The sequence below is a fragment of the Lolium perenne genome, chromosome 3 (assembly GCF_019359855.2).
Source record: "Lolium perenne isolate Kyuss_39 chromosome 3, Kyuss_2.0, whole genome shotgun sequence".
Taxonomy (NCBI): domain Eukaryota; kingdom Viridiplantae; phylum Streptophyta; class Magnoliopsida; order Poales; family Poaceae; genus Lolium; species Lolium perenne.
Window position 1 is genome coordinate 30,895,132 of NC_067246.2, and position 72,089 is coordinate 30,967,220.

Genomic DNA, 72,089 nt, shown 5'->3' on the forward strand with positions numbered 1-72,089 from the left:
CTACGATCGCTGCGCCTCGGCTCCTGCAATCTCTCCCCACCGGCCGTCATCAGCCTACCGTCGCTCGAGGCGCTCCACCTCACCCACGTCCCCGACGAGGAGGAGCATGTCCAGAGGCTCATCTCCGCATCCCCGCACCTCGCCGACCTAACCCTCGAGGCCTGCGCCACGGTGAAAGTGCTGTCGCTCCTCGACAACAGCTGCCTCCGCCGACTTATCATCCTGTGCTGCCACAACCTTGCCACCGTCACCGTTGACGCGCAGGAGCTGCACGCCTTCGAGTACCGTGGTGCCGTCCGAGGCAGCTCGTTCCTCTCGATTCGCGGCAACGGCGGCGGACTACCATCCATCAAGTCGTGCAAGATCGACGTATGCGCGGTCTGCGTCGAGAAGGAGGCCACGTCCGAAGAGGAGCTCGCCGCGCTCGGTTCGTTCCTGCTGCCGTTCGCGTCCACCACGAAACGCCTGCAACTCCGCGCCGCTCGCATGGGCTCCTGCTTCGTGGCCCTGCCGGCGTTCCCGGCCGTCCGGCACCTCCAGTTGAACGGGCGTGTGCTGCGCGACGACGACCCTGCCGCTGCCATCGCCACGACGTGCACAATTCTCCGGCGAGCCCCTGACCTTGAGCTCCTGACCCTATTCTTTGAACCAGCACCTCTTAAGTCCGGCTATAACAAATACCTTCACCGAAAACGTAAGGTGTCGAAGTTCGTCGATGCGCACCATCTGCACTACAACAAGTATGACACTGTCGATTACGAGACGGCGGCGATCCCGTCGTGCCTGGGGACCCGGGTGAGGCATATCCGCCTGTGGCACTACCAAGGCGGTAGAGCGCAGAGGACGCTGGCCAGGTTCTTGCTCTGCAACGCTCGGGTTCTTGAGGAGCTGTACTGCGAATTTGCAGAGGGACCGCTGTCGATCCAGACGAAATTGATGCGCGAGATGGAAGGATGGGTGTTGAACGAGGGGGCCAGCAAGGAGTTCCTTTGATGCGTGCTGCTGCTTGTGAATTGCAATCTAGCTTTTGGAATCGTGGTGATTTAATGAGTGATTTTCTTCTGACTCTTTTGGAAACGTGGTGAGTACGAGAGTTATTTTCTTGGGGGGGGGGGGGGGGGGGGGGTCGTTGGGCTTCTTTTTATCTTTATATATATATATATATATATATGAACCCAAATTCTTGGCAAGCTTGAGCATCTCTAACAGGAGCGATATTGCGACATTACGCACGACATATTTAGCGCGTTCGTTCCAGGACGCGGCAAAACGCAGCGACGCGTGAAACATAACTGATTTGTCCGCCCCTCCCCTCCAGCGACCCTGCCGTGCGGAATCCCGAGGTGTTGGACTGGATCCGATGAGTGTCAAGAACACTCAAGTTGCTACAATACCCTTTCTGTGACCTCCCGGGTCGCTCCAGTGAGCGGCCAGAGGAAACCCTAGCCGCCGCATCGCGCCCTCACCCCTCCCTCCCCTCTCGTCGGTGTCGCTGGGGCACGCTGGCGGTGGCGACGACGCGAGATGTCGGTGTCAAGCGGCGGCGCCATGCTAGCATGGGGGCGTGGCAGCGTACACTGGTGGCAGAGCTGCGGGTGATGGGCGGCGGCATGGTGGGCCTCGAGGTGCTGCTGCTGGCGCTCGGGTCGGCGGCGACCGTGGCTCCCAGATCTGGTTTGTCCCAGATCTTTGGGTGGATTCCGGCGACTCCTACCTCGATGGCAGGGCGCCCAACTCCAAGCCTCGGTGTACTGTCGTCTCGGCGACAGTGGATGTGGGCTAGTCCTCTAGTTGCTCGGTGTGGTGCGGACGATGGTGTGCCTGCTTGCGGCATGTCGGCCTCTAGTGGCCAGTGGCGTGGTTGCGAGGGAAGTCACCTCTTTCTCAGACATCAACATGCAGCGGGGTGCCGCTGGGGCTGGCGAGCGCCATGGTTTCACAGCGGTGGCCATGGTAGCGACGCGCTTCCCACCTGGGCGGGCGTCTAGGCTAGGTAATGAGCCCCTCTGTCGTGCCTGGGTATTGAGCCCCTCTGTCCTGCCATCGGTGGCGGAGCACATTGCTTCCTTCTGTACCAGTGTGCCCTATGGTTCTGCAAATGGATGCCATGGGTGCGGTCTCCCCTACGATGCGAGGTGAGCCATGGTAGTTGTTGTGGTGGTTTTCTCTTGCCGGTTGCTGGACTCCAATGTCAGGTCCTTGTCGGAGCTCTTTGGCGCGTTGAGGGTGCTCCATGCCCAAGTTCTCAATGAGTGCATCTCTACTTTGTGATGCCCTTCGAGTCCAGCTGGTGACACACATGCGTCATGGCGTCGTCTCGGCCGCATGCGACCTTTCGGCCACACCCTCGGTGCAGGTGGTGTCGGTGCATAATGTGGCCTCGTATGCGCGTTGCCCTTAGATTACGTCGATGGTGCAGTGTCGTTGATGGATCTCGGTGGATCAAAGTCGTTCGATTGCTCTAGCGAGGCCTCGAGCTGGGATGTCCCTCCTGTGTGTCCTCGGGGCTCTTCTCGCTGTGCCTGGGTCGCCATGAGTTCTTCTCATTGGCTAACCGCCCCTCGGGTTTGGGGGTGGCCACTTTTTCTTCTTGATTGTTGTGTTGGGTTTTTTTCTTTTTTTTTTCTTCTCCGTGTATTCTGGTTCATTTCAAACCATCTTGTAGAGGCTAAAAACCTTAATAGGAAACTTAGGTACATGGTCAGGTTGGCTTATGCCAGCCGTAGTCATAGTAAAAAGAAAAAGCTGCCCAGCACTATGAGAAAATCAGCGTTTGACCTTTACACTCGGTACTCAAGGTGGAGGTGCTGAAATTCAGTGCAGTGAGCCTGTTGCTATTTATTATATTACTCTCTCAAGAAAGGATATTCGGACAATTACCTAAATACACATCTATCTAGATAATTTTTAATGTATCTCAAGAAAGGATATTCAGACATTTATCATGCACATTTATCTTCATAAATATGTGACAACCAATTTGGAACCGAATGAGTAGATTATATGGTCAGTGGACTTAGAATTAGAACTACTATGAAGCCAAGATGGACCAACACACCATTTTTTACCGCAAATTTATATGGAAAACTCTAATTGCCTTTTGAACTTTTTCGCCACCTTTTCTTTCCATCTGATGTGTAGCCGCATGCCACCGTTTAGAGCAAGTATAATAAGTCCTAATCAGCTGGCTATAAGGATTAAAATAATATATTATTGCCTAGTTAGAGGAGAGAGAGGAGGAGAGAGAAGAGGAGTGAGCTCTTATGCAAGAGCCACCTCTAGCACGTGCTTCTAGATACTATGTGAGAGTAAATGATGGACAATGCACTAAGAGCAAGAACAATAGTGTAGCTAGCAGCTAGCTATAGTAATTTGTCATGTCATCTATAGCTAACTTATAACCACAATATACAATAGTTGAAAAATGTACTACTTTATGAAAATATGGCCCACTTTTTTCAATCTCACAAAGTTCCTAGTAGCACGTGTTAGAGCTGGCTCTTGCATTAGAGCCCACTCTTTTCTCTCTCCCATTCTCTCTCCTCCAGCTGAGTATATCTTATTGCACTTGCTTTAATAAATTAGTATAATTTTATAACTCACTATTGTACATATTGACTCTAGGATGACTATACATGACATGACACTTGGCTTATAGCCAACAGTTAGCTAAGAGTGGCTTTTTAGAACTCGGCGGCATGTGATCCGTGGTGAAGTCGGCAATTCATTGGTCCAGCACATGTTGCAGGGACCACTGCTAAAAGGTGGGCTAGCCTATTTACTGTGGTAAAACTTAGATCATACGGAGCAATACAAAGATGCGGGACCTGCTTTGTGGATTAGATAATATATTTTCTGATGCTTCTTCTACCTCCACGGACCATATGGCTCTAGGCTGCACCGGCGCAGCGCGCACGCCGCATGGCGCCTCCACGTCGCCCGGCCTCGCCAGCTCCCGGGCCCGCCCCCGCCGAATAAGCCCAGGCCATCGCCAGGCTGTTCCCCGACGACGCCGCTGGCGCTAGGGGTTGCAACGGCGCCCCGACGTCGCCCTCGTGCTCGCAAACGGCGCGGGCGTTGTCCTTCGCGTGTCGTCACGTGTACGCCATGGCAGGCTAGCAGCGCCTCGCGCGGGCGGCAGCGGCGAGAGGGTTGCCGGCAGCTCGTCGGCTGGGCGACGACGACGCGGTGGCCCTGGCGTGCACGCGGGCGAGGTCGGGGACGGCGCGACGATGGCGTCCGCCATGCCGCCACGTCCGCGCGCTTCCGACGCGTTCCCCACTTCCACGTGCTTCGCCGCATCCGCCACGTCCGGGTCCGCCACGCCGCTCCGCGCACGCGCTTCGCCATGCCGCCACGTCCTCCACGCCGCCACGCCCGCCACGGTCGTGGGAGGAACCGAAGTTTTTGGAGCAGGTCGAAGCACTCGAGGAGCAGCATGGTCGTGCCGCAAGGCGCCGCCGCGTGCGCGCGTGCGCGCGTGCGCCGCTCAGCTGCCCCGAGCCTTGCCCCGAGGTCGCCCCAACGCCCGCCCCGCCCCGAGCCCGCACCGACGCCGCCCCGTCCCGAGCTCGCTGCACGGGCTCATGATCTGCATGGACATGTCGGCGGCGGACAAATGCGGCAGCGTCACGGACACGGACGCCCTCAAGAAACAGTGCGCCGTCTCGAGACCATCGTCGGGCTGCTGCCGGCGCAGTCCAATAAGATCGTCTCTGGTTGTGAGCTGTCAGTTGCTGTTGTGAAGATAAGCGGAAGGAGAGAGAGATGCATTTAAGTGCTAGGCCCCAGGAGTGTATTCCGGTTTCGTAGCCTCCTCCTTTTTACCATAAAATGACTGCTGCAGTTGTATGGCCCACGTGAGAGCTAGACCAATGAAAACTAGACTTCTGCCCGCAGCATATACCGCCAGTGTTCAACCATGCGTTTCCCACAGTTAGCTCTACTACTGAACTTGCTCTTACACATTGTGCAGCAGATCCTGGCATCACCGGGTTGTCGCGGTGTCGTCTCCCTAGCCACTGAATATTGTGGCCCGGCCCGCTCCTCCAAGCGTGCTGGCCGCCACCGTAATTCCTTCACGCGGGTTGTCCGTTGCCGCCGTAATTCCTCTAGACACTCTGGCCGCCGCTCCACCGTGCTCGCGTCCATACCGGGTAGATTGGTTTCCATGGCCACAACTGGTGACAACCAAGAAGACTATGTCCCATGACTAGAATTGGTAGGGGTCCACTCAATTTTGTTCTGACAGATCTTTGGCGTCGTAGATTGGTGGCCAGCAAGCTCGAGTCCACCAACCATGGTGGTGGCTCCATTATCGCCAGAGAAACCAATTTATTGGGGTTCTTTTTTATGTTACATACGGCGTCACGACCTGTTGTGTGTTGCATGTTTTCTGTTTGTAAAGTGATACCTTGATTTTTATGTATATGATACACTGAGATGGCACCAATATTACATACTTGTTTCTTTATTGTTAGATAAGTTAGGAAATAGTGTTGGATATATCGCAGAGAAATGTTTCATAACGATGTAACATATAGAAAAATATTACAATTTTGTACCATTGGCGGACTTTTTTGCATCAAAATTTTGTGATTGCACAATCTATAGGAAAAAATATTGCGGACAAATGTTACATGCTCTTAAAAAAATTAATACACACGAACAATTTTTATACCATAACTGGACGTGTTGGAATCACTCACTTAATTGGATCGGGCTGGCGAGAAAGTTATAGCCGGATGATGTCTAGCGTTGGGCAATTTATATCATAGAAATAGAAAATAGTAATCTCGTTTTCCATAAAGAAATAGTAATGTCTGAAGGAGTACACGGGCTAACATCAAGTATTCATACATAAAAAGTACATTCACCTCTCAAGAGGCAAGACCACAAAACTTGTCGCTCCTGAATTTCTCCTTTCTGCTGAATTAGTGACCCATTTTTCGATCTTAGGATTCATGTGCTCGTGCAACTTTCTGTTTCCTCCATCGATATGCATTTCTTCAAGAACCCTGGCATTTTTGGCAAAGAACTTTATCAGCCTGAGACCAAGACAGTTTGATTGTTCTAGCCGGAATTGCAAGCTCACTCTCTTGAGGGAGTTCCGCAAGCATTGGAACTGGCCCGGGCTCAAGGTAGTGATCTCACAAACCTCGTCATCATAGTCTCCTTCCTGTGAAATCGTGTTGGGCTGGAAGCCACACCGGTCGAGGCGATCGACGGACTTGCTGCAATCAGATCTGAATTTCCTTTCGAGGAATTCGTCTGTCCACCGGTGGTCTTTGGAGACGTCATGGTGCTCTGTGGTGAGGTTGATCCGGAGGGCAGAGAGCACGGGGCAACACCGAAGCAGGTTCCCGATGGCCACTGCCGCAGTCTTCCCTTTGGGCCTGTGCACTCCTTGAAACTCGACGCGCTCCAGGCGGCGAAATGTCGGCAGGAGCTCGACCTGTGTTTCCTCTCTGAGGACAGCGATATCCTCGAGGTGATCCACACTTAGGCGCATCTCCTTGGTGCTGGTGAAGCTCTGGGAAAATTGCCAGAAGGTTGCTAAGTCACGGTTTTGAGCCCTGTTCCTATGCCTGTAGTTGTGGTCGTCCATGAAAAAATGGAGATCCACGTGTTCCAACTCCGGCGGCGGCCGACTGAAGGTAAACGGCCGTAGTAGCCCCTTGTACGTGAAGCGGCGCAGCCTCGGCGCATGAATCACCATGTCAATGACGGTATCACGCTTTGTACTGTGGTAGCCATACTTATTTTTGTCATGGTCTTTCTCCTCCCACTTACACCTGTCCAGCACGAGCACGGTGGCCGTCGGGCATCTGAGGCCACGGGGTGCGGCTTCTTTGGGATGTGGAGGGGTAAAACCTTCGTCATTGTCGTCGTCAGTTTCATAGTCATCATCGTACTCGTCGCCAGTTTCATAGTCATTATTGTAGTCGTTGTCGTCGTCCTTCTCCTCCTTGTAAGGAGACAGAGACACCCAGTTGCCCTGTCTGTCCATGTACGCCTGCCTGTCGCCATTGTTGTATTCATATTGCCTGAACCAGTCCTCCCTTCCGTGTTTGCTTCGTGAGGGTGCGTCTTTGGTTGCGTCGATGACCACAGACTCGAGGCGGATGTCGGCGAGCGCCGGGGCAGCGTCGATGACGCGTTGGAGAGAGTTTAGGTCCTGGGCGCAGTGTCGTAGCCGTAGAGACGACAGCCGCGGGAGCACGACCGCAGTGCCCTCCGGTTGGCTGAGGCGTGTGCAATTCGTTTTTTTTTTGCGCATAAAGGAAGATGATATTAGATCAGCAAGTTACAGAAAGGTCCACGAAGAAAAACAAAAATACAGCCCAGTCCTTCTGCAACACGAACACGCCGGCGTCCAGGAGCTGTCGGTGGCGCGCCGTCGCTGCTTCTCCCCTTCTTGCCTTGGATCGAGAGAAGTCCCCTCGCGAGCGGGAAGTCACCAATCACCGGAACCCATGGCCCTACCCCGAAGGCCGCCGTCGTCGTCGCGCCAATCTTCAACATCCTCCTCCGCAGGAACTTTATACGCCGGATCCGCCGTCCCACGGACGCCGGCACGGGGAAGAGAAGACGTGCCCCTCCGCTCCGAAGAGCACCGAGCACGGAGATGACGGCAGCTCCGCGGCCAAGCTCCACCGGGGCCCCGCCATCGGAGGAGAGAACCGCCGCCCTCAAAAGCCCATCCAGCACCGCCGCCCTCTCCACAGCGCCGCCGGCGGGATCCCTACTCAAACCTACGCTATATACACGCCGGATCCGGGGATCCCCCGTCCTCCCGCCGCCGGAGCGGCCGCCGGAGGGCGAAGAATCCACCGAATCGGCGGCGGTGAGGTGGCTCGACCGGGAAGGTTGCACAAATCGCCTCTCAGCACTGTAGACGGGGAGAGGAAAGGCCAAGGTCCTTCTTGTTCTGAGGTGTGCAATTCGTTAGCTCCAACACGCGGAGGGTCTCGAACCGCAGGGCATCGATGGTAACCGTGTAGATTGTTTCCGGACGCCGGTAGGTCTCGTTGTCGTAGTCCGCGTCGCTGCTCCACTCGTTGGGTTCCAGCAGGAGCCGGAGCTCCTCCGCACGGCGTGCTGCCGGGTGGGAGAGCATGAGGTCGACCAGGTTTCTGTCCTCGTTGCCGTGGCGGTTCAAGAAAGGGCCGATCCATGCCTCGCGGTCAGACTCGAGGCGCAAGGTGAGTCTCTTGACGTGTTCGTCGCCAGCAGTGAAAGAGAAGTTTTGCAGTGTATTTGGAAGAGGGAACATTCTACCTTGCAAGGAACGAAGTTTGGTGGCAGCGATCTATTGAGAATGTTTCTGATGTTCCGGTTGTTGCTGCTTCTTTCGTACTCGGTATATGACTTGTGAAGTGCGGGAATTGGTGATCACCAAACTGTTTGTTAGACTTGAGGAGTAGCTAGGTTTTGGGAACATGACGATGCGGGCAGCCACGAGGTGCTCGGCATCGCTTGGTTCAGTGGTGCCTTGTCGCAGGCTCTGGAGATTCTTCACCATTACTGGACTCTCGGCAGGCCACATACTGTTTTTGTTGTGGGGTGTTTTACTGCAATAAAACAAAGGGCCTGGCTAGGCGTGTCTTTTACTGCTCTGTTTTTTTTGTGCGTGTGAATCATTCTCTGTATTCTGCGGCATTTGAAGCTGTTATGAGCTGAGAAAAAAGCTTTGTAAACCATAATTAGATTTGGAAGATTTCTCTGATACTAGTCTCAGGGTACACTTCAAATATGTAACCAAGCTGGTTTTAAACCGTAAATAACGGATCAGCTTCCTCTTGAGGATGATTTCTGCTACTCCAGTTTATGGAGACATTCAACATTCAACTGCAAGGCACATTAGTGCTATTCATGGTTCCTACCAATCCCAAAGGCGAGTGCGAGTAAGTATGGCACATAATTTACTTCGTTTGCTACTTTCCCTGGCGGTGTTTGCTACTTTACCCATCCGACTTTACACTTCATATATGCATAATCCAGTCTAGGCCCCAGCTGCTTCTCTGTTGTTCCCCAACCTAGTTCAAGTCAATTGTTCCCCAACCTAGTTCAAGTCAATGAGATGTTTGAACTGACAGAGAAGGAGGATAATATATGGTTAGTGAGAAGAAAATGTCCGCAATTCACTGTTGCATTGTTTCGTTTGTGACGATGTTCAGGCACAGTGCATGTCCTATGCAAACATGTAAAGCTATTGTTGAGAACAAATTTGTGACGTTGCTTTACTTGCTTGATTTGCGCTTGCAGCACTATCATTTTGCATGTCTGGTTCGAACGGGGGAAAGGGAGCGCATCCGGTGGAAGAGAGAGGTGAGGGAGAGAGGGCGGCGCACGAGGAAGGTTGAGGCGGGTGAGCGCTCACGTATGGGGATGGGATGGATGATGTGCGGGTTTTTCGGTAAGGTGTCAAGCTGGGATCCCACCTGGATTTCACTTGTAGTGTGGTTTGAATTTTCTAGTTTAAATTTTAGTGTCAAAATTTATAGTAGGAAAAGCAAAATACACTACAAGTGAAACATAGATGGGATCCCACTACGAGCTCACTTTCCCCCTTCCTCTCTCTCTCCTCCCCCTTTCCTTGAGAGGCTCTCAAGAGAGGCCGGGCCGCTCCCGAGCCTTCTCCGGCGGCTCTGCCGGCCGGAGATGGCGAAGGAGGGGTGCCGGAGTAGATGATAGGGTTAGTTTTCTAGGTTTTGGCTATATGCCAGTAGTTTGGAGTAGGGCTCAAGATCGTCTGGATCAGATCTTGAGCATCATGTGCTCGTGGCGGCGTCTTCTTGAGCTTCGGCGGTCGGAGAAGGTCAGATCCGTCACCCCAGGGATCTCCGTGTATAAGATCCGGATCTGCTATCCCTGGATCTTGGATGCTGCGCTGCTATCTCTTCCTCCTCTGGCCGGCCATGGAGGCGAGGAGAAGAGGAAGAATGGAGCCAGCATCTGTGATCCTTGTGGTAGGCGGGGTCTTCTTATAGCCTGGCGTGTCGACGCCTCGTCAGGCTTTCGCCGCTAAGCGACTTCACCGTGCTTCCGAGGTGGGAGATGGTGCGGCATGCTTCTGCGGCGAGCTCCTGCAGCAATAAGCGTTCTACCTGCCTCCTCTTCTCTGGAGGTCAACCAACTCCGATGCTTCTCTTGGCCGGCCCCGTGGCGAGGGAGAAGATCAGGTGGTGGTTGGTCTGGCCCCTGCTGCAGGAGGTGCTTCCACTCGAGAGCTGTGGATGCTTCAGAAACTCCGTCGTTGAGGCGGGGTTCATCCTAGGAAGCTTTTCAGCGGGGGACCTATGCCGACGTCACTGCCTCGCCCCTGCATCTACTGGCCAAATGGCGGCCCTTCTCCAGGAGTTCTTACTTCCCAGAGACCCCGACGCCGGTGTCAGCTCGGTGGCGGAGCAACTCGACGGCGTGCTCCAGATGCGGTGCAGAGCTTCGAGGGCCTGATTGCTTTTTCCAATTTTCTTTTAGGGTCTTCTCCGTAAAAGCTCGGGCCTTATCCAGAATTCCCCGATCTGTTGGGGCTTTTCTGCAATTTGTAACCACCATTCAATGCAGCTTCTAGGGTCGTCGGACCCTACCCCTGTTCAAAAAAAAAGATGGGATCCCACTTGACACGCTATCTTTGGGATGCTGCGATGTGGTAGAACTAGGGTTCCTAGCTGGTCCGACATAGGTTGGTCTTTAAGATTTCAGGAAAAATGTTTTTGCTAGAAAGAAAAGGACAACCATTTTTTAAAACGTCCATTGTTTACATACATAAAATTATACATGCATTCATATTTTACACGTGTAATTAATTACGCGCACTTATTGTGCTAGTTATGTATTAATACAGAGTATATACTTATTGTGCTAGTTGTGTATGGTATCCTAATCCAAAGGCAACGTGGGTTCTCATCCACTATGTGCACATTGTTCCTCACTTATATAATATCATCTAGGCAGCCCCTTGAACGATTTATAAAGGACATGACGCAAAGAGATACGAAGTCCCAAGTACTGTAGTACTTATTGCTTAACTAGATACAGTACCGATTCGTTCTCCTACCGTACACGTATCCTATCCTGATTCAAAGGCAACGTCAGTACCGATTCTTTCTCCTATTTCCCTACACACATGCATAAACCTTGCGACACCAGATCCGGCCGGAGATCGCACATCATATCGCGCGATGGATCACACGTTGATCGCCGGACAAGGGCGCGAGGATCGCCTGAGCCGGCTCGGGGACGGCGTGCTCGGCCACATCCTCTCCTTCCTCGACGCCAAGGAGGCCGCGCGCGCCACCACGCTCTCGTCGCGGTGGCGGGACATCCTCGCCAGCGTCCACACCGTCTCCATGGAAGAGCCGGAAGGTCCCATCCCCGAGTACGACCACGGCTCACGCGGTTACGAACTCCGGGAGCCCGACCCGACGCTGCCCTTTACCGTCGTCGTCACCGCGGCCCTCTTCGCCCGCAGCCGCCGCCCGGCCCCCGGCGCCGCATCCCCGCCGCTGCGCGCCCTCCGCGTCTCCATGGAGAGCTACGGCGGCCTCGACGCCTTTCCTGTGGACCAGTGGGTCACCTACGCCGTGAAGCACTCCGCCCCCGAGCTCGAGGTCGATCTGCGCGTCCGCCGCGTTCCCATCTGCCACCGCCCCTACGCCTACCACCCCGCGGCTCCGGCTGCAGGCTCGGACGGGGACACTGCCGTTTACGGCGGGAAGGCTGACGTTACCCCCGAGGAGGTCGACTACAGCGACGACGAACTCGACGACACCGCCGACGCCGCCTCGACCGACGACAGCAGCGACGAGACGGATTCGTATTGGCGTCGGCCGCCTGCAGTGTACACCGTCCACAGCCGGCTCTTCTCATGCGCGACGCTACGATCGCTGCGCCTCGGCTCCTGCAATCTCTCCCCACCGGCCGTCATCAGCCTACCGTCGCTGGAGGCGCTCCACCTCACCCACGTCCCCGACGAGGAGGAGCATGTCCAGAGGCTCATCTCCGCATCCCCGCACCTCGCCGACCTAACCCTCGAGGCCTGCGCCACGGTGAAAGTGCTGTCGCTCCTCGACAACAGCTGCCTCCGCCGACTTATCATCCTGTGCTGCCACAACCTTGCCACCGTCACCGTTGACGCGCAGGAGCTGCACGCCTTCGAGTACCGTGGTGCCGTCCGAGGCAGCTCGTTCCTCTCGATTCGCGGCAACGGCGGCGGACTACCATCCATCAAGTCGTGCAAGATCGACGTATGCGCGGTCTGCGTCGAGAAGGAGGCCACGTCCGAAGAGGAGCTCGCCGCGCTCGGTTCGTTCCTGCTGCCGTTCGCGTCCACCACGAAACGCCTGCAACTCCGCGCCGCTCGCATGGGCTCCTGCTTCGTGGCCCTGCCGGCGTTCCCGGCCGTCCGGCACCTCCAGTTGAACGGGCGTGTGCTGCGCGACGACGACCCTGCCGCTGCCATCGCCACGACGTGCACAATTCTCCGGCGAGCCCCTGACCTTGAGCTCCTGACCCTATTCTTTGAACCAGCACCTCTTAAGTCCGGCTATAACAAATACCTTCACCGAAAACGTAAGGTGTCGAAGTTCGTCGATGCGCACCATCTGCACTACAACAAGTATGACACTGTCGATTACGAGACGGCGGCGATCCCGTCGTGCCTGGGGACCCGGGTGAGGCATATCCGCCTGTGGCACTACCAAGGCGGTAGAGCGCAGAGGACGCTGGCCAGGTTCTTGCTCTGCAACGCTCGGGTTCTTGAGGAGCTGTACTGCGAATTTGCAGAGGGACCGCTGTCGATCCAGACGAAATTGATGCGCGAGATGGAAGGATGGGTGGTGAACGTGGGGGCCAGCAAGGAGTTCCTTTGATGCGTGGTGCTGCTTGTGAATTGCAATCTAGCTTTTGGAATCGTGGTGATGTAATGAGTGGTTTTCTTCTGCCTCTTTTGGAAACGTGGTGAGTACGAGAGTTATTTTCGCATGGCGCCGTTTTGTTCTGCGCGTAAACGCACCCACCTGAAAGCCAGGCTGGCTCCAGCTAGCGAAACGAGCGCATGGATGATGGGTCTTGGCTCGCCTTGATGGCTTTCCTTCCTTCCCAACGCCTGCGCGTCGCGTTGGTGGATAGTAGTATACTATCTTTGACCCGCATGGATGGTTCCGTTGTTCGGTTTCACGGCCTTTTCTCGCACACACAAGCAGGGGGTCCGTCGCCTGGCGCCAGGCTGTACCTTCTGCGGCACGTTACGGATCATCCCCGCTTCTTCTTTCTTTTTGCCCTCGCCAAATCCAAGGACTAGTACCTCAATGCTACTGCTTCTGAACCGAAGCAAATTCAAGGACCGGTACGGTGATGGAACCAGAACAAGGAGATTTTTTTTAAAAAAAAATAGAGAGGAGCATCCAAAGATTTGGGCAAAAGAACTAGGGCAGGTAGAATCATCCCCCAATTAAGATGCATCGATCCAGATCTCACGCCCACGGATCCACTCACAGATGGAACCAGAACATATCATAATACATGAGAAGCATATATATATATATATAGTTACCTTTACTTGCCGGATGGATCAGTATGTTGACAAGACCTGGCTCTAGGACGACGGCTCCAGCAGCCTTCTCTTCACCACCATGGCCGGCGGCGTCGACGACGGTGAAGCATGGCGGGCTCCTCTCCTCTCCTCTCCTCGCCGAGCAAGAGTCAAAGTCTAAGTCACCCGTCACGCGTAAGCCGACACGCGGCATGTGCCTATGGGGCTTGTACTTATAGACGAAAAGTCTAAGGTTTTCGAACGGTTCAAACTTTCGGAAAGGGAAAACAATAGGGCGGGAACAAGATGAAATTTCGGCCCCATGCATCGTTGAGAGCCTCTCTAATCTGATCGTCGCTCGTTAGGATCTCTGATCTGGGAAGAATGGGTGGCCCAGATACATGATCCCACGGATCGGTGACGTGTAAGGTCAATTAATTGCATGGAATTGACTGCTCTACCATATTCAGCTGCCCCGAAATAAACGCTGCGGCTGAATACCATGGGTAATCCTACCTCACATGCCGTGTTTAGTTGGAGGAATTAATACTCCCTCCATACCGGATTAGAAAGCAAATTTACAATCGCAGCGGGACCAAGGCAGGTGTTGATTGGCTCCAAATAGCTGTTAATCCTTCCGCTAATTTAGATTTGGGAACCGAACCGTTCCCGGCCGAGGAGGCCCACGCGCGAGTTACTCCTCCTTCCCTGCATGCAAACTCTTTGGTTTCACAATGCATGCAACACCATATTCACACCACATGCAACCGGTTGGAGGAATTATATGGAAGAAAAAGAAAAGGATGGGAGTGAATTTAGGAGGGCAGCCCCACGTCTGATCCATTTAATTGTGCGAGCTAATTACGGAATTTGCCTAACAAAACGATTCTTCTTCAAATCACAAATTTTCCTTCTAATCCGGTATGGAGGGAGTAGCTAGGAAATGTGAATTAAAGGGTAGTACGAGAGTTCAAGTCTCCCACGTTTGTTTCAAGTAAGGGGAGTTGAGGTGGGCAGAGCCAATGAAATTAAGTTGCAGTAGCACTCCGTAATTCAAGTGCAGATTGGGAATTGATATAAAAAAAATATACTGAAACTCCTCAATTCGCACTAGATGCAATAGGAAAACTATGGGATCTAGGCAATCACTGATTTGGTGAGTGGCGCTAATTTTGTTCCCATAATCCACTGCCCCGAAATAAACGCTATGGCTGAATACTAGGGAAATCCTATCTTACAGGGGTGTGCTTTGTTGGAGATAATTAATATACTTACAAGGGAATAGGAATAAAAGGGTAGTAGTAGGAGCGTTCAAGGGTCTCGCGTTTGTTTCAAGGATTGAGAGTTGAGGTGGGCAGATGCAATAAACTTAAGTTGCAGTAGTAGTACTCCGTAATTCAAGTGGATCTTGGGAATTGATGGAATAAATACAGAAACTCATTAGTTTGTACCAGATGTAATAGGAAAAACTATGGGACCTAGGCAATCACTGATTTGGTGAGTAGGGCTAATTTTGTTCCATCCTTGATTGGGGCCTCAAATTAGGGGAGTCCAACCATGGGACCTAGGTAATAACTGATTTGGTGAGTAAATCACTACCAGATTTTTCCTAGGATTTCAGAGAAAAATTTGTTCTATGTTACGTTGTTTTACTAAAATAGAAAAGGCATCTTCGTCCTTGTTTTTCTGATGAAACAACCAGCTAGATGCATAGGAGCGATGGAAATTTGCAGCCATGATCCTGGTACCACAAGTCGTCAACACCTACAATGCAGCCGACTCCACGTATTGGATCACAAGATCATTTCTATGCTGCTATTTACACGCAGCAGGTATTGGCCGTGGGATTTTTTTATAGCTCATTAAGCAACTGTGACATGTTAATCAACAAAAAGAATTGAAATTTTGACAACACTATCCCTTACACACAACGAGTACTGTCACGCGTAAGCCGCACGAGGTATGTAACTAGGGGCCTTATATTTATAGAGGAAAAACCTGAGGTTTTGAAACAGTTCAAACTTCAAGAGAGACAAAACAGTAGGGCGGGAAAAATATGAAATTTCGGCTCTATTTTCAATCCGTGACATCGACGATCTATTAATTGGATGAGAGTGTTTTACGATGGAACATTTCCAGTGCCCCGGGAATAAATGTTATGCCTACCTATTTTCACGGGACGGGATGGGAAATCCTATCACCACCAACAAATAAAACCGCATGCCCTACTGTTGAACCCCCAGAATTCAGCATTCCCTGTTAGTCTAACCCCCCCCCCCCCCCCCCAAAGAATTCTAGGATAGGAATACTCCCAGATTTTTTTTCCTGGATTTAGGAGCAAAGCCGACGCACATCATGTGACTAGTGGGTATAGGAAAAGGCTAAGGTTTTGGAACAGTTCAAACTTTCAGAGAGGCAAAACAGTTTGGTGGGAAGAAGATAAAATTTTGGTTCCATCGATGAGGGATCGACTCTCAAATCTGTTCATTGCATGTTAGGATTAGGAACACATGAGAAAGATGGATGGTCGAGATACATTATCCCAGGGATTGGTGACATTGACAATCAATTCTTCAACTGCCTTTCGTCCGGCGTATTAAGCTCCCATGATTTTTCACCGCGACAAAGGTGGACTTGCATTGGGCAACTAATCTGTTTCTCTCCCTAATTTTCTCCAATCAGCCCGCACCTATCTCACGGTTAATGGAGTGACTCATCCCTGTTAGTTAGGGGATGCAACAGAGCGGCATTCACTCCTCAAATCGTTTTCATCCCCATGCATGCGCAACTAACCAAGCAGAAAATTGCGGAAGTTAGGAGCGGTGGAGAGGAATTAGAGTGAGGAGTTAATCCAAATTTAATGCTAACTCAACCTTAGAGAATGTAAATTAATGGAAAAGATAGATTTTGGTCGCCTTGGTTGGTTCCGGTTCGGTTTGATATAGTAGTATGACGCGTTATCAGAGAAACTACAATACACAGCAACATTGGTACAAAATCTTGGCCGCGACGGGTGCCTGAAACAGAATGCTAGCAGTGGAATATCGGCCAGCATCTCCCTTGTCCAGCCGGACACATCTAGTCTATCTCCCTTCCTCCAGGCCACCTCTGTTTCTCCCTCATTGCTGTTGTCGCCGCTACTTCAGGGCAGCCACGTGCACAACTCTCCATTCCTTCTCTCTACTTGTTCGTCGACCGCTCCATGCACCACTGCTCCTCCGGCGTCGTGTCAGTCCCAACCGGCTATCTACCAACGCAGGTCCAAGAACAAGGCTCCGTCGGCGTCTCGTTTGTCCATTCGCCACCACCTGCATGCACAACAACAAATCAGAAGGCATCAACAAAATGAGATAATGACTGGAGGGTGTTCCTTCGAGATGAGCTACACACATTGTTTCTTACACAATCGTACCAAATAAATAAATAAAATGGCAACAACAATATGACCCTCCTTTCTCTCTTTCTTTACATGCATGAGCATTCAGTCAAGAACATGGAACTAATATCCAAGCTAACCACTTAACATGTATCAAAACACACATCAACAGCCTTACTTAAACACACAAAAATTATTGGTTTCCTTCCAAAATGCTACAACCTACTCCAAACGCATTCCAAGCAACTCCAAGGGACATGTGCTACCAAAGGATAATAACAACAAGAGAGTTTCTTCAACTTCTAATCAGCAACCAACCAAAGTAAAATACATTTGCATGTGATGATCAAGCTTTGATACTAATTCATCAAGCCAACAATTTTCAAATCATTCAGGATATAGAGAAAGACAACATCAACAGCTTAGACATACTTCAAACAAAAATATGCATTGGGTCGCAAAACTTGTTTATCCCTATCTATTTAGACATGGCATCAATGACCTCACCTGAATAGCTTGTAGCCGAGGCAGAGCATCACCACCGCGGTTGCGTCGCGGACCAAGGCCGGGTAGTCGAAGCCAAGGGCCGGCTGTGGCTAGTACAGCAGCAGCTCAGTAAATGGCAATCGCATGCAGCGATGAGGAGGTAGCAAATGAAAGTCAGTCAAAAACACCCTTTGCACTAAATCAGTTAGTAGTGAACCATAAGAAGGTACAGTTTGGACAAGAGTTGACAAAGGACTGAAATTGGGACTTCGTACAAACAATGGAACTCTGGATTTGGGAGCCCAATTCGACAACTCATTATGTGAACCAAGATGAAGGTGCTATGATTGGTGAAATAGCAGAAAAATGAACCATAAAATAAAAGAGATCATGCCAAATAAGACATCATGGCTAATTGGGTTATACTGGTAAAGATGTTACACTTTTGCTTACACGCATAATCAATGCCCCAAAATAGAGTTGAACTATCTGTGATGCAAGTACTCAAATTTGGAAAATGAGGAAATCATGTGGAACTTCAAAATGACCAAGCTTATCTAAAACTCACTAAAATGGATGCACCTTAACATCATGCATAATCATCCTTTCTACCATAAAATAAATGATCTACAGGCAGAAAACAAACCTTTGTTGACATTGCACCCAAAATTGTTGTTCTACTACAGTGGATCTACTAAACGGCCCTGTAAACATTTATGTACATTGTTTATTCTTGCACTATAATTGTTGAATGCTTCCTCGATCCTTATAAAAAAAGAAGAAAGATAAATAGAAAGTTAACAGGAAAAGTAACAATACTATGAGCTTGAATAGGAGGCATACATAACTAGGAATGAATTCTTGGGAATAGTGGATGGTAAAGATCCACCAAACAAGTAGTAAAAGTTAAACCTTCAGACTGAGTTAACAAAGAAACTACTAGTAAAGGCTTTTCGTAGTAGAGATTCATTGCCAATACTCTATAAATATCAAGTCTAGGAAGATTAAGACTTTCATGACCATGCTGCAGATAGCATTCAACATGACTAGCTTAGCTAGAAAACTGAAGGAACTACCAAAGCATAGCATTTATTGTTTCATCAGCATTTTAACTGAGAACCAGATTTTTGCATATTTTGTCTTGCAAATTAAGCATTCCAGTACGACAGGCCATGCATAGCCTAGATAGTGAACTGAACAAAACATTTGAACATGGCAGGATTATACTTCTGCAAAAATCATACGGAGACAGCAACGAGTACAAATGTGAACATTGATCAGCATGAACTAAGAAAACTATCTTACGTATTATGGCGTAAAGAATATGATGATCAATCTTAAATGAATAGATGCATCAAGTCCAATCCTAAATGATGATCATTCTTTCAGCAACACTAATCCTAAACAAAGCTCAATAGTTATCTAAATATTTGATTGACATAATTACACCATGAAGGACCATGTAGACGAACACAAGCCATAAATAGCGAAGATAGTATAACCTTGGTACTGTATAAAACAGGCCACACGGGTCGTAAATCGTAAAAATAGGCAGTACGTTTTTACTCTTCACCTTCACTTCCTGGGAATGGTTCACCTAGTTGACATGCCACCAAACAGTTCAAATATATGATCTAATCAAAGTTCCATAGCTGTAGATAAACAACCTCAAATCCCATCCTAGAACTCAGAACCGAATCTCAGAGTATGTAATTTAGCCACTTGAGCCTTGTTCCTACTCACCAATACTAATGCAACAACACAATCACTGTCCCACACAAAACATACATATGTTATCCAGTGCAGAAGCGTCACCTTTTCAGTGAATAGATAAACACACCAGGAAATTGGGAGAGCGCATTACATAATGCCAGTCAATGGACAAAGTAAACCAGTAAAAAAGTTGATGTACAAGAGAGCCAGGATAAGCTTATCTTCATCAACAATGAATTATACATAAATAAACATTCTTAAAATTGTAGCCTTTTTGTTCCCTGTTTTGATTCTGTATAGACTTACATTTCCAATCAAGCTATGCATCTAGAGATGTATATTTGAATTTGCTTGAAAAGCCAAAAACATGAAAGAATTTATCAAATTTGAGTTGGAAAGGGAGAAGAAATTTTCCATTTCTTGGATTGAAATACAAGCATACCAGGCAAAGAAAGAAAGAAATAAAAACACATGTTTCAGAATCCATTGGGTGGTCCAAAAACCATATGCAACAAGTAGGTACCTTGTACTAGAAGCATTCACAATAGTAAAAGTACCAGCATTCTCCTTAAAACTTTGTCAAGGCTTCTTTAGTTTCACTAGATCAAACTACGGTACATAAAATACTTATATTAAATAGTAGCATTCTCACATAAAATAAATTTAAAACTACATATCACGAAGTAGACAAATCGAGTTCACCTCCTTTTAGTCTCCGACAGAACACAAGTCTGAACCCAAATCAGTTTCGAATGTTTGTGAAAACCATGGTATAGTACTTGCATGAAACGAGCTCAAATCAAGAACAGATTCAACCAAAATAGGCAAGGGACTTAAATTCATCAGAGGGGAAAAATAGAAAAAGCTTTTAAATTTAGCCATCAATCACCATAAGATCAAATAATACAACCTCAAATTATCCATAAGTTCAAATTTCAGGCCACAAGAAGAAACCTAACCAAGCTGGTTCGCAATTTGATAAGAAAAATGAAACAACGAATAATTCAAAGGAAAGACAATAAACTCAAGCACCTTTACTGCAAGAAAGGTAAACAAGAGGACCGTATTATCTCCTGATTTTCAATTCCCAAAGTAAATCTAACACTGGCACAAACACACTCAATATTCACACCCGACGAAAGTCTTCGAAGACCACAAGGAGAGGGCAAATAAGTCAAAATTTTGACAAATAGAATACCTAACAATACCAGCAACACATCACACAGAAATCAACCTTGTGTGCAGCAAAACTTGCGGAGAATGACCAGCCCAAAAAAGCAAAAAATCATCAGAGAAGGCAGCGTGAGGCAAATACATGACATTAGAGCCTTGGCAATGTCTGAAAACTAATTAACTTCACGTTGTGCAGAGGTCCAAAGATACCATGTATTACCGCGGAGACCTTATCTTCTACGATGCTTCTGTAGGGTTGCAGCTTCTCTTTAAGATAATCCTGCACATGACATAATTCAATTTGTAAAGATAAAGGAAGCCGATTTTTTTGTTGGCACTGAGATATAAAAATAAAGGTCAATATAAACAAGCACTAATGCCAAGCAAAATAGTTGTACTTTTTCAGTCAGTAAATAGCAACTCCATAGTTAGTATTATTCAGTGAAGGCCTTAAACACAAAAGAAATAACCTATGTAAAGCATTAATAACTTACTAAGCACATTAAGATAAGAAAGCAACCATCGTCGTAAATGACAGCCGACAAGTGAATATATACAATCAATAAAAAGGTGATATTGACCTATGAGTTGTGGACATTTCATTATCTGGGCAAGAAAGGGATATCATCGTTATTTATGATGCAACCAGAAGAGCTACGGCTTATTTGATTAGAAGAACTACATCATAATATGCATTATGCATTACCGCTGATACAAAAGGCATAACTTGAATTCTCATGCTCCTGGAATTGAAATTAGAATTCAGTGAGTAGATGTTGCTATATACAGAAAACCCCATTAACAAAAGCAAGACAGAGTCTAAGCTTTCAATTAAATAGTAAAATCCGTGGTGGTACAAATTACATGCCAAACTGTGCCAAAACCGTTTCGGACAATTTTGGTGTGAACACAAGTGTTTGAAAGCCAAACTTTTATGCCACCTACATAGATGCAGATAGAGCTCCTCTTTCTAAGGATATACACAAAAGATGGAGAGAAAGAACCACAGAAACAAATCTATGACGATCTCTCATAATGCAAACCCACAGATTTAGAAGTCAAAAAAAAGAATCATCATGTTCTTCAAACCATATTATTCACTTCCACTTCAACTCCACATGATATAAATTAGATTGAAAAGACCGCGTAATAATTACACAAAAACCAAAAGATCTAGAGGGGATTTTGTTGCTGTTTGCCGCAGGATTAATTAGAAATCTCAAGACCAAATGCAAACACTATATAAACTGTTTCCCTGACCCAAGTCTTTTACAAATATTCAGAGCTATAACTCTGCATCTAGCTAAGACATGTCAAGAAAGGAGCAGCGCTGATCAAAGAATGAATGAATCACATAACGTGAAGTGTAAAGCATCTGTAGTACAAACAAAAATTACATGACGAGTTTGCAATACATTGGACAAAGAGAATTGACTAGAAAAAAGTCACAGCAAGGCTTGTATGCATCTTACTGAATAAATGAAAAAGCAGAGGAGTTAATTACTGCTTCCTCGGTTGATAGCAAGGTATGTACCGACCTAGCATCAATGCATAATTGCATATACGTATCTACTAAGTTGTGCAAGCACCAGGGCCAGGAAACAACACCTATCTATGTTTTAACCGAAGCAACTCCACAAAAGACGCAGATAATCTAGTAGGACTAGTAAGTACCGCACATGACAAAATTCCATCATATTCAGGCCGCGGACATTAGGAGAGGAACCACTAGATATACAGATGCAAGATACAATAAATCCAAACGACGACGACGACGACGACGACGACTAGCCATCATCATCAAGCTACGTAGTAACAACCAACCAACATTCATAGTCTAGCAACAGAGGAAAAGGCGGCAGTAGAGACGAGTCAACCTTGGTAGCAGCAAGCCGTAGCAGTATCTGCAGTTCCCGTCGTCGTCATCGTCCGAGTGGTAGGTAGAGCAACTGAGCAAGCCGTCGCCCCTCGCCGCCGCCTCGAGCTGCACCACCATCGATCCATCCGTCCCAAGCTTCTCCTAGGGATTTCACCCAACACACACGCATATGCAGAGAGAGAGAGAGAGAGAGAGAAAAACGCAGCACTCCATTAGCACGAGAGGAAGGGGCATGGGGTGAAGGGATCGCTAGCAGGATGGGCCACCGTGGTGCTCACCTCACCGGCTTGTGGAGGCGGCCGGCAGGGGTCCGGTGAGTAGGATAGTGGCGCGGTGGCTGGGTGAACTGAAGCGGCCTTGGTTCTCCGGATGGGCGGCGTGGCGGGGCAGGGCAGGAGCTCGCCGATGGAGGCGTGCCCAGGTGATGAACGTCTTCCCGGAGCGCGGCGCTGACGGTGAAGGACCCCCAGAGGACGGCGGGCGGAGATGGAGTTGGCCTCCGGGCGCAATGAAGGACGCGAGGGTGGAGGTCGACGGCCGGTTGTTGACGGCGCGGAGGTGGGTCGCATTCGCCGGCGAGGATCGAGGCGTGGGTGGTTGGGGATTCTGGATGGAGAGGTGCGGTGTGCGTTGCGTGATTTTCATTTTCCTTTTCCTTCCTTTTCTTTGATTGATTGATACGGGAGAGTGTTTATTCATCCCACGAACCCGCTCTTTTGCATTTATTTACCTCCCAAAAATGATTCCTGGCATTACTTAACTTGCCTCCTTATGTGATGGATGATTTTGGCTGGAGGAATCAATCGAGAAGGAGTGTTTATTCACCCCCACGCGACCCGCTCTTTCTTTATTTTTCTGCCAAAATGATGCGAGACATTAATTAACTTGCCTTGTTATTATGTCAAATTTGGTGTGTGTCGCAAGCGTACATATATACAAGGACACCAACCAAAAATAAGTGCGGGCATGTACCAACTACCTAGATCCTTCACCTTCATGTACGACTCACCATGAGCCATTCTCCCCGCTATATTAATATAGCACTCCATCGATACAACATAGGATCCATTGCTGGGGCAAACAGCACAAAGCAAGCCCAAAAGAAAACACAAAAGAAAGAAAAGAGAAACTAATGCCGAAAGGGCTAGATCAACGAAAACGGAGATGCCTCACAACCGCTGCGCCCGCCGGATAATGCCCACCACGCTCCTAGCACTCTGAAGTTCCGCGTACCAAGCAACACCTTCAAGAAGGGGTGCGACGACGACGCCACCGTGGCCCCGAGTAGTCCTAGGGTTTCCCAGACACGCGAGGACAAGGAAACAGGGCTTCACCCAACGCCCTTCAAGAAGGAAGAGTGGCGCCCACGGGCGTCACCGCGTCGGTGCCGGCAATGCCGACAGGGATTTCTCCCGACCCTCGCAACCTTGCCTTGGACACTCCATCGTGCTCCACCACACTCGCCACCCACCACCATGCGCCACCACAGCCTTGCAAGCACCACCGCCGTCTCACTGTGACCAACGAAGCGGGGTCATCACGAATAGGACGAGCCAACCGGGAGCGCGAGGCAGCCACGCCGGAGGAACCACCTCCACTGCCACCTGCGGACACCGACCGGATGCGGCGACCGGAACACACCAGGCCCACCTGGCCCTGCCGAGCCCGAGCGGGCTCGTGAAGTTCCCGTCTATGCGCCGCAGCTGTACGCGCCGCCGACATCGCCGCCCGAGCTCCGGCCTTCCTTCGTCCGCCTAGAGGAGCACCACGGGGCAGGAGTCGGCCCTCCCGGACCCAGATGGGGCCCGAAGGGCCCAGATCTGGGCCAGGCAGGTGGAGCCCCGAGCCACCGCGCCGTCCCGAGGCCAAAGAGCCTCGCCACCACGTCGTCGTCACCCGCCGCCGCGCCGCTAAGGAGGAAACGCCGCCGCCGAAACCGCTCCGACCTGGGAGCACTGCCACCAGACGAGGAGACCCCGCGTCTCCCCTTCTTATGCGCGGGGAAGAGCAGCTCCGGGTTGTCGCCGGGTTGTCGCGGTGTCGTCTCCCTAGCCACTGAATATTGTGGCCCGGCCCGCTCCTCCAAGCGTGCTGGCCGCCACCGTAATTCCTTCACGCGGGTTGTCCGTTGCCGCCGTAATTCCTCTAGACACTCTGGCCGCCGCTCCACCGTGCTCGCGTCCATACCGGGTAGATTGGTTTCCATGGCCACAACTGGTGACAACCAAGAAGACTATGTCCCATGACTAGAATTGGTAGGGGTCCACTCAATTTTGTTCTGACAGATCTTTGGCGTCGTAGATTGGTGGCCAGCAAGCTCGAGTCCACCAACCATGGTGGTGGCTCCATTATCGCCAGAGAAACCAATTTATTGGGGTTCTTTTTTATGTTACATACGGCGTCACGACCTGTTGTGTGTTGCATGTTTTCTGTTTGTAAAGTGATACCTTGATTTTTATGTATATGATACACTGAGATGGCACCAATATTACATACTTGTTTCTTTATTGTTAGATAAGTTAGGAAATAGTGTTGGATATATCACAGAGAAATGTTTCATAACGATGTAACATAGAGAAAAATATTACATTCGAGATTATTTTGTACCATTGGCGGACTTTTTTGTATCAAAATTTTGTGATTGCACAATCTATAGGAAAAAAATATTGCTGATAAATGTTACATGCTCTTAAAAAAATTAATACACACGAACAATTTTTATACCATAACTGGACGTGTTGGAATCACTCACTTAATTGGATCAGGCTGTCGAGAAAGTTATAGCCGGATGATGTCTAGCGTTGGGCAATTTATATCATAGAAATAGAAAATAGTAATCTCATTTTCGATAAAGAAATAGTTATGTCTGAAGGAGTACACGGGCTAACATCAAGTATTCATACATAAAAAGTACATTCACCTCTCAAGAGGCAAGACCACAAAACTTGTCGCTCCTGAATTTCTCCTTTCCGCTGAATTAGTGACCCATTTTTCGATCTTAGGATTCATGTGCTCGTGCAACTTTCTGTTTCCTCCATCGATATACATTTCTTCAAGAACCCTGGCATTTTTGGCAAAGAACTTTATCAGCCTGAGACCAAGACAGTTTGATTGTTCTAGCCGGAATTGCAAGCTCACTCTCTTGAGGGAGTTCCGCAAGCAGGAAGGTCGACGGCAGCGGTGCATGGCAGCGGCGACGGCGGCGGTGCAAGAAGCCCTAGGGAGTCGGGGACCGAGAGGCCGAAGGCGCGATCCCGCCTGTTGGAGATGCTCTTATAGGGTATTCAAAAGCTGTTTTTTCTTGCGCCAGATTTCTCTCTTGCCCAGACACGAATAAATAGTGCACAACAGGGTGAAAACCTCATCTACGTGGGGCCACCATCAACCACGTCCTTTTCACTTTGAGGAGCTTCTTCCATTTGAGAATTTTTTTCAGATTGCGGGTTTGCTAATGCATTCGTTGTTGAGATCAATGAAAAGTGTCTCTTCATCTTTTATTCCTAAAAATGAAAAGTGCCAGACTAAACCCACCAACCTGACCTCCAGCGATTAATTGCAGGCCATAACTAAGCCCACAAAATTTGTGGCGCTGCCCACAATCAAAGGACATTAACTAACCGTTCTATCTCAACCCATAATATATCCCTTCGTCTCCAGCGCATCTCACGCGTTCTATATTAATTTGACGATGCCTCCGTTCCATGTCACCGATCTGTGGCCTAAAACATCGCAGCCATCCAATCCACTATTAATCCCACCGTACAACGAAGATGTCTCTGTTTCCAACTATCTATCTCTCACAAATCCAATCCTTCGTTCATCTATAAAAGAAGGCCATGGTGACGGCCGCGGGCGGCAGCGCGTGCCGTGACTTATGACTTTGGACTTTGGCGAGGAGAGGAGAGGAGAGAGCATGTCACTCTGTATCTCTTCGGCGACGGAGGTCGAGCAACGAGTAGCTGGCCGGCGGCAAGCTCCTTCACCAATCCCACGAATGACTTGTTCATCGATCACATAGGCGTCCATCCCTCCTCTCTCTCTCTCTCTCTCTCTCTCTCTCTCTCTCTCTCTCTCCCTCTTCTTCTCCTTCTCCCTTTCCCTCTCTCATTCGTGGGATTGGTGAAGGACTTTGGCGAGAAGAGGAGAGGAAGGAGCATGTCACTCTGTATCTCTTCGGCGATGGACGTGGCGAGCTCCTTCACCAATCCCACGAATGACTTGTTCATCAATCACATAGACGTCCAGCCCTCTCCCCCTCCCTCTCTCTCCCTGGTCTCGCTGAACCACTAGAAGTGTTTTCTTTGATGCAGTTTACAAATCCACTAGCCCAGTTAGACCTGTTGTTTCGCTGACCACAACCCTTCCGTCCCCTGCCACCACGAGAACTTCAGGTTGCGATGGTGCCAGAGATTGTGTGAGGGCACGGTGTTGTGCCCTCGCCGCCTTGTGGAAAACCTGGGAACATGGCTCAGGCGTCATGAACGATGTACTCAACTCCATCACGGTCATTACCATAGAGAGTCATTGGCATCCTCTAGTATTGTCTTCATCGACTCCGGCCTCAGACAAGTCAAGCACGGAGAGCAGTTTTTTTGCCCCGCTAGATGAAGCTGACGGACGCACTAGTACTGTCTTCAATCAACTGCAGATTCTGGTGTCACACTAGAAAAACCGGCTCCTATGTAGTTCATGTGTGTCAGCTTGATGGAGCATATTACACATAAACACTAGCAAAGCTCGTATCCAGGTCGTGTCACACACGCTCCCCGCACGTGACCGGTGACGGTTGCCTTGTACTAAATCAAAGCTGCTAGGTTTTAATTTCTACAAAATCAAAGGAGGAAGAGAGGCGAGTTTTCACGGATGGGCGACCCGGTTGATGATCTGGTCAATTAAAACACGCAAGTCAGGCGTAAAACGAGGCATCTCCAAAATCCAAAATATTAGTCGAATTAATTGGGGGCTTTTCTTCCGAGTCAGTAATTTCCCACTACCTACATACATATATGTTTTACGAGCCTGGTCGATCCGCAACCTCACCCTGGAGTGTTGGATAATAATTTGTTGCCTCACATCATTGTGACATCTTGCTGAGCTACATGTACGTCCTTGGTGTTAAAACAATGCACTGCAGTACCGCATACGTATGATTCGGCAAACACAGACATCAAGCAACATAATTCATTCGAAACATGCAGTTAAAAACGAAACAGAGTTACCGGGAAGGGCACTCGCAGGCGGCCATGACAGTGACGGTAGAGCAACTGTTTCAGCCACAATGCTTGGGCTTGGGTCAATCAAACTTGTTAAAGACACGGATGTATTTGCAATTCAAAGCAAAATGACAAGTTTGGCACTTAATATGGTCACAGATTATCAGATGATTCCTCATATTCATATAACCGTTCTCTTTTGAAATAACAATGTCAAAATATGTCCGAGACATGATTGGATCCACACAAATGGGTACATTTCTTTTGATTTCCCTCAAACGGAACTTACATTCAACTAGATCCACTTCAAATTCTAAATCAGCTGAGATAAAATAGTGAAGATACCAGTTGAAGATGCAACACCTAACCAGCTACAACATCACTTGAAGAAATTAACAAATAAAATCATGTTATGTTCCCTCCGTGGGTCCAGCGGCCCTGGCTCCCTCATTCCCTCCTGCACAGCTCCAACTCCAATGAGAGGTCACCACGCCAGCCTGCTGCTCCATGTACTAGTTGGCCCGTCCGTCCAACACCTGCACCATTGAAGCCAGTAACAGTACTTGGGGCAGGGTTGGTGAGTATGCCTCTAAAACTGGAGATTTGATGTATCCTACTAATACCTCAAAACAGAAAACAACAAATGCTAGGAATGTCAACGAAGGGGGATAATTTACAAGAACGTAACTTTGCATTTGAACGTTACTCCCAGTTCGCTTGTACTCAGAAGTATGTGGGGCCTCCAATTCTTTGCTCAACACCTGAAGAAATAAATCAGAACGGTTGAATAACCAAGAAATAAACTTCTCTAGGAGCACACAAGGCCTAAGAGAAATAAAAATAAGCCACAAAGTTGCCCATCCAAAGTAAACATAGTAAATTGGACTGAATACACCTAATGCTGAAGAACAAAGCAATACCAAACAAGGACTGCATCGGGAAGCAATCCATTCAATGGCACATAAAGTTAGTACCTTGCAATGTCGATATCGACGAGCTCCTAAAAGGCAGTGTATAGATCGCCATGGTAGCCCTTGTTGGCAAGCAGATCAATCTCCAACACGACATGGAAATGCCCACCTGGTTATGAGATTCTCTTCCCACCCCCCGCCCCCAACCTCCCTATCATCGGGCGCCTACGGTAAGACACTGGCTGTCGAACATCAGCGCCGAAGGAGGTCGGCAGCCTGACTTGGCTGCCCAAGTGTAGTCCACCGAATACCGTTGTCCGCTCCTCCAAAGATGATCAACATGGCACCCATAAGTTCCATGATCTGCACACGGTAGGATTCAATGAGCTGAAATGGTTCACTGACCAGGCCTCTTCCTGTGGTACTTCAAGTCTTTTTGTGGGCATTCCTTTATGCTCTTGCTTGAAATAAAATGGATATGCAATCAAATGAAATGGAGATTGCAATCAAATAAAATGGAGATGCAAGATTACGGTCAAAGCTAAATAGTAATAAACTAATAATAATACATCTATCATCTAATTTATTTAAGCTTTTAAATGAAATCAAATGTTCACAACTGAAAAACCAAAACTATGGTATTTTTGTATCGAAGTGGTGTTACTTAATCGAATAAGAAAAAGGTCATTAGCTGAAAGGTCATACAATCACACCTTATGAATCAAGTGCACCACGTAGAAGGAAATAAAGCAAAGGCATGCAAAATGGACCCAAAACCAATCAGGAAAGGAGAATTATACCACTTACAAGATTGAATGGACATCAGACATAAATCTCCAAGATTCAATGACGATTTTGTGTCGGGTCCTATGTACTACATTTGAACTGTATACATCTACTTGCTTAAATAACAAACATCCGAATAACTAATGCAAATATATGATCCAAAATATACATTTGAATGGCCTAATAAATCTCCAAGCAACCAAACCTGGAGATTGACCATTCAATTGTATATTTCGGATCAGTTAATTAACGATCAAAAAATAAAGTTAGTACCTTGCGATGTCGATGTCGACGAGCTCCTAAAAGTCCGTGTATAGATCACCATGGTAGCCCTTGGAGGCAAGCAGATCAACCTCCAGCACGTAGTGGAAATGCCCCACCTTATCTTCAGATTCTGCCTCCCGCAACCTCCCTATCATTGGGCGCCAATGCTAAGACATTGGTTGTCGAACATCAGCAGCGAAGGAGGTCAGCGGCCTGACTTGGCAGCCTAAATGTAAACCAATGAATATTGTTGCTCGCTCCTCCGAAGATACTGCATTGATCTGCACACACATAAGTTCCATGATCTGCACACACACAGTAGGATTCAATGAGCTCAAATGGTACTTCGAGTGTTCAAGTCTTTCTACGGGCATTCCTATATACTCTTGCTTGAAATAAAATGGATATGCAATCAAATAAAATGGAGATGCAAGATTACGATCAAAGATGAAAGGTCTTACATAGGCACCTTATGAAGCAAATGCACCACGTAGAAGGAAATGAAGCAAATGCACCGCGTTGAAGGAAATGATGCAAATGCATGCACATGGAAGAAGAATGATACTAGTCACATGATTAGCTGGAAGTGGTAGAGTCAGCCTGGGATGATTTCGTGAAAGGTCCTATGTACTACAGTTGAACTGTATGCATCTACTTTCTTAACTCATCAAACATCGGAATCACTAATGCAAAAATATGATTCAAAATATATATTTGAATGGCATAATAAATCTCCAAGCAACCAAACTTGAAGATTTATCAGGTCATTCAAATGTATATTTCAAATCAGTTAATTAACAATCAAAAAAGTAAAAGAAAGAACAAGAATGCATATATTAAAGTTCAGCTTTTGCAAAATCATATGTATAGGTATGTACAGTCAAACAAATGATACATCCTCATCACCTACTGCTTGTAGTACCTCTAAGAATAGTGCTAGTTGTAGAAAGATGGAAAATGTCATGGCCTTAGAAGGGAGGAGGCCAATTGTTCATGCTCTAAAAATAATAACAAAAATCACAACTGCAGCGTCAAAAGTAACTCTAAAAATAATATATCAAATGAGAATGCAGGATTTCAACATAGTACTACCCCAATAATATCTATTTGGTTTCGGAAACATACTTGAGGCTAGTTGCCAAATTAACCTACGGAGGCTAAGGACTGATAGCTATAATAAACATTGAATGGGGATGAGACATAAGATGTGTAGCTCACTATGTGTCTCGCTTCACAGTATTTCTGATCTGCTCAGCAAGAGAACCCAAAAAATTCAGAATGTTTTGCAATATTAAATAGGATCAGTGTCAGCTGGGGTGCCTAGCGAGCACTATGTACTAGGACATAAGTAGAAGGTTAAACTAGTCAAAGTCTCAAATGCCTAAAATAAAAAAATCTCAAGCATGTATCTATCATTTGCGAAGTACCTTGCAGTACACTAGCTAACTATAATTCACAACAGAAATATGGTTAAGTAAATAGCATTCACAGCAAACTAGGAAAAATACACACTCTAGTCTAGCCTGATATGTATCGATCTCACGACACTAGCACAACTAGTCACAATCAAGACGTTTATCAAATCTGCAGCATGAAACTATTCATAATGTGATTAATGCCAGCAACATTTGAAGATGCACAAATATAAAAGAAATTAATCATTACGGTTAGAACAGCAGCAACATATTTTTTCAACATACCGAAGATTTTTGCACATAATTTTGGTAATGTGTACCCAGCAAATCGGATGTAAGCGCCTATACATATCTGAAACCATGACATAAAGACTAAAATGGCACACAACCATGAAGAAAATATTAGACAACACAAAGTATGCTTCGTGCACTACAATAAAAACAATGTAAGCCGGCATCAACTCTATTTTAAGTGAATCTCACACTAGATTTAATTATGAAACACTAAAATTAGATGTATGTAGACGCGTCTAATTTTAGAGTAATCTAAGAAAACTTTCACGGGACAAAGGGAGTAATATTTAAGAACGAACCAAAATCAGACAGAAACTAGATTGGGTAGAACTCTAATCAAACGCACCTAATTCAGTACCTTGTGATGCCGATGTTGACAGGTCCTGGATGGCAGCAGCGAGGTAGCTATGGTGCACCATGAGGACGAGCAGCTCGACCTTCTACACCTAGTGAGACTTTTTCCCTTCCTTCTTCATCCAGTCGGCAATGTTTCCCTTCAGATAATAAAAGCTTCAGGTTGTGCTATATGTGATTTTAAGGAATAGAGACAAACTGACATTCTCCACTTATTCTACTCACACTAATAACTTTGATAGCAAGCACCTCAGTTATGATAGGAGAAACTGATGGCATCCCGATTTCCTGATGTAATGGTAGGTCTGTAATAATGGCAGTATGTTAAGACATGTTACATGGAACTTGCTTGTGCTATACACATTGGAGATTTCAGAAAATTTTAGAGTGAAAACCAAAATGACGGTACAGATATATGAGCCAAATTTCAAGAATATAAAACTTTTGTAGCAACAAAAATATGGTTAGATATGGCACAAAAGAGAATAGCCCTGAAAATTTACTTCAAAATAGGCACGGACAAAATCCATACTATGTTGTAATGCTTAGATATGTAAGGAAGATATCATCCTTCCATAAAAGTTCCCCAAAAATAAGAAGCTATTCTACAATATCCATAATTTATTGTGATCAAGTTCTTTAAATCAAGGGCATATATAAATACTACTTAAAGGACCTTGGTGAGACTACCTGCCCCTTACAAATAAGGACAACCAAAAGCTCAACACGTGAGTGTTGCTCTAAGAGTGGAGCCTCAGTTCCTACTCACACCTGAAAACATAAAACAACAAATTAGAAATAAAAAGGACAAGATGCCAAGAATTTCAATGGAGAAAGATTTCACAAGGATGTAACCTTGCAGATCTCAAGGTTATTCCCAGGTTGCTTGCATTGAGAAAATATGGTTCTTCCAATTATCTGCTCAACCCTGAAAAATATATCAAAAGGGACTGGATTATATCTTCATGACATAAACTTCTCTATGCACACAAACGGTCTAAGACAACAAAAAATAATCAGCGGTGCTAAATAGTGTGTTCTGCATCTAAATTAAAGAGTTAACTGCAGTAAATACACCTACTGCCGATGATCAAAGTAAAACCAAACATCATATACCTCGGCCAATAATCAATTCGACCACACTTAAATTAGTAGCATGGAAGTTGGGGTCAGCTGTATCCATGTGTGAAATTATGGATTTGATAATAGATCCATTAATGAGCTGAAAATCCAGCAACGAGAAAATATATGTTGTCCATGACATACGCAGAGTTAATCTTATACATATGACATTTTCTAAAATGTAATCTTTTTTAGAAACATATGCCATTTTCTGCTGCAATATATGTTATGTTGCTCCATTAATTAATTACTGCATAAGGAATTCACTGAGCTCCAGCAATGAAACTACAGATATCAGCTCGATGATAACCAAAATTACATAATTATGGGAGTAGGTACCAGGGCACTAAACCACAGAATGTCCAAGCAAGATAATTGGGAAGAAATAAAGTAAAACCTTGACGGCCAAAGAAAAAAAAACCAAACAGAGTTTCTCCATCGGATATCAATCAAGTTGAGTAACACTAAAGTCAGTACCTTGATGCCGATGTTGGAGAGTTCCTAGAATCCTAGATGGTAGAGTCGAGGTCACCATTGTGGGCTTGTGGCCCTTGTGGGCAATCAGCTCGACCTCCTGCACTATGTAGAAGCGCCCCACCCAGCCATTGGACCCTAAACATTCACGGCCAGACACCAGGGAAAATGCCGGCCGTCGAATATCAGCGGCAGATGCGGCTGTCCCCTCCTCCGAGGAGGCTCTCCTCGCAGTGTGTCGAGGAGGCAGCAGCGGGCTAGGGTTTTCAATGGGCCGGTGGACCTCTCTGCTCTCTCGGTTGGACATTGGCGCAGTAGATTTTTGTGCATAGCAGAGACAACCTGCAGGTTACAGAGTTACAAAGTTCAGAGATAAATGTTCAGTTAGCAGTTATTTGTGCATCTCGCCCGACCGTATGAGTTTCAAAATTGAAGGAGATGACAAGTACATACATACATCTTGGTTTCCACCTCCAACATTTCTGCAGCACCATCTCCACCACTGCACCACAAGGTGTTGCCCAATTAAAACCGAAAAAAACATATATGTGTGGCACAACGCTAGCCAGCATAGTGACCGCCAGGAACGAGCATGCCATGGCTGACTGTACTGTCCAGCCCACGCCGGACTGTCTCGCCGGCAACGATCAACTACATGGGATTCATACTGTGACGATGATGGTGACTTTGTGGAGAAGGAATGATGCGAAATTGTAGGATGAAGAGCGTGTAGGAGATTTATAGAGAGGGGTGACGGGCAGCTGCGGGAAGGAAGAAGGTGCGGAGAACGCGGAGAGGCGACGGATGGAAGCACGATCCGCGTGCCGACTGTGAGGTGCAGGGGCCGTCATCGGATCGGGGAGTCAAGGATCAGGGATGCCGCTAGGTTTCGGGGAGAAGGAATCGAGGAGGCCGCGGCATGCACATAGCTGTGTATCTTAATTGATTTGCCTTAATTGAATTGCTTAAGTCGCGGAGAAATTGTTTGCATGCATGGAAACATAAAGTACGATTAGATCCTTGAAGATAATTGGATGGCTTATAATTAATTTCTGGCCAGCCCACTTCTGTGCGTATCTATCCCGGAATTATTTCGATTTGTCCATTTTCTTTTCAGGCTGAGGTAATCCCATCTACTAGCTCTCTGACGATGGTCACCGGCGATGAACTGTCGTAGGAGAACACCGGTTATTGAAAATGCATGCGAGATGAAGCGATGTATCAACATCTGAGCTAGCTGGCCTCGCTCGCTGGATAGGAAATGCTGAAGTACCTCTACACTATGTCGACAAGATGACCGGCCGGCCAAGTACTACTAGCTATCTAACTGCGTAGGTACAGAAGATATATGGCCAACCTAGTTGGCTAGCTTGTAAAATATAACAAGAGGATGCTCAAGATTGCACTAGGTCATCTCCAACGATAAAATATGCATCAAAAGTGTTCGATTTAGTTCATTTGGATTGGGGCGGCCGATAAAAAATCGGTCATGTCGTGCCTCTTGTCTATCTAGGTCAGGGGCAGCCGAGTGACCCGATATGCAAAAAAATGACAAACTTTATTGAAACATAATTTACATAGTTAAAAGTGAGAAATAAATTCGAACTAAAGCGGACCAAACCCTAGTCGACTCTACTGCTCGTCGTCTTCATCCTTGATGAGGTCCACAATCACCGGCATATCCCACGGATAGTTTGGTGCCAACGCCGCGGCAAAGGTGGAGGAACAGTCGGGGTAGGCATAGGAGACTACTACCATGGCCAGTTTGGTCCAAATGACGGTTGAGGGTATGCCGAGGAGGAGCAGCCGGGGTAAGGCATAAAAGAGCATGCATAAACGATCATAGTGGATCTCAATATGCTTATTTACTTATTTGACAAGCTTTTAATACAGTTACATTATCAAAAAAATTAATTCTCTAAGACGCTTCCCAACTCATTGATCGAGCCTATTCCTTGGATGACGACATCTTCCTTACATGCTTATGTTAGTGTCAAATGCATCTAAAAATAACTGGAGGAAGTGAGGGTTAGTATAATAAATCATACTCAACAAGTGGGCACTTTAGTAATCAATAAAGGAGAAATTAGGATTGAAATGCAGTAACAATGAATTATTGTTCTTGTAGTCTGTACTTGTGTTTGTTGGTTAATATAAAATCTACACCGTAGGGGCTTCCCACGGTAATCCGGTAAAAAAAAAACAATGAATTACTGTATCGAGCTGAAATGAACAAAGTATCATAAAAAGGATAAACTAAGAATAACAAAAATGGATTTTAATGGATGAAAAAAATACCAAAGGAAATGGAATTAAAGATGGTAAACAACTTTGTATCGGTATCACATATGACCAGCAAGTTTCCCTACTTGGGAGTCAGATGAGTGAAATTCACACTTTTACCTTAAGAGTGGTACTCCGACATTGACAACCTCAACTAGAACCACACAGACTCTAGAAAAGTAGAGCGGGTTAGCCCGCCGAGACACGACAAACTTGACTTACTAGTATGGACCGCTCCAAAGGATCCATCGCTGATACCCTCTTCGGACCAAGCGTCGTTCCTGTTGGAGAACTCAAATAGTCATATATACCTGCATTGTGACCGATACATTATAGTTGCAGTCATGTCACCAATACAGATGAATCAAGATATCACCAACAACTCCATAATAAGGATCACATGCACCAATATCTAGTAAGATATAAGAGGATCAGGCGAATCGTCATATACAAGTGAAGTAGAACTTATGAGTTAGCAGAGCATCTACTTGCATAGTAGGCTATAGCAGAGTAAATAGTTGCCCCGATAGCGAGATTAACACCCTCATTGCTCAAACACACCTTACAGAAATATATGTGTGTATTCTATACTACTCGGCTTTCTTTCACAGCCTATGGATCAACTCTTTCTGTGTTGGAGTGTGTGTTTGTGCCACCATGCACTAGTGGTCTCACTCTTCTTCGCCCTTGCTCTAGGTCGATGCATGCAGCTGTAGCAGCTAGCAACGCTGATGTTTAGACTTGAGCACCGTTTGAAGAATAGAGAAAAATCCCAGCCGCAATGACCTTTGACCCTATGATCTAGACCTTGACCTTTCGAGTGAAACAACTGCTGGCCGACATCCCTTCAGATTGAGCAAATGATCACCATGCATGCACTCACGTAGAAAACTTGGATCTTCTAGCCTCCATTATGGCAGACGCATTGGAACTAGTTAGTGACCAGTCGAAAGCAAGTCAGGTTAATTAGCTTTTTCATTTAGACTAACTTCTATAGTTTTGTTGCATGCACGTATAAAAAAAACCAGTTTAAAACCCAGAAATTAGGAAAACAAAACAATTAGATGTTAATTATATTTTTACTTAAATTAATTTGTAACCATAAAATTTAGGTTATCACACAAAAAGTGAAAAATCACATGAAAAGCTACAGATAGACATCGTGTGGCCTACCAAACAGGGAGACACATGAAATCACACGAGTACGAAGTTTTGTAAAATCACATTAAATGACCACTTCCGATGATAAGATAGGGGTAGATGTCGTGGGACGCACGTATCGCGGTTGCTCGTGAAAAATCGCAAGGAATGGAAAGAAAGCCTTCACTTTTGCATGAGGTCCAACTATGGCTACATAAGGGTAGTAAAGAGAAAATTCAATACATAACTTTGAATTGACTCTTTCTTAGGAAGATTCTAGACTTATAATGCAAAACTCCCATTTCGAGGCTACCGGCCCAACTCTTGAAACAAGGTGGCCTTTTATTTTTTTGGTTTTGTCATGTTCTTGTGACCTATTAAAATAAAGTATATATGCATGTTGTGTTTGACTTGGCTTTTAAAACTGCTGAAATTGATCCTTGTAAATCAATGTACAAGAGTACTTCCATCTCTAGATTGTTGAAATCTCCAAGGTCCACTTCATTTTAATTATATTAACAGACTATCAGGCACTACCATAGGTGAAAATTAGACCAGGCAATAATACCTTTAGTGTAAACCTGATTTATGTAAGTGAATTTGGATCACATATTAGTAGAACCACTTGTAGTGAATCGTTCGATTGACTTCCCAAACAAAGTATTATATTTTCATGGCTATATAATTCATGGGATGTATACATTAGATTCAGAAAATCAAAAATATAATTCATTTTTTATCACTTGTAATAAAATTAGCTTGATAATGTATATGCATATTGCAATGTAGTAGTGCTGACAACTAAGGCACATCAACATGTTCACATGGTTTTTTTCGTATCCTATGTTGTTAGTTCCTGTTGGTAGTGAAATTTAATATTTGCAACGGAATAGCTCCACACACGACGATTTGCGTACGATCCATGTACGATGCTTCTCCACAACGTTAATTTTTATCTGAGCCCACCACGCTAATCAACATCAGCCCCCGCGCCCTATGCCAAGCCCCAGCCCAAAACAAAACAACACCCGCAATAATATATGGCTTGGCTTCTTCAGCATTGTTGTATTCAGCCTGACAAGTCTGATAGAGCTGAATACCTTGGTACGACGAATCTGATGGATTAACGAGCTACCGTAATTCCTATGGAACAAATGAACAAGCTTTGCATACATATACACTTCCGTTGCAATGTTGAGAAAATCTGTCACAAACAGAAGCAATGAGTTCATCCGACACATGTAATCATGGCGGCATCGGCCACGACCAAGACAAGAACAACGAGAGCAAAAAGGTGCGCTCACCGGAATAATAGAGAACCACAAGTCCAGATGCCGGCGGCGACTACCATCGGGAAGGACAAAAAGAAATACTCCGCGTCCCGCGGAAACTGTCGAAGCAGTAGTACAAAGGGCGTGTTTGGTAGGCTGTGAGCCCCTAGCTCGGATCGTTCTAGAAGAAATCGACCCGTTTGGTTGCTCGGAAGCCCTCTCGTGTTCTGGCTCAACCGGTTCTCAAAGCACCCCTAGGACAGGCCCTAGAGGAATGCCTGGATCGGCAGTTCCCAGCCGGGTCTGTCCCGTTATCGTGCGATTTTGCACGCCTCGTGCAATGGTTGCACGCGTGGAGAAGTGCGGGAGACAACAACATTCACGAGCAACTTCAAAATGATCTCATTGAGCATATGTGGAGGATCAAAAGATTATCAGCAAATGTCACGGCACCTTGATCTAGCCCCTTTTTTTTTTTTTGAAATATTGATCTAGCCCCATTTATTACATTTGTTTAGTTGTTTTATTGTTTGTTGTATTTTAATTTGAAAACAATCTAAGCAAACATATTTATTTGTATGCTATATTTAATTTGAATGGATATCCGACATTTTCACTTCTTCTGTTGTAGATACCACGTTTATCTTTCTAACGAGTCCATAATTGTCAACAAAGGAGCTCATACGTAAAAGTTGTGGCATTTAGTCCTGACTGTACATGCAATGGTCAATCAATGCGATCAGACAGCGATGTAATTTTTCCCGCTCATGTGGAGGGCAACTTTGACAAGATGCATGCAAAAGCTTAACCATTGCAGGAATTTTGAGTGCATATATTCTCATTTAAGCCGCCAGCTCTCGAAATTTTTGCAAGAGAAATAAAAATCAAAATTTAAAGTTTTGCAAAAGAATGAAAAATACTTCTATGTGCCTTTCCTGGCAGTGGCAATATATGCATGGTTTTTGGGGAAAATAGCATGACCATGATACTTCCTTCATTCCTTGGACATTCTGATCAGACAATAAATATATGATAATAAGAAGTGACAAAAGCATCACTCTTGTAATTCGACCCACAAGTTTAACCTACGAAAACTGCAAGTTAAAAATAACTAATGTTACAAGAGAACCACACAGCTAGCAGCAAATTTAAGACCACAAGTCCACAACACTACAAGAGCACCATCACTTGATTAAATACAAAAAACCATCACGGGCCATCAGCTCTACTTCTCTCTTGCTGTTGCTGCTGCCGCATCAAGGAACACCTTCAGAAGCACCACAGAAGAAGCTTATCTCCATGTACCGCTGCAGCATCACATCACTAGTCAAAGAAGCTCAGCTCATCATCAATCAACTGAACAACAACAAACAAAGAAAGAGTCACATACGGCACAAAAAGTTACTACTCGACACACAAACAAGATGAACGAGGTCTGGCCACAGATCAACACAGGTACAAGGAATGTTCAGTAGGTAACAATTACATCATATTGAAGAAACTAAATGGCGCGAGACTTTACAAGCGAACACTGCTGTTTTATGCATATATTGTTACTCCATGTACGTGACAACGACTAATCAGTTGTACACCTACTTGATGAACACCAGGTGGAAACAGAAAAATGCAGCAATTTCCATTGCTAGTAAGTGGCTTCACAATGTACAAGATAACACATACCCAAAGACCACGGTGTCATGCACGATGGAGCATCGGTTCACTGTAGCAAACATATATAATGAAGGAAGAATTCAAGAAGTATGAAATCTTAATAATTAGTTAAGCAACAACAAAGGCAACACTTTAAAGAAGAATTGAGGGCTAGTTTTCATGTTGGAATCCAACTAAACTATGTTATTCCAAGATGCAAAAAGAGTGTCGATTTTACAACGCCAGCCCAACCACATAGCAATAAGGCCCTTTCATTCAAATCATCAAGCCTACAATGTGGAATCAGTCCATAGGCCCAGGCCAGCCAAATAGCTACTTGGCATGTACCAAAATAAAAGACAGACGAAAATAGGGAGCATCGAGAGACCTTACGAGGATAAGTAGATAGTACCAAAAAAATTATAACTGATTCAGGGCCACACAAAAGCTTAACCAAAAGACAAGACCATGTAAGGAAATCCAAGCACCTCACAAAATAGGAGACCATCCATTTTTTCCAATATCAAAGCGTAGAAAAGAAAATCCATTGTTAGCCCATTATGGCCTAACCGGTAAAGAAATTTATCTGAGAATAATGACTAGCCATTGAGGTGCCACCGTACAAAGCTGAAGCGATTTAACTAAGAATAAGGCAGCAGGGGACACCTTCCAAGCATAGCCATTCTCCTGCCTGGCATCATCCAAGCAGGATCATTGTCGGCCGTGAACCCACCACCCCCTTGGGCTATACCGTCATCCTGTGAGTGAAGCATGGATGTCAACTTCTACAAAGGTAGAGAACATGACATCAACTTTCACAAATCTACAGAACACGCAAACTTGTAGAAAACACAACGGTTAGCATCAGCATGATTTAGATGACCATGACATTCATAAACAAAGTAAACTGACATTGTACAGCTAATAAATGACGTTAAAATGCTTCTACACTGAGCTGCCAAAAGCGAGACAAAAATGACCATGACATTCAGAAAGAAAGTAATTGAGGTTGCACAACTAGAAAATGCTTGAGCATAAGCGAACCAGAAATGGATTAATGATATCAATTTACTCACAGCACAATAATGGCAATCCTGTGTTCTTATCATCTTACAAGTAAGCATAAAGAGAGCGAGGAAATTAAGCAACCACTCCATAACAAGGTTTGAACATATGGATTAGTCATGACTAATAGTTTACCAGCCATTGACGACCATATTCTACGGATACTACAATATACACCAATGTAGCACATTAAAAATGCACCAAGGGGTTAGGTGGAGACTAACCGGCTGCTGTAGGTGACTATTTGCCTCTTGGCCTCCACCACCCAACAAAGCCTTGGCGCCAATATCCTGAAATAGAAAGATGCGATTTCAGGCAAAATTTTGACAAATTCAACAAAGAAATGGCTCAGCCATGCATGCCATCACCAATCAGACATGAAAAATACAGAATACAGAACAAAGTACAAGATCGAAGGAAAGAGCCACAAAGCAAATCATGAGATAAAAATCAGATCATTCAATTAATAAAGCAAAATCATCCATTTATCTTATCATCTTATTCTTATGCCATACATGAGTCACAGAAAATAAGCAAGCACTCCATAATACCAATTCGTAATCAAACCATCAGGACTAACTATAATATGGAGATGAGTACACATTCCATCCAAATGGATATCTAAGCAATAAAAAATCAGCACCTCATCACCGCAAAGAATCTCCATGGTTCCAAGTTATGGTACCACCAGATCACATCATCGCCACACTTGTGGGTGTCGGAGATGACACCAGCTCGTCCTGGTTCCCCTCCCACACTGCCTCCTAGTTCCCCAGCTTCATGCCTTTTTTCAGCTCCGATATTCATTGAACTTAAAAACAATAGAATTTGTCAGCACTGTCGATGCATAAGCAGCAAAAAAATCAGCAGGGTAGGTCAGATGCTCTTTAGGGATGAAGACCTCGTAGCTGATTGGCGGCCACCGTAGACCTCCTCTTGCAATGCCATTGAGTCTCTCATTCTCTTCCTCTGATATGATTTGAATCTGAAAAATGTACAGCAAACGAATGAAAGAAAATCTGACAGAGATATGCATCCAAACATAGCATGCTTTGCAGCAGGTGCGGATTCAGCCAGGTAAAAGAAATGAATTTTAGTAGCAATAATGCATGAAGGAGTGAGGTCTCACCAGCTGCAAGTCATTGGCACGTCAGAGTTGTGCCAGGTTGGATCAGTGAGCACATGCAAGTGCTTCAGGAGGCCTTCAACGCGGATGCTGTAGGCGACAAGCAGCAGTTCAGCATCCTTGTCACGTCAATGGCACACCTGACAAATGTGAGCAATGAGAGTAATTAGTGGAAGCCAGCATGTGTAACCATGTGAGCAAGAATTTGTGGCCAATAAAGTGCAAATGAGAAGGACAGAGCATATATCCATTGCAGGCAAAGCATGAACATAAAAATATTAGGAAAATAATAGTGTATCACAAGAAATCTGAGGGTAGCAATATAAATCAGAGAATATCACGGTTAAACTAGAGTCACAAAGAAAATCATAGCATACCAATCAGATCGTTTAATTAATAAAGCCAGATGTTATTCTGATCATCTTATTCCTAAGCCTAAAATGAGTAAAGAATATAAGCATGCGCTCCATAATACCTATTCCGAATCAAACCATCAGGACTAACTCTAAGACATCCACACACTATGCACACAACAGATTATACAGTTAAGAAGAAAAGCAGAACAATTATAAGCATGCAGAAAAAAAGGAGCCTGAAAGCACAAGTGGAGTTTTGGAAGAAAAAGACAACAGCGCATCATGGAACTCTTCATTTCCTTCATTCATAACTGTGAGAGCAAGACACATACAGTTGAACCCAAATACGCATGGCAACATAGGATTTGTTTGTGGCGGTGGCAACCTCCCCGTCAGTGGGTTTCTCTTTAGGGAGACCTAGTGAATAGATGCCGTCAATCAGCAGCGATTGTAGCGCCTCCACGCGGCCCTGCAGATGTCACCGATGAAGTCCGCCTCCTCCTCACCTGGCTGGCCATCGCCACCAGGTACCACCCAGCTTGGTTCCATAAGCAGCAGCTTGGTGCCCAAATACGATTTGAACCTGAAAATGATACAGGATTCAGCACTGACGATTCATAAGCAGCAGCAGAAAAAAATTGAGAGCACGTTGAAGTCCTACACACGCATATTGCAGCAGGTAAAAAGTGACGAAATTTTGCAAGAATTGTTGGAGTAGCTGGGAACAGGCCGGGACCTCACTCACGGGGGGTAGCAGCAGCATGTTTGTCGGGGCGTGGCCGGCGGCGAGCAGCGCCTTCCTCCCCGCGCGTGGCCATCCTCGCAGCAGTCCTTGGCCTTCCACGGTGGCCAACATGGTCTCGGTTGCCGGATATTGGGTGGCGATAGGATTTGGCCGCGTCGGGACTAGGGTTTGAGCGGGGTGGCAAGAAAGAGGATTCATTGCGGTCTGCGCGTTAAGATCGTCACCGAACCGCCTCACCCCGACCTGCGGCCGCGCCGCCGCCATGGACCCAAAGGTCGAAACTTGACCTCTGTAGAGCCGGAGGCTAGGGTTTGAGGTGGTGATGCGGCCTGGATTCGAGAGTGTCGGGATGGTGGCCAGCAAGGCAGGGGCTGGCCGGAGTTAGCCGGGATCTGCCGTCGATGGAGCTGGAGGAATGGGGAACGGGAGGAGAGAGGATGCGGCGCTGGGAGGGGATTTTGGTTGTTGGGTGGTGTGTGGTTCAGGCGGACCCAGCTCGAATTTTAGTTTGGGCCAAAATATTCCCGCGCCATCCGGACCATAAAATTTGGCTCAAAACTCAAATTTCCTTGGCGGGCTAGTTCGGTGGGTTTCGAAATTTGGTTTCACGGGTACGACTTACTCACCCTTGTACAACTAGACTGCAATATGGCCATGCATGCACTCGTGTCATGTATGTTATGCACAGCGTTGAACTTTTTCATGTTGTTGGAGACATCTTTCAACTTAGGTAGATTGACTCGGAAAGGTGTCTTGTACAAATTCCATCGAGGCGCAGCAAATCATGTGATGACACAGGTTCAGATTAGAAGTGATCTGCAAAGTACAAACTACAGTGCAATACAGTTCATACGAGCCGTCTTGCTCCGAGCCTCATGAGTGACCTCCACCAATATCGCAGGGTGAAGGTGGAGGCCGTCGCCGCGGGCGTTGGAGCTCTTGCGCGCGATTTCTCGTTGTCTTTCGGCTGAAGAAGAGTCTCCTTGAAATCCCGCTCGTTCCGTCCGTGCGACACTCCGAGCAAAGAGCCGCCCGTCACCGCTGGCCAGATGCGCGACAAGCAGCTCACGTGCGGTGCGGACCTCCTCCTTGAACTTGGCCGCCAAACGCAACTCAACTTAATGCGGCCGGGTCTCGTCGGAACCAATCAAAGTGGAGCGAGAGGAGCCGCCATTTACAAACGAACCCAGCGATGTGCACCATTTGCAAGCCAGCCAGCCTGGCTGGTGACGCCTGATCGATCGATCCATCGGTCTTTCCTTGGTTTCAAAATCGGGTGCCAGGCTGACTCCAGCAACAACGCGACGCGCACCTGCTCCAACTCCACGGGCGCACCTGCTTTCTTTAATTTGAATCAGGACAGTACCGATTCTTTCTCCTAGCTACCGTACACGTATCCTATCCTGATTCAAAGGCAACGTCCGTACCGATTCTTTCTCCTATTTCCCTACACACATGCATAAACCTTGCGACACCAGATCCGGCCGGAGATCGCACATCATATCGCGCGATGGATCACACGTTGATCGCCGGACAAGGGCGCGAGGATCGCCTGAGCCGGCTCGGGGACGGCGTGCTCGGCCACATCCTCTCCTTCCTCGACGCCAAGGAGGCCGCGCGCGCCACCACGCTCTCGTCGCGGTGGCGGGACATCCTCGCCAGCGTCCACACCGTCTCCATGGAAGAGCCGGAAGGTCCCATCCCCGAGTACGACCACGGCTCACGCAGTTACCAACTCCGCGAGCCCGACCCGACGCTGCCCTTTACCGTCGTCGTCACCGCGGCCCTCTTCGCCCGCAGCCGCCGCCCGGCCCCAGCCGCCGCATCCCCGGCGCTGCGCGCCCTCCGCGTCTACATGGAGAGCTACGGCAGCCTCGACGCCTTTCCTGTGGACCAGTGGGTCACCTACGCCGTGAAGCACTCCGCCCCCGAGCTCGAGGTCGATCTGCGCGTCCGCCGCGTTCCCATCTGCCACCGCCCCTACACCCACCACCCCGCGGCCGCAGGCTCGGACGAGGACGCTGCCGTTTACCGCCGGAAGGCTGACGTTACCCCCGAGGAGGTCGACTACAGCGACGACGAACTCGACGACACCGCCGAAGCCGCCTCGACCGACGACAGCAGCGACGAGACGGATTCGTATTGGCGTCGGCCGCCTGCAGTGTACACCGTCCCCAGCCGGCTCTTCTCATGCGCGACGCTACGATCGCTGCGCCTCGGCTCCTGCAATCTCTCCCCACCAGCCGTCATCAGCCTACCGTCGCTCGAGGCGCTCCACCTCACCCACGTCCCCGACGACGGGGAGCATGTCCAGAGGCTCATCTCCGCATCCCCGCACCTCGCCGACCTAACCCTCGAGGCCTGCGCCACGGTGAAAGTGCTGTCGCTCCTCGACAACAGCTGCCTCCGCCGACTTATCATCCTCTGCTGCCACAACCTTGCCACCGTCACCGTCGACGCGCAGGAGCTGCACGCCTTCGAGTACCGTGGCGCCGTCCGAGGCAACTCGTTCCTCTCCGTGCGCGGCAACGGCGGCAGCTTACCATCCATCAAGTCGTGCAAGATCGACGTATGCGCGGTCTGCGTCGAGAAGGAGGCCACGTCCGAAGAGGATCTTGCCGCGCTCGGTTCGTTCCTGCGGCCGTTCACGTCCACCACGAAACGCCTGCACCTCCGCGCCGCTCTCATGGGCTCCTGCTTCGTGGCCCTGCCGGCGTTCCCGGCAGTCCGGCACCTCCAGTTGAATGGCCGTGTGCTGCGCGGCGACGACCCTACCGCTGCCATCGCCACGACGTGCACAATTCTCCGGCGAGCCCCTGAGCTTGAGTTCCTGACCCTATTCTTTGAGCCAGCACCTCTTAAGTCCGGCTATAACAAATACCTTCACCGAAAACGTAAGGTGTCGAAGTTCGTCGATGCGCACCATCTGCACTACAACAAGTACGACACCGTCGACTGCGAGACGTCGGCGATCCCGCCGTGCCTGGAGACCCGGGTGAAGCATATCCGCCTGTGGCATTACCAAGGCGGTAGAGCGCAGAGGACGCTGGCCAGGTTCTTGCTCCGCAACGCTCGGGTTCTTGAGAAGGTGTACTGTGAATTTGCAGAGGGACCGCTGTCGATCCAGACGAAATTGATGCGCGAGATGGAAGGATGGCTGGTGAACGAGGGGGCCAGCAAGGAGTTCCTTTGATGCGTGGTGCTGCTTGTGAATTGCAATCTACTCCTTCCTGATTTAATGAGTGATTTTCTTCTGCCTCTCTTGGAAACGTGGTGAGTACGAGAGTTATTTTCTTGGGGGTTCTTCTGGCTTCTTTTTATATATGAACCCAAATTCTTGGCAAGTTTGAGCATCTCCAGCAGGAGCGATATTGCGATATTACGCGGCATATTTAGCGCGTTCATTTCAGGACGCGGCAAAACACAACGACACGTGCGAAACATAACCACTAAGCTCCTCATCTTCCATCAACACTGATTTGTCCACCCCTCCCCTCCAGTGACCCTGCCGTGCGGAATCCCAAGGTGCTGGACTGGATCCGATGAGTGTCAAGAACACTCAAGTTGCTATAGTAGCCTTTCCGTGACCTCCCGGGTCGCTCCAGCGAGCGGCCATGAGGAAACCCTAGCCGCCGCCTCGCGCCCCCACCCCTCCCTCCTCTCTCCTCGGCGCCGCTGGGGCGCGCTGGCGGTGGCGACGGCGCAAGATGTCGGCGTCAAGTGGCGGCACCATGCTAGCGTGGGGGCGTGGCAGTGTACACTGGCGGCAGAGTTGCGGGTGCTGGGCAGCGGCAAGGTGGGCCTCGGGTCGGGGGCGACCGTGGCTCCTAGATCTGGGTTGTCCCAGATCATTGGGTGGATTCCGGCGACTCCTACCTCGATGGCAGGGCGCCCAACCCCAGGCCTCGGTGTACTATTGAGACGACAGTGGATGTGTGCCAGTCCTTTAGCTGGAGGATCGTGACGCTTAGCGTCTTCAACCTTCGTACATTCCCATAAAACTTATAAGTTTATGTAGTCTCACTAAATTATATTCTATCATATTGTAATAAGTCTTAGACATCACATATATCTCACACCTTCCTTATTTCTGAAAACAAACTTTTCAGCTCCTTACTTTTCAAACGGGTTTGAAAATCAAATTTCATGGATACAAGATAATTTTAGGTACTAATTGAAACCATTGCTCTTTGAATTAGCAATTTGAGGTTTACCAAAAATTTGCAATATGACTTCATCATTTACTTGATTCTTTTAAAATTACGGTACCACTCCATACAGTTACTTGTCAGATTTAACAATGTTTCTATCTCAATTACAAGTCTAGCGCAAGGTAGAAAACGGATGTTGATTCTACAAAATTTAATTGAAATACAATTTAGATTAAGTTCATGATAAATTGATTTTACTATTAATTCTTAAATTAACTAGGTGAACTCCCACTCAAAACAACATCCCTCACATTGCCTTAGTGATTACACGAACCAAATTCACAATACCAAGTCCGATCATCACGAGAGATGATGTAGCTTCAATGGCGAACATCAACATGTTCATCATATCATCTATATGACTCATGATTTACCTTTCGATTTGCAGTGTTCCGAGGCCATGTCTGTACATGACAGGCTTGTCAAGTTAAACCTTAGTTTATGCGCGTGCATATCTGGCTTTCACCCGTTGTATGCAAACGTTGAATCTATCACACCCGATCATCACGTGATGCTTCGAAACAATGAGTCTTAGCAACGGTGCTAACTAAGGACGAACACTTTATTATCTTGAGTTTTAGTAAGAGGGATCATCTTATAATGCTACCGTCACGATCTAAGCAATACATGATGCATAAAAAGGATTAACATAACATGCAATTCATAATGTGATATGATATGGCCCTTTTATCTCGCGCCTTGGATCGTCATCTCCAAAGCACGGGCATGATCTCTATCATCAACGGGCATGATGTTCATCATCAAGGTTCATGGCGCCGTCTTCATGGTTGTCCACCACTTGTAGCAACTATTACAACTACTTTGAAATAAAACTACTACATGATGAATCGAAACGAAATTAAAGACAACCATATAAGGCTCTTGATGGTTGCCACAATACAAAATGGATCATCTCATACATCATATATAATCACAGTTTCATCATGGCCATATCACATCACCAATCCCTATAAAAACAAGTTAGACGCCTCTAATTTTGTTTGCATATTTCACGTGGCTTGGTGTTTTCCAGAAAGATCCGTTCTACCTACGAACATGAATCACAACGCTGACACAAGTGTTGTCAAGTGGAAATTTTAAATTGGATCTTTACTATGGTGAGAGAGACAGACACCCGCAAAGCCACTTATGCAATACAAGTTTCATGTCGAGCGTGGAGCAAGTATCATGAACACTGTCATGTAAGGTTAGCTCGGGTCGCTTCATCCCACCAGGCTGGAAGATGCAAAGTACACAATAAGAAAACAAAAGCAAAAGCATCAACGCCCACAAAACTATTTTGTTCTACTCGTACAACCAATCTATGCATAGACACGGCTCTGATACCACTGTTAGGATTCGTAGCAAAGAAAACAAAAAATCCTATCGTAAGTACGAATAACAAGCCAAGATCTAATCTAGTAGATGGTAGCAACGAGAAGAGATCATCATACTCTCGAAGATCGCTAAGCTTTAACGAGATAAATCTCGTGGATGACGTAGTCGATCACTTGCCACTTTCAAAAGCGTATAGAAGATCTTGACGCTGCCACAATCGGGCAGCACCTCCACACTTGATCAAACGTACAATGTCAATGAAGACATCCTTCGCCCTGTTCCACTGGGCAGCAGACGTAGTAGATGCTCCTCTGAATCACGGCAGCACGATGGCGTGGTGATGGTGTTGGTGGAGAACTCCGGCAGGGCTTTGCCGTAAGCCGTGCGGGAGAGAGGTGGAGGATGGAGTTGCTATGGTTTAGAGAGAGGGGGCTAGGGTGCCGGCTCTTGGTGCCCTTGGTGGTGCTTTCAAGTGGTAGCCAGCGCCTCCCCTCCTCTCCCCTTTAAATAGGTGGAAAACCCTAGGGTTCACCCAAAAACCACATTGAAGTCCAACTCCAAAACTTACCAAATTGGAAACCTAGTCAAGGTGGGATTTATCCCTTTCCTTGTAGTGTGGCCGGCCAAGGTGGTGGAGTCCACCATTGTCGAGGGTACTCCTTGGCAATGCCGACCTTGAGGGGCTTAGGGTTGACGGAATCCTGCAAGCTAACACAAGACATCGGATACCAAACAAATGGGGAGAGAGATTTACACAGGTTTGGGGCCCTTAACGAGGTAAAACCCTTACTTCCTGCTTGTCTGATCTCGATTATAGAGAATATCGGGTTACAATGGGGTAGCCTAAGGCTTTGACTAAGAACTCAACGAGAAGCTAGATTTATGTATGACCTCTATGGTGGTTATGGCTAGATTGATTGTGTCCCTCAGCAGCCCCTCTCCTGGCCCTTATATTGTGCGTCAGGTATCGATAGGTCTGTCCGGGTACGACTAGGTTACAAAGAGTGCTACATCTAAACTTCCCTTGTTTCTTCGTCTCCTTGCCTTGTTCTTCAAGAATTCTTTACGGGAACCGACATGGCCGCCCACCTTGGTTGGTGGAGGATCGTCATGGGCCCCTAGTTGGGCCATATGAGGTAGCACAATATTAGTTACCCGAAGGGTAATGCCCACATCAGTAGCCCCCGAGTGACTGGCCAAAGCATAGCATCGGGCAGGGACTAAAGTTGTCTTCTATCAAACGTCTGCTTACCTTGAAAGCTTCATTTCTATCGGGTGCGCGACAAGCGCTCCCGATGGGAGTAGCCCCCGAGTCTAGGTACGGGTGCTTCCCACCGCACGTAGACTCAAGCTGTACTACTCAAATGTTTTACGTCTGCCGATATTTTCTGCGAACTGTCATGGTCATCCGATAACTTTTGTATATCGGGTCTTCGATATCCTCGAGTCATCCATGCTCGTTGATAGTACGCAAGGGATGTTGAGTAACGTGCCCAGCCTTAATCGACGCTGGTTAACTGCCGGATGGCAAAACACGCTACTCTACTCAGAATCAAGTCCCCGGGCATGATCCTGAATCTTTTGATTCCTTCGGGTCCACAATTTCTATCAGGTGAGCGACAAGCGCTCCCGATGGGAGTAGCCCCCGTGTCTAGGCACAGATGCTTGCAACCGTGTGTAGACTCAAGTTGCACTACTCAAATGGTGTAGATTCCTTCGGATGCTTCATCCAAGTGTTTTGTTCGGATACTGATATTTCCTATGACATCATCAGTGACGTCGCTACTGCGGTGGTTTGATTGACAAGACATGACCTTGACAGGCCCACCCTACTTCTGCGGGGTCAGTTAGGAAATTACTAGTCCTTGCGAATTGACCAAGACGCCTCCTCGATTTCTGTGCATAGTGGGGGAAATGTTCCTTGGTAGGATAAATGCAATGACACGTGGTGACCTAATTCTAGATCCCACTTTCTTAACTTTTACTTTATAACCGTGGAAGGACGAGCTCCATTCTTTTCATTCTCCTTTTCTCACAGCCCTTCTTCCTCGTTTTGCCCTTCTTCCTCAGAGCCGTTGCACCGCCGCCACTATTCTTGAACTCTTCCTTCTCTAACGATGGGAAAGAAGAGAAGCCTCGAGGCGCTCCACCTCACCCACGTCCCCGACGACGAGGAGCATGTTCAGAGGCTCATCTCCGCATCCCCGAAACTCGCCGACCTAACCCTCGAGGCCTGCGCCACGGTGACAATGCTCTCCCTCATCGACAACAGCTGCCTCCGCCGACTCATCATCCTGTGCTGCAACAACCTTGCTACCGTCACCGTCGACGCCCAGGAGCTGCACGCCTTCGAGTACCGTGGCGCCGTCCGAGGCAACTCGTTCCTCTCCGTGCACGGCAACGGCGGCAGCTTACCATCAATCATGTCGTGCAAGATCGACGTATGCGCGGTCTGCGTCGAGAAGGAGGCCAAGTCCGAAGAGGAGCTCGCCGCGCTCGGTTCGTTCCTGCTGCCGTTCGCGTCCACCATGAAACGCCTGCACCTCCGCGCCGCTCGCATGGGCTCCTGCTTCGTGGCCCTGCTGGCGTTCCCGGCCGTCCGGCACCTCCAGTTGAACGGGCGTGTGCTGCGTGACGACGACCCTGCCGCTGCCATCGCCACGACGTGCACAATTCTCCGGCGAGCCCCTGACCTTGAGCTCCTGACCCTATTCTTTGAACCAGCACCTCTTAAGTCCGGCTATAACAAATACCTTCACCGAAAACGTAAGGTGTCGAAGTTCGTCGATGCGCACCATCTGCACTACAACAAGTACGACACCGTCGACTGCGAGACGTCGGCGATCCCGCCGTGCCTGGAGACCCGGGTGAAGCATATTCGCCTGTGGCATTACCAAGGCGGTAGAGCGCAGAGGACGCTGGCCAGGTTCTTGCTCCGCAATGCTCGGGTTCTTGAGAAGGTGTACTGTGAATTTGCAGAGGGACCGCTGTCGATCCAGACGAAATTGATGCGCGAGATGGAAGGATGGCTGGTGAACGAGGGGGCCAGCAAGGAGTTCCTTTGATGCGTGGTGCTGCTTGTGAATTGCAATCTACTCCTTCCTGATTTAATGAGTGATTTTCTTCTGCCTCTCTTGGAAACGTGGTGAGTACGAGAGTTATTTTCCTGGGGGTTCTTCTGGCTTCTTTTTATATATGAACCCAAATTCTTGGCAAGTTTGAGCATCTCCAGCAGGAGCGATATTGCGATATTACGCGGCATATTTAGCGCGTTCATTTCAGGACGCGGCAAAACACAACGACACGTGCGAAACATAACCACTAAGCTCCTCATCTTCCATCAACACTGATTTGTCCACCCCTCCCCTCCAGTGACCCTGCCGTGCGGAATCCCAAGGTGCTGGACTGGATCCGATGAGTGTCAAGAACACTCAAGTTGCTATAGTAGCCTTTCCGTGACCTCCCGGGTCGCTCCAGCGAGCGGCCATGAGGAAACCCTAGCCGCCGCCTCGCGCCCCCACCCCTCCCTCCTCTCTCCTCGGCGCCGCTGGGGCGCGCTGGCGGTGGTGACGGTGCAAGATGTCGGCGTCAAGTGGCGGCGCCATGCTAGCGTGGGGGCGTGGCAGCGTACACTGGCGGCAGAGTTGCGGGTGCTGGGCAGCGGCAAGGTGGGCCTCGGGTCGGGGGCGACCGTGGCTCCTAGATCTGGGTTGTCCCAGATCATTGGGTGGATTCCGGCGACTCCTACCTCGATGGCAGGGCGCCCAACCCCAGGCCTCGGTGTACTATTGAGACGACAGTGGATGTGTGCCAGTCCTTTAGCTGGAGGATCGTGACGCTTAGCGTCTTCAACCTTCGTACATTCCCATAAAACTTATAAGTTTATGTAGTCTCACTAAATTATATTCTATCATATTGTAATAAGTCTTAGACATCACATATATCTCACACCTTCCTTATTTCTGAAAACAAACTTTTCAGCTCCTTACTTTTCAAACGGGTTTGAAAATCAAATTTCATGGATACAAGATAATTTTAGGTACTAATTGAAACCATTGCTCTTTGAATTAGCAATTTGAGGTTTACCAAAAATTTGCAATATGACTTCATCATTTACTTGATTCTTTTAAAATTACGGTACCACTCCATACAGTTACTTGTCAGATTTAACAATGTTTCTATCTCAATTACAAGTCTAGCGCAAGGTAGAAAACGGATGTTGATTCTACAAAATTTAATTGAAATACAATTTAGATTAAGTTCATGATAAATTGATTTTACTATTAATTCTTAAATTAACTAGGTGAACTCCCACTCAAAATAACATCCCTCACATTGCCTTAGTGATTACACGAACCAAATTCACAACACCAAGTCCGATCATCACGAGAGATGATGTAGCTTCAATGGCGAACATCAACATGTTCATCATATCATCTATATGACTCATGATTTACCTTTCGATTTGCAGTGTTCCGAGGCCATGTCTGTACATGACAGGCTTGTCAAGTTAAACCTTAGTTTATGCGCGTGCATATCTGGCTTTCACCCGTTGTATGCAAACGTTGAATCTATCACACCCGATCATCACGTGATGCTTCGAAACAATGAGTCTTAGCAACGGTGCTAACTAAGGACGAACACTTTATTATCTTGAGTTTTAGTAAGAGGGATCATCTTATAATGCTACCGTCACGATCTAAGCAATACATGATGCATAAAAAGGATTAACATAACATGCAATTCATAATGTGATATGATATGGCCCTTTTATCTCGCGCCTTGGATCGTCATCTCCAAAGCACGGGCATGATCTCTATCATCAACGGGCATGATGTTCATCATCAAGGTTCATGGCGCCGTCTTCATGGTTGTCCACCACTTGTAGCAACTATTACAACTACTTTGAAATAAAACTACTACATGATGAATCGAAACGAAATTAAAGACAACCATATAAGGCTCTTGATGGTTGCCACAATACAAAATGGATCATCTCATACATCATATATAATCACAGTTTCATCATGGCCATATCACATCACCAATCCCTATAAAAACAAGTTAGACGCCTCTAATTTTGTTTGCATATTTCACGTGGCTTGGTGTTTTCCAGAAAGATCCGTTCTACCTACGAACATGAATCACAACGCTGACACAAGTGTTGTCAAGTGGAAATTTTAAATTGGATCTTTACTATGGTGAGAGAGACAGACACCCGCAAAGCCACTTATGCAATACAAGTTTCATGTCGAGCGTGGAGCAAGTATCATGAACACTATCATGTAAGGTTAGCTCGGGTCGCTTCATCCCACCAGGCTGGAAGATGCAAAGTACACAATAAGAAAACAAAAGCAAAAGCATCAACGCCCACAAAACTATTTTGTTCTACTCGTACAACCAATCTATGCATAGACACGGCTCTGATACCACTGTTAGGATTCGTAGCAGAGGAAACAAAAAATCCTATCGTAAGTACGAATAACAAGCCAAGATCTAATCTAGTAGATGGTAGCAACGAGAAGAGATCATCATACTCTCGAAGATCGCTAAGCTTTAACGAGATAAATCTCGTGGATGACGTAGTCGATCACTTGCCACTTTCAAAAGCTTGTAGAAGATCTTGACGCTGCCACAATCGGGCAGCACCTCCGCACTTGATCAAACGTACAATGTCAATGAAGACATCCTTCGCCCTGTTCCACTGGGCAGCGGACGTAGTAGATGCTCCTCTGAATCAAGGCAGCACGATGGCGTGGTGATGGTGTTGGTGGAGAACTCCGGCAGGGCTTTGCCGTAAGCCGTGCGGGAGAGAGGTGGAGGATGGAGTTGCTATGGTTTAGAGAGAGGGGGCTAGGGTGCCGGCTCTTGGTGCCCTTGGTGGTGCTTTCAAGTGGTAGCCAGCGCCTCCCCTCCTCTCCCCTTTAAATAGGTGGAAAACCCTAGGGTTCACCCAAAAACCACATTGAAGTCCAACTCCAAAACTTACCAAATTGGAAACTGAGTCAAGGTGGGATTTATCCCTTTCCTTGTAGTGTGGCCGGCCAAGGTGGTGGTGACAAGGGATTAACTTGTCAATGCCTATGGATTGTAGGCTAGGGTTTAGTTAGAAGTAGAGGGTAAGTAGATCTCGAAGGTTTCAGCCGAAAAGTACTCGACGATTGTGAAAACTAGGATTTGCAGACAATGATTCGGTTGATTCTTTGTCCCTCGACTCCCCCTTATATATGAGGTGGAGCCGAGGGATTCGTGCTATACAAGTTTACAGAGTCCGGGACGGTTTCTAACTCATCCCGCCAGATTACAAACAACACTTCCTATTACAACTCTATCTTTCCTTAGTAAATCTTGGGCTTCCGAATCTTCTTATTCTTCGGGTATTGGGCCTCCAGTAAACCCCGGGTACCATCTTCGGCAGGCCCATTTGGGATGCCTATGTCAAGAGTCTCCCGAGATTTTGCTTGAATCGTAGAGTCAGGGAAAATCTCCATTGTTTATTTTTACTCGAAAGCTTTAACCTTTTATATTTCTTCACATAAAATTCTATATTGTGCAGGGATACTGGTAATTGGGGCTAGTTCATCTGACGGATCAGGTACTAGTTAACTGCTCTAGTGGCAATCCGCAAAAACCTACTTCAAAATCACGTCCCCGGACATGACCTCGGGATACTGGTGTAAACGTCGACAGGTGCCGCTTAAGGTCTTACCATTCTGTCGAGTCCCAGTCAAATTTATCGGGTACCTAACGCGTCCGTTAGGATTTTTCTTCGTATCTGTTGATACGGATAAAAGTAGCAGAGCGCAGTCTTTGGCGATGCCACGCCCAGCAGAACGGATCTGGGGTCTTACCTTCGCAAATTTGCGGCATTCAGAAATTGATCGCAACTTCGGCGTTCTGAGAATATATTGTCGAGTGCTTTCCGGCTGTTGGAATGGCACATTTTATCGAGTCATATATGACTTATATTGTTCTCCCGATGGGAGTATATGTAGAGTTAATTATAACTCGAAATATACTCTCTTGTTTTTCTATTTTTGTTAATTTCATCGGGCACGCGAACAGCGTTCCCGATGGGAGTAGCCCCCGAGGCTACAACCAAGAACTTGTGCTTGGTTGTAGGCTCAACATTTTAGTCCACCTTGTCGCTATATTTTCATTACTTCCCAATATGATCTCTTTCTTCTTCTCTCTTTTTTTGATCTCTCGGGTGCGCGAACAGCGTTCTCGATGGGAGTAGCCCCCGAGGCTACAGCCAAGGACTTGTGCTTGGTTGTAGGCTCCCGCAATTTCTATATTTATCATACTCGAAAATTTACTTTTTTCTGAAGTAGCCCCCGAGCATTTGGGCAAAAACTTGTATTTGACCAAAGGTTCCCGAGGTATTGAATAATTCTTTCTGTCGCCGTTTTTCTTGTCGACATACTTCCCTTAATCAAATTTACTTCATCCTCCTCGAATAGTCGTGACTTTTCTGCCTGTGGGTCCATTGCTTCGACTATGTTGACACGTCGTGCAAGTAGTGGACACACGTCCTCCGCTTTCCGGCGCACGTACGGTAACGCCTATTTCAGTAAAAATACTCTTTTGCCCTTGTGTCTAGAAGATCCATCCTCACCACACGATTTCTTCATCCAACGGCACATTGCTTCACCCGAATCTTATATAAACCCTTCTTCAATCTTCGTTCATCCCCTCGCTTGCGCCGCTCACCTGTTCCTCTTCGCAAAACTTCCCCTGCGCCCAACTCTCTCCAATCTTCCGTACGCACATACATTGCTCTGCCCACTGCCGTTGATGCCACCGCGCACGCGTCTGACCCGCCACAAAGACGCCGGAATCCAAGATGGCCGCCGAGGATCTTGAGTGGGAGAGATCCAAAATCTCCAATCAAGACATCAACACGCTGAAGAGGCTCGGCCTCATGACGAAGGAGGACGCCATCCGCTTTCCTAGCGAAGAAAGCTACCCCAAGCCTCCAATGGAGTATCGGGTTAGTTTTGTTGATCATCTGATCCGCGGCCTTTCAACCCCAATCCACGATTTCCTCCGCGGCCTTCTTTTTGTTTATGGGATTCAACTGCACCAGTTGACTCCCAATTCCATCCTTCACATTTCTATTTTTATCACACTTTGCGAATGCTTCCTCGGAATCACTCCCAATTGGGCTCTGTGGAAGCGCATTTTCTGTCTCCGCCGTAATGGCTCCCACAACGTCACTTATAACATAGGTGGCGTTGTTATCTGTGTTCGGACTGATGTCGATTATTTCGACGTCAAGTTTCCTGATTCTGTCCAAGGATGGCGCAAAAAGTGGCTCTACATCCACGAAGAAAGCGCCAATTCTGTGGAGCACAACATAGTTCCTTTCGACGGAAGTGCCAGGATTCAGCGTCGCCGTTCCTGGGATGCCGAAGCTTCTGAAGAAGAGAAAAAAGCGACAGAGGCGCTCATGGCTCGTATCCGTCATCTTCAAAACACTCGAGGCAAAGAGCTATCTGGTGTTCAAATTACTGCCTACTTCCTTAGGATTAGAGTGCAGCCTCTTCAGGCTCGCAAAAATCCCCTTTGGACGTATTCTGGTGAAAATGACGCCAACAGAATCTCCAGTGATCTTTCTGCAAAGGACTTGGAGAAGTTGATCCGAAGAGTTTCCCGCTTGGCAAAAAAGGATCCTATTCCTTCCGCTTGTCGCGTGGAACCATACAGCTCCGCCAATCCTCTCCCCGAGGTATTTTGCCTTCTCGAGTTTCTATCTTGTTCCGAATTTGCCCTGTATCTCATTGTATTTGTGTCACTCTAATTTTTCTTTTGTCGCTGTTTTCTTGCAGAACCATCCTACTATGACTTCCCTTCCTCCTCTTCCTGAGGATGGAGAAGTCGAAGAACGGGGCATCGTTGCCGAAGATACCCCAGGTTCTTCTATTCCTGAAAGTGAAGTCGCGGGTTCCCACAAATCTGCGGCTTCCCATGAAAAGGAAGTTGAATCTGAGGCCAGTGAATCGACGCAATCCCTTCCTCCTGCAGTTTCCCCAAAGAACAAAAGGAAAAGGCATGATGCCGAGGATTCTGGCACTTCGAAGGCTGAAGAAGCTGGTCCTTCTAATCCGAAGGCAGCTTACGATCCTTATGTTGAATCCCTCATCAGCTCGTAAGTCACCTATCTCGCTATATTTTTGTACTCGAAATATTTATCTTGTCGTGCTTTTTATACTGCCGATTTTTTGATCAATCAGTGATGAGGAGGAAGAAGTACTGCATCGACGTGGCTCCTCGAACAAGCACGTCACGTACTGTACTTGCCTCAGACACACTAGTTGAAGGAGAAGAAACGTCGCCTCCTCAACAAGACGTCGTCACCACTACTCCGCCATCAAGCCCCCGAGTCCCTTCACCAAAAAGGGCAAGGGTTGAAAAGATTGTTGATCCTGCCCCTCAGTTGGGCAGTTCGTCGACTCTGCTCTTAGATGATGTAAGTCTGTCGACATCTATATTTTCCTTATTTTATTTTTTTCACCTTTTCTCTTTTTCATGCCGATGTTTCTTTTACTGTGTTCACGCTGAACAGCCTATGATCAAGGATCTTCTCCGCATCGGGTCCCAATTTATTGGGTACCGTGAATATGCCGCCAGAGCCGAAGGTAACGACTTTTATACTCGCTATTTTGCACTGACTTTCTATTCCTGTTGCTTGTCGCTATTTTTTGATCTTTCTTTTCTTTCTTTTTCATATCTCGACAGAAAAACTCTCAGAGGCCAACGAACGTGTCGACGCACTTGCTCAAAAACTCGAGCAAAGTGAGGCGGCTCGCAAGAAAGCTGAACTTGCTGCTAGCAAAGCCAAGGCCGAGGTTGATGAAGCCAAGGTGAAAGCTGCTAGTGTCGAGGAACTGCAAAGAAAGCTCAAAGATGCCGAATCTGCCTTAGATGAGCAGAAAACTGCACAACCGTGCGTGAACAAGAGATCATCAAGCGTACGAAGTCGCAAAGTCGACGTACGCTGAGTAATATCATCAACCCCTTCTATTGTACTTCCTGTTTCTTGGTTTTTGACTAATGGTTTGTCTTGTGTGGCAGCCCAAACAAACCAAGATTTTGATCTGGAGAATCCCGTCAATGACCCTCTTCTTGATGCACTTTCTCTTCTGGAGTTCCATGGGCGCGAAATTCGTGAAGGCGTGGCCAATGCCAATGCGAGTTTGTCGGCGTTGTTCCCCTTCTTCTTCCCGAAGAAAGAGGAACCTTCAACTTTCCTTGCCCTTGCCAAGCTTTTCAATTCGTCGGAAGACCTGGGATTGAAGATGCGTCAGGAGAATATGAAGGTTGCTGTCCGAGAGTATCGTTGCCCTGGTTGCCGACAGCCAACGTACGCTTGATTGGATGAAGGTTGGCGACACCAGCCGATAGAGCATTCGAGATGGAGGTCGCTGATCAAGGCAGCCAAGCCCAACACGAAGAAGATCTTGGCGTATCTCGGGGATCAAGCCGCCTTCGACTCCTAGCTCCTCGAGGCCGGAGGTCTAGTTGCATGCCTCCTTGTTTCCTTTTCTATTTCTTTTGCTTTTGTTGCCAAAGTAGTTGTTTTGGCGACATTCATTTCCTTAGCTCCACTGTAGTGCCCTTGTAATTATTCCAAGAAATTAATGAAAAACTCTTATCTGTCATTTGATGTTGTCTTGTCTAAATTTCAGTTGATATTTGATAACTATACTCCAACTTCCGCTCCTTCCAATGTATCGCCTTCTTCTCGTGCGAGGAGAGCTTTTGCTGATATCGCACTGCCGACGATACCTTGTCGCAAGAACTGGATGAACTTCGGCAAGAACTTCAGGTATGCGAAGAAGCAAACACTTGTGATGATGGAGCAATCTCGTAAGTCATCTGAAGCCGAAAAAATTGCTCTTCAACAAGCTCGCGAGGCTGTAGCTGCTAAGGAAATTGCTGCTTCCGAGGCTGAAAAGGCGACTATTCGAGAAAATTTCATGCTCGAATTAATGAATGAAGCCAGTGCAGATATGTCGGGTATGCCTGTTTCATCTGCTGATATCCTTTATCTGCATACTATTGTTTCTTTGAAGGTTTCCGTTTTTTTTTGTTTTGATAGGTGCCTTTACTGATGCTGCTGCCGAGGAAGAGAGGGTGAACGCTAGGACAACCCTCCTTGTTAATCTCTCCTTGGACCATGGTTCTTTGTTTTGGGCTACCCCGGAAAGGACCCGCCAAATTGTCAGATTTCAAGATCGCGCCTCTCAAACTCGTGATTTCCTCGACTTCTGTACCAAGACCTTGTCCATGGTTTACAACTCCATGTTTCCTGAACGTCCAACCAAAAACTCTTCTGAATTGATGGAAAGGTTCAAGGATGCTCGCAGATCCATGATTTTGTCAAAGCTCAACTAGTAGCCGGCGCCGCATTTGCTCTTATCATGCTCCAAATCTGCCACTCGAAGCTTGACCTTACCTGTGTTGTCGAGAAGGTTCACCAAAAAGTAAAACGTCGGAGAGTTGGTGTTGACAGGATTAACACGAAGGTTACGCCTATAGCCGAAGAAATGATTGAGGACCTACTTCGGATGGATGCCGACTTTTTTGCCGATGGCCATTATGCCGATTTTCTTGGTGCTGCTCCTGAGGAAAACAGGGTTACTCTTGATGACATATTGAATCAAGACTAGTTAGTTTCTTCTTGTAGATATTTTTTCTTTGTAATCCACGACTATATTGTAAAGCAATCATTATATTTCTCTTTTTGTTTAGCCCCCGAGTGTTTCGGTGACTCTTTACTATATTTGTATACTTGCGAGGTTTTGAACCAAGGCATTTATATATTTAAGGCGAATATGAGCCCCCAAGCTTTTTATTGAGTACTATTTTGTATTTTTGTTGACTCACGAGGTATTTGAATACCAAGGCAAGTTTTTCCTTTTGTTGATGAACTATATTGAAATTCGTTGAGCGAAGACTTTGGTCATGTCGATAAAGAAGAAAAGTTATATTGTCACTATCTTTATTATATTGCAGCACCGCGAGCCCGCCTCATTAAAAACCTTCTCCGGCCCCACTCGGTGCCCCGAAAAAGGAAAAGAGTGCGTCTGAAAACTCGCGGGCGTTTCAAGACATTGAAGCTTTACAAAGACTATATTGTGACTCTAGTCGCTAAATCTCCTAAGTTGCGCCACGTTCCAGGGGTTTGGCTCCTCCACCCCTGTCTTCTTGTCCTTTATTCTGTATGCTCCTCCTCCAATTACTTCCGTGACAATGTAAGGGCCAAGCCATGGTGACTCGAGTTTTTCATGACTTTTTTGCGTGAGCCGAAGAACTAGGTCTCCCACCTGAAAAGATCTTGGCCGCAAACGTCGATCGTGGTAATTCTTCAAGTCCCGTTGATATTTGGTTACCCGAGATAATACTTCATCTCGAGCTTCATCAAGTGCATCGACGTCGTCTTCTAGCACTCTTCTCGACGTTTCTTCATCATATTCAGCGACACGTGGAGAGTTGTGCTCTATCTCGATTGGTAGTACGCCTCTGCTCCATGAACCAGGAAAACGGAGTTTCTGCGTTCTTTGTGTTTGGTGTTGTTCGGATGCTCCACAACACGCTTGGTAGTTCTTCTGGCCAGGTATGTCGAGCTTTTTCCAGTGGTCCTAACAAGCGTTTCTTAATACCATTGCAGATGATGCCATTGGCTTTCTCGACTTGCCCATTGGTTTGAGGATGTGCGACTGACGCAAAGTTCAGCTTAATACCCACCTCTTCGCAATAATCTTTGAATTCATGGGATGTGAAGTTGCTGCCGTTGTCTGTGAAGATCGTGGGGCACTCCAAATCTGAAGACGAGGCCTTTTACGAATTTTATCGCGGATGCTCCATCTCGGTGAATTTATCGGCTTCGCTTCTATCCACTTTGGAAACTTATCGACAGCTACTCGCTTGTACTCCTTTCGTCCCTGGCTGGATTTGTGTAACTTACCCACCATATCAAGTCCCCATTGAGCAAAGGGCCAAGACAATGGTATTGGTGCTAGCTCGCTGCCGGAGAGTGAGGTTTTGCGGCGAACCTTTGACATGCGTCGCAAGTTCTTACTATGTCCTTGGCGTCCTCGATTGCTGTCAACCAAAGTAGAATCCTGCCCGAAAAACCTTGGCTGCGATAGCTCGACTACTTGCGTGGTGGCCACATATTCCTTCGTGTACATCCTTCAGGATTATTCTTCCTTCTTCGGTGTAACGCACCTTTGCAAAACGCCTGAAATACTTCGCTTATACAATTCTCCCTTGACCACCGTAAAAGCTTTGGAGCGTCGAATTACTCGCCTTGCTTCAACCGGATCATCGGGTATTTCTTTCCTCATGATGTATGATATGTACGGCTGCATCCACGGTAGATTCGTATTACCATGACCAAGTCCTGATCTTCTTCTTCGTCCTCTTGCTTTTCCTTGGCAGCCCCCGAGGGTTTCTTCTCCTTCTTTTTTGACTTTGTTGGCTTAGTGGAACTATCTGTTATCTCTTCCCAGAATACACTGGCGGGATTGGAAGGCACCGTGACCCGATGTTTGCAAGAACGTCGGCTTCGTCATTGCTCAACCTGCTAATATGATTTACTTCGCATCCATCGAATAACTTCTCAAGCTCGTTGTACACCTCCTTGTATGCCATCATGCTATCATTGATTGCATCACATTGGTTCATAACTTGCTGAGCCACCAACTGTGAGTCGCCAAAGATTTTTAATCGAGTTGCTCCGCAGGCTTTTGCCATCTTCATCCCGTGTATGAGAGCCTCATATTCTGCTTCATTGTTAGATGCGTTAAGGAACGTCATCCGGAGGATGTACTTTAATTTGTCGCCTTCGTGTGATATGAGTACTACTCCCGCGCCAGACTCCTTCTAGTCTCTTGGACCCATCAAAGTTCATGGTCCAAGTTCTCGATAAATCTGGAGGTCCCGTATTTTGCAACTCCATCCATTCTCGCGATGAAGTCCGGCAGTATTTGCGACTTTATTGCTTTTCTTTTTCATACGTGATGTCCCGAGGGAAAGTTCTATTCCCCAAAGGGAGACACGACCCGTAGCTTCGGGGTTATTCAAGATATTTGATAAGGGAGCTTCATTGACCACTATGATCGGGTGTGCCGAAAAATAGTGGCGCAATTTTCGTGCTGTCGTGAACACTCCATATGCTAGTTTTTGGTACTGAGGGTACCTTTGTTTTGAAGGTGACAAGACTTCGCTCACGAAGTATACTGGCCGCTGCACTCCATAGATTTTCCCTTCTTCTTCTCTTTCGACAACTAATACCGTGCTAACCACTTGGGGTGTGGCTGCAATATATAGCAGGAGAGGTTCCTTTTCCTTTGGAGCCACCAGGATTGGTGGTGTCGAGATTTTTCGCTTCAGATCCTCGAAAGCTCTGTCGGCCTCTTCGTTCCACTGGAATTTATCTCCTTGTTTTATCAGCGCATAGAATGGTAACGCTTTTTCTCCTAACCTGGCGACGAACCTGCTCAAAGCTGCGACTCGCCTGATTAGCTGCTGTATTTCTTTCAAGTTTGTTGGCTATCTCCTTGTTACTATGGCGTGTATTTTGTCGGGATTTGCTTCAATCCCTCTTGCCGGAACTCGAAACCCTAAGTTCTCCCGCCGGGGACGCCAAAAGAACACTTCGTCGGGTTCAGTTTGAGGCAGAATTTGTCGAGGTTGTCAAAAGTTTCTTTGAGATCCTCGATCAATGTTGTCCCCTTTTTTGATGTTATGACGACATCATCGATGTATACTTGCACGTTTTTCCCGATCTGTGTTGCTAAACACTTCTGCATCATCCTCTGATATGTTGCTCCCGCATTTTTTAGACCAAAGGGCATTGTTTTGTAGCAAAACACGCCGTAAGGTGTAATAAATGCTGTCTTGGCTTCATCATCTTCTTTTAATCTGATCTGGTTATAACCAGAGTATGCATCCAAGAAGGAAAGACGTTCGCAACCTGCCGTAGAGTCGATAATTTGATCGATCCTTGGGAGGGGAAAGTGATCCTTAGGACAATGTTTATTGAGACACGTAAAGTCGACGCACATGCGAAGGACTGTCGTGTTTTTCTTCGGCACCATCACTGGGTTAGCTACCCATGTGGCTTCTGTAGATATTTCTCTGATAAAACCAGCTTCTTCGAGTCGATTTATTTCTGAAAGCATGGCTTTGCGGTTTGGTTCCGAAAAACGCCGCAAAGGTTGTCTGATTGGTTTCGCTGTTGGATCCAAATTTAGGTGGTGCTCGGCAAGTTCCCTGGGTACTCCTGGCATGTCAGCTGGACACCATGCAAAGATTTTCCAGTTCTCACGGAGGAACTTGACGAGCGCGCTTTCCTATGCGATATCCATATCGTTTGCGATAGATGTCGTCTTTTTTGGATCTGTCGGGTGAATCTGCACCTCCTTAGAATTTTTCTCTGTGTTGAAAGTTGATTCTTTATTTGCCCTTCCAGCGTCTGGCAGTACGTCGTAATCAGACGGCGCCAATTGACAAGGGATTAACTTGTCAATGCCTATGGATTGTAGGCTAGGGTTTAGTTAGAAGTAGAGGGTAAGTAGATCTCGAAGGTTTCAGCCGAAAAGTACTCGACGATTGTGAAAACTAGGATTTGCAGACAATGATTCGGTTGATTCTTTGTCCCTCGACTCCCCCTTATATATGAGGTGGAGCCGAGGGATTCGTGCTATACAAGTTTACAGAGTCCGGGACGGTTTCTAACTCATCCCGCCAGATTACAAACAACACTTCCTATTACAACTCTATCTTTCCTTAGTAAATCTTGGGCTTCCGAATCTTCTTATTCTTCGGGTATTGGGCCTCCAGTAAACCCCGGGTACCATCTTCGGCAGGCCCATTTGGGATGCCTATGTCAGGTGGAGTCCACCATTGTCGAGGGTACTCCTTGGCAATGCCGACCTTGAGGGGCTTAGGGTTGACGGAATCCTGCAAGCTAACACAAGACATCGGATACCAAACAAATGGGGAGAGAGATTTACCCAGGTTTGGGGCCCTTAACGAGGTAAAACCCTTACTTCCTGCTTGTCTGATCTCGATTATAGAGAATATCGGGTTACAATGGGGTAGCCTAAGGCTTTGACTAAGAACTCAACGAGAAGCTAGATTTATGTATGACCTCTATGGTGGTTATGGCTAGATTGATTGTGTCCCTCAGCAGCCCCTCTCCTGGCCCTTATATTGTGCGTCAGGTATCGATAGGTCTGTCCGGGTACGACTAGGTTACAAAGAGTGCTACATCTAAACTTCCCTTGTTTCTTCGTCTCCTTGCCTTGTTCTTCAAGAATTCTTTACGGGAACCGACATGGCCGCCCACCTTGGTTGGTGGAGGATCGTCATGGGCCCCTAGTTGGGCCATATGAGGTAGCACAATATTAGTTACCCGAAGGGTAATGCCCACATCAGTAGCCCCCGAGTGACTGGCCAAAGCATAGCATCGGGCAGGGACTAAAGTTGTCTTCTATCAAACGTCTGCTTACCTTGAAAGCTTCATTTCTATCGGGTGCGCGACAAGCGCTCCCGATGGGAGTAGCCCCCGAGTCTAGGTACGGGTGCTTCCCACCGCACGTAGACTCAAGCTGTACTACTCAAATGTTTTACGTCTGCCGATATTTTCTGCGAACTGTCATGGTCATCCGATAACTTTTGTATATCGGGTCTTCGATATCCTCGAGTCATCCATGCTCGTTGATAGTACGCAAGGGATGTTGAGTAACGTGCCCAGCCTTAATCGACGCTGGTTAACTGCCGGATGGCAAAACACGCTACTCTACTCAGAATCAAGTCCCCGGGCATGATCCTGAATCTTTTGATTCCTTCGGGTCCACAATTTCTATCAGGTGAGCGACAAGCGCTCCCGATGGGAGTAGCCCCCGTGTCTAGGCACGGATGCTTGCAACCGTGTGTAGACTCAAGTTGCACTACTCAAATGGTGTAGATTCCTTCGGATGCTTCATCCAAGTGTTTTGTTCGGATACTGATATTTCCTATGACATCATCAGTGACGTCGCTACTACGGTGGTTTGATTGACAAGACATGACCTTGACAGGCCCACCCTACTTCTGCGGGGTCAGTTAGGAAATTACTAGTCCCTGCGAATTGACCAAGACGCCTCCTCGATTTCTGTGCGTAGTGGGGGAAATGTTCCTTGGTAGGATAAATGCAATGACACGTGGTGACCTAATTCTAGATCCCACTTTCTTAACTTTTACTTTATAACCGTGGAAGGACGAGCTCCATTCTTTTCATTCTCCTTTTCTCACAGCCCTTCTTCCTCGTTTTGCCCTTCTTCCTCAGAGCCGTTGCACCGCCGCCACTATTCTTGAACTCTTCCTTCTCTAACGATGGGAAAGAAGAGAAGCCTCACGCTTTCCGCCGACGCCGTGACCAGCGGTGCTACTGCCAAAGCCGCATCGGGCGCGTCTAGAAGGGGCGCATCTGAAGTTTCTACTTCAGCTCCTGCGCCGCCCACGCTGGAGGCTTCCGCTGCAGGGGCCATGCCCGGTGACTGACCTGCTTCCACAACAACCAAGCGCGACGAGAAAAAAGCTCGTAGCCTTGGTCTAATTTCAGTCGGCGATGGAAACGTCATCCTTCAAGGTTCGGCTTCGCGCCCCAATCCTCCTAGCGGTTTTACTGTGATGTTCATGTCCTTCCTGTACCGTGGGCTTTCTCTCCCTGCTCACGAGTTTCTCCGACGTCTTCTTCATGTATACGAATTGACTCCCAATTCAATCCTTCACCTTGCTATTTTCATTACTCTATGTGAGGCCTTTCTGGGCATCGAGCCTCACTTTGGTTTATGGAAGAAAATCTTCTTCGTGAAACGCTATAATTGTAGTAGCGGTTCCTTCGTCACTGGTGGAGTTGGGTTCGTTGTCCGTAAAGAAGTAAACTACTTCAACTTCCCAATGAGAGAGTCTGTTCAAGGATGGAGGTTGAAGTGGTTCTATATCATAGATTCATCAGTAGCCGATATGTGTCTTCCGAGATTTATCGGTGTTCCTGAAGCCGTGCCCAAAAGATCTTGGAAGAATATCATGTCACCTGAAGAAAAGCCGGTTGTCGACAAGTTGTTCGATAGAATTCTTCGAATCAAGGAGACTGATGGCCAAACTATGATGGGTACTGAAATAGCGGCCGTTTTCTTGAAACGTCGAATCCAACCAGTCATGTCTAGAGTTCGCCCAATGTGGTTATATTCGGGCCCTATGGATGTAGCCACAGTGAATGTTGCCGAATTTTCAGAGAAAGAATTATTAGATGAAGTTAGGCGTCTGACTCATTTCAGTCAGGAGGACTCAGTTCCTCTTCTGTCTCCTCACACACCCTTTGATTCCGATCACCCGCCGAGCGAGGTAACTTCCCTTTCATAGTTATAATAACAGTTGTATTCGAGGTGTACCTTTCCTTTTCTTTTTATTTAAGACTTTTATTTCCTTCCGAACATCTCCTGAATATATCGAGTGACAACCTCGAAGACAGAGATTCTTCCATCCCTGTAGAGTCCTGTACTAAAGAAGGAGCAGATTTCAAAGATGAAGACGATGAACCTCTAAATCCTGAAGCTCTTTCTACAAACCCTAGATCTTTTGCTGTTGATATAAGTGATACGGTGGAGTCAAATCACGACGATGATGTTGATCATACTGTCTTTGTTGATGCAGCTCCGGAGAAGGCCAAATTGCAACCTTCAAAAAGACCGTCTGGCGGCTTTGCATACGAGGATGATTTATTTGACCTGTAAGTTTCTTTCATTGCTCCAAGAACTTCTTCGCACTCTAGTACTTGCTTTGATTGGTTTATATGCTTTCAGTGAGGAGGGCTTCATTGAGCCTCCTTTGAAGAAGACTAGAGCAACCTCCAACAAGCCAGCCCAGGTAGCTTCGGAAGCTTCGGCTCCAGCGACAACCCCAGCAACCCAACTTTGAACAACTTCTTCCCTCTCTAAAGGGAAGGAGATTCCTTCGACAGCCGTCGTTGCATATTCTCCTACTCCTTCCGAAAGACCTGTAAGTTCCTCTATTTTCCTTGGTGAAGTCCTTCCTCTAGCTGCCCCCGAGTCTATGCTCGGCTGACCACAGCTAATAGTAAACTTTTAACAAGAACACTATTGTTGTTAACAAATGATTTTTTCTTCGTCTTCTTTTGTAGGATCTCCAAACGATTATTACTACTTTGGAGGCTTTTGCTTCTCAATTCACCTCGCTTGAGGCTGACAAGATTTGACTTCAAAAAGAAGTTGAGTCTACGACTTCAAAGCTTGATAATACAGTAAAGATAGTTGCCGAAGCTCGCCAGAATGTAGATTATTTGAAGGAAGAGCTTAAGCAGCTGAAGAGTAAGCTGAAGGATGAGGAAGCTCTGAGGGCTGCAACCGAAGCTGAGAGGGACAACCTTGTTCGACAATCCACTTTGGTTCTGCTCAGTAGTCCTCATTGACTTATCTCTTAAATTTCCCTCTCTTAGTTTTGTTGTTACCTTATATGTTTCCATTTATTCTTTGCATAATTGATGTGTACGGGTGCTTCTATTCTTGTAGACAGTGTTGGGCCTCCAAAAGCAGAGGTTTGTAGAACAGCAGCAAGTTTCCCTTAAGTGGATCACCCAAGGTTTATCTATCTCAGGGAGGAAGAGGTCAAAGATATCCCTCTCAAGCAACCCTGCAACCACAAAGCAAGAAGTCTCTTGTGTCCCCAACACACCTAATACACTTGTCAGATATATAGGTGCACTAGTTCGGTGAAGAGATAGTAAGATGCAAGTAATATGGATGAGTATGAGTGGTAATAGCAATCTGAATAAAATATGGCAGCGAGTAAACATGCAACAAAACAGTAAACAAACGGAGATTCGATGCTTGGAAGCAAGGCCCAGGGATCCTGCTTTCACTAGTGGACACTCTCAACAATGATCACATAATAGGACTACTCTACACCCTCTTGTTGGATAATGAACACCACTAATTGTGTAGGATTACACGAACCCTCAATGCCGGATTTAACAAGCTCCACAATATTCGATATTCATATTTAAATAACCTTAGAGTGCAAAATAGATCAACACAACCAAACCAAGTACTAACATAGCATGCACACTGTGACCATCACACTATGAAAGGGGGAATAGATCACATCAATACCATCATAGTAATAGTTAACTTCATAATCTACAAGAGATCACAATCATAGCATAAACCAAGTACTTCATGATGCACACACTGCCAACATTACATCATGGAGGAGGAATAGACTACTTTAATAACATCACTAGAGTAGCACATAGATGAATTGTGATACAAAACTCATATGAATCTCAATCATGTAAGGCAGCTCATGAGATCATTGTATTGAAGTACATAGGAGAGAGATTAACCACATAGCTACCGGTACAGCCCTTAGCCTCGATGGAGAACTACTCCCTCCTCATGGGAGACAGCAGCGTTGATGAAGATGGCGGTGGTGTCGATGGAGAAGCCTTCCGGGGGCACTTCCCCGTCCCGGCGGCGTGCCGGAACAGAGACTCCTGTCCCCCAGATCTTGGCTTCGCGATGGCGGCGGCTCTAGAAGGTTTCTCGTACCGTGGCTTTTCCGTATCGAGGTTTTAGGTCGAGGGGCTTCTTATAGGTGAAGAGGTGGCGTCAGAAGGGGTCTGGGGCCACCAGACAATAGGGCGGCGCGGCCAGGGCCTGGGCCGCGCTAGCCCCATGTGTGGGCCCCCTATGGGTCCTCTCTGGCGACTCTCGGGTGTTCTAGAAGCTCCCGGGGATTCTAAGATGCTGGGCGTTGATTTCGTCCGATTCCGAGAATATTTCCTTACTAGGATTTCTGAAACCAAAAATAGCAGAAAACAGCAACTGGCCCTTCGACATCTCGTCAATAAGTTAGTTCCGGAAAACGCATAAAAACGATATAAAGTGTGCATAAAACATGTAGATATCATCAATGATGTGGCATGGAACATAAGAAATTATCGATACGTCGGAGACGTATCAGCATCCCCAAGCTTATTTCCTGCTCGTCCCGAGCAGGTAAACGATAACAAAGATAATTTCTAGAGTGACATGCCATCATAACCTTGATCCTACTATTGTAAGCATATGTAATGAATGCAGCGATCAAAGCAATGGTAAATGTAATGAGTAAACAATTGAATCATATAGCAAAGACTTTTCATGAATAGTACTTTCAAGACAAGCATCAATAAGTCTTGCATAAGAGTTAACTCATAAAGCAATAATTCAAAGTAAAGGTATTGAAGCAACACAAAGGAAGATTAAGTTTCAGCGGTTGCTTTCAACTTGTAACATGTATATCTCATGGATAGTTTTCAATATAAAGTAATATAACAAGTGCAATATGAAAGTATGTAGGAATCAATGCACAGTTCACACAAGTGTTTGCTTCTTGAGATGGAGAGAAATAGGTGAACTGACTCAACATAAAAGTAAAAGAAAGGCCCTTCGCAGAGGGAAGCATTGATTACTATATTTGTGCTAGAGCTTTGGTTTTGAAAACAAGAAACAATTTTGTCAACGGTAGTAATAAAGCATATGTGTTATGTAAATTATATCCTACAAGTTGCAAGCCTCATGCATAGTATACTAATAGTGCCCGCACCTTGTCCTAATTAGCTCGGATTACCTGGATTATCACCGCAATACATATGTTTTAACCAAGTGTCACAAAGGGGTACTGATACGTCTCCGACGTATCGATAATTTCTTATGTTCCATGCCACATTATTGATGTTATCTACATGTTTTATGCACACTTTATGTCATATTCGTGCATTTTCTGGAACTAACCTATTAACAAGATGCCGAAGTGCCGATTCGTTTTCTGCTGTTTTTGGTTTCAGAAATCCTAGTAAGGAAATATTCTCGGAATTGGACGAAATCAAAGCCCAGGGGCCTATTTTTCCACGAAGCTTCCAGAAGTCCGAAGATGAAACGAAGAGGGGCCACGGGGTGGCCAAACCCTAGGGCGGCGCGGCCCCACCCCTGGCCGCGCCGGCCTATGGTCTGGGCACCTCGCGCCGCCTCTTGACCTACCCTTCCGCCTACTTAAAGCCTCCGTGACGAAACCCCCAGTACCGAGAGCCACGATACGGAAAACCTTCCAGAGACGCCGCCAACGCCGATCCCATCTCGGGGGATCCAGGAGATCGCCTCTGGCACCCTGCCGGAGAGGGGAATCATCTCCCGGAGGACTCTACGCCGCCATGGTCGCCTCCGGTGTGATGTGTGAGTAGTCTACCCCTGGACTATGGGTCCATAGCAGTAGCTAGATGGTTGTCTTCTCCCCATTGTGCTATCATTGTCGGATCTTGTGAGCTGCCTAACATGATCAAGATCATCTATCTGTAATTCTATATGTTGCGTTTGTTGGGATCCGATGAATAGAGAATACTTGTTATGTTGATTATCAAAGGTATATCTACGTGTTGTTTATGATCTTGCATGCTTTCCGTTACTAGTAGATGCTCTGGCCAAGTAGATGCTTGTAACTCCAAGAGGGAGTACTTATGCTCGATAGTGGGTTCATGCCTGCATTGACACCTGGGACAAAGGATGAAAGTTCTAAGGTTGTGTTGTGCTGTTGCCACTAGGGATAAAACATTGATGCTATGTCTAAGGATGTAGTTGTTGATTACATTACGCACCATACTTAATGCAATTGTCTGTTGCTTCGCAACTTAATACTGGAGGGGGTTCGGATGATAACCTGAAGGTGGACTTTTTAGGCATAGATGCAGTTGGTGAAGGAGATATGCCCTAGAGGCAATAATAAAGTGGTTATTATTTATATCTTTATGTTTATGATAAATGTTTATATATCATGCTAGAATTGTATTAACCGAAACATTAGTACATGTGTGATATGTAGACAAACAAGAAGTCCCTAGTATGCCTCTTAAACTAGCTTGTTGATTAATGGATGATTAGTTTCATAATCATGAACATTGGATGTTATTAATAACAAGGTTATGTCATTGTGTGAATGATATAATGGACACACCCAATTAAGCGTAGCATAAGATCTCGTCATTAAGTTATTTGCTATAAGCTTTCGATACATAGTTACCTAGTCCTTATGACCATGAGATCATGTAAATCACTTATACCGGAAAGGTACTTTGATTACACCAAACACCACTGCGTAAATGGGTGGCTATAAAGGTGGGATTAAGTATCCGGAAAGTATGAGTTGAGGCATATGGATCAACAGTGGGATTTGTCCATCCCGATGACGGATAGATATACTCTGGGCCCTCTCGGTGGAATGTCGTCTAATGTCTTGCAAGCATATGAATGAGTTCATAAGAGACCACATACCACGGTACGAGTAAAGAGTACTTGTCAGGAGACGAGGTTGAACAAGGTATAGAGTGATACCGAAGATCAAACCTCGGACAAGTAAAATATCGCGAGACAAAGGGAATTGGTAATGTATGTGAATGGTTCATTCGATCACTAAAGTCATCGTTGAATATGTGGGAGCCATTATGGATCTCCAGATCCCGCTATTGGTTATTGGTCGGAGTGAGTACTCAACCATGTCCACATAGTTCTCGAACCGTAGGGTGACACACTTAAAGTTGGATGTTGAAATGGTAGCACTTGAAATATGGAATGGAGTTCGAATATTTGTTCGGAGTCCCGGATGAGATCCCGGACATCACGAGGAGTTCCGGAATGGTCCGGAGAATAAGATTCATATATAGGATGTCATTTTATGTGAAATAAAATGTCGCGGAAGGTTCTATGGAAGGTTCTAGAAGGTTCTAGAAAAGTCCGGAAGAAACCACCAAGGAAGGTGGAGTCCACAAGGGACTCCACCTCCATGGCCGGCCAGCCC

At 46.8% G+C, this 72,089-nt stretch overlaps 3 protein-coding genes and 4 long non-coding RNA genes across 7 annotated transcripts in view; 3 read left to right on the forward strand and 4 right to left on the reverse strand.

Moving 5' to 3' along the window:
* The window catches only part of LOC127340831 (uncharacterized), a 1,759-nt gene extending 696 nt beyond the window's left edge, over positions 1-1,063 (forward strand). Inside the window, exon 1 of the mRNA XM_051366589.2 lies at positions 1-1,063. This exon is cut by the window's left edge and continues 696 nt beyond it. Coding sequence (XP_051222549.1) covers positions 1-993 — 993 coding nt within the window. The 3' untranslated portion in view covers positions 994-1,063.
* Positions 1,064-11,186: 10,123 nt separating this feature from the next.
* Positions 11,187-12,875, forward strand: LOC127339103 (uncharacterized). The gene has a single exon (XM_071827134.1). It carries the CDS (start codon positions 11,187-11,189, stop codon positions 12,873-12,875), a length of 1,689 nt encoding a protein of 562 aa, XP_071683235.1.
* Positions 12,876-16,393: 3,518 nt separating this feature from the next.
* LOC139838390 (uncharacterized) lies at positions 16,394-17,561 on the reverse strand. The gene is made up of 2 exons (XR_011754720.1): positions 17,421-17,561; positions 16,394-16,845 (listed from the first exon to the last, which is right to left on the reverse strand). It is a non-coding gene; the product is annotated as an uncharacterized lncRNA (long non-coding RNA).
* Positions 17,562-19,570: 2,009 nt separating this feature from the next.
* On the reverse strand, positions 19,571-22,859 carry LOC127340835 (uncharacterized). Its single transcript, XR_007874944.2, has 3 exons — positions 22,443-22,859; positions 22,163-22,305; positions 19,571-20,565 (listed from the first exon to the last, which is right to left on the reverse strand). It is a non-coding gene; the product is annotated as an uncharacterized lncRNA (long non-coding RNA).
* A 4,808-nt stretch (positions 22,860-27,667) lies between these two features.
* On the reverse strand, positions 27,668-28,469 carry LOC127340839 (uncharacterized). Its single transcript, XR_007874948.1, has 2 exons — positions 28,352-28,469; positions 27,668-28,138 (listed from the first exon to the last, which is right to left on the reverse strand). It is a non-coding gene; the product is annotated as an uncharacterized lncRNA (long non-coding RNA).
* Positions 28,470-31,625: 3,156 nt separating this feature from the next.
* On the reverse strand, positions 31,626-32,331 carry LOC127340837 (uncharacterized). The gene is made up of 3 exons (XR_011753983.1): positions 32,257-32,331; positions 32,092-32,172; positions 31,626-31,706 (listed from the first exon to the last, which is right to left on the reverse strand). It is a non-coding gene; the product is annotated as an uncharacterized lncRNA (long non-coding RNA).
* Positions 32,332-50,299: 17,968 nt separating this feature from the next.
* LOC139837835 (uncharacterized) lies at positions 50,300-51,247 on the forward strand. The gene has a single exon (XM_071827135.1). The coding sequence runs from the start codon at positions 50,300-50,302 to the stop codon at positions 51,245-51,247; it is 948 nt and encodes a 315-aa protein (XP_071683236.1).
* Positions 51,248-72,089: the final 20,842 nt, after the last annotated feature.

Coding starts and splice junctions, on each gene's coding strand:
- LOC127339103 (XM_071827134.1), top strand. CDS start 11,187: ATGGATCACACGTTGATCGCCGGACAAGGGCGCGAGGATCGCCTGAGC.
- LOC139837835 (XM_071827135.1), top strand. CDS start 50,300: ATGGGAAAGAAGAGAAGCCTCGAGGCGCTCCACCTCACCCACGTCCCC.